This window comes from Gouania willdenowi, chromosome 22, assembly GCF_900634775.1.
Source record: "Gouania willdenowi chromosome 22, fGouWil2.1, whole genome shotgun sequence".
Classification (NCBI taxonomy): Eukaryota; Metazoa; Chordata; class Actinopteri; order Blenniiformes; family Gobiesocidae; genus Gouania; species Gouania willdenowi.
The window spans coordinates 2,303,543-2,375,631 of record NC_041065.1 but is presented as its reverse complement, the minus strand read 5'-3'; the positions used below and the strand labels follow the sequence as shown (position 1 = coordinate 2,375,631).

Genomic DNA, 72,089 nt, shown 5'->3' with positions numbered 1-72,089 from the left:
GAGTCAGCATCTGACCAGCAACTCTAAAGCCTCATTCATCAAAACTGCCACAAATTGGCCTGGGATCCAACCCCCAACCTCTCAGTCAGAAGACGAGCCCTCCTGCCACATGAGTCATGGTTGAAAAACATCACCAGAGTGTGTGTGTGTGTGTGTGTGTTTCTACTCAGGTTCAGGACATCAGTCATTGATGAAATATTTGACGGGTTGTAAATGATCTAGGTTTTTATAGTTTACGCTTTGCATCCACACGCAACAAAGATTGGACTAGAACCTCCCCTACGTTCCAGTGTCATGCAGGAACTGCAGCACAGCCTTAGAAATAATCTAGTGATTCTTTTTATGACCAAATACAGAAGAATTAGAAAAAAACACTTTTAATCCAGACATGGTTGCAAATAGATGCTGCATTTCTCTCGGCGTCTTCATCCCTGTTTCAGTGTAGTTCTGTGGCAGCGTTACAGCGCCACATAGAGGCCCCTAATGTTTACTACAGCGTTTTCTGACTTTTCAAGTGGACGCACACATAATAACCGTTATGTCTTTGTCACTACATGTGAAGTAAACCAAGCCTGTCTGAGCTGTTCCCTGAGCATCTCCCCACTCATGATCCCTGCCTGCTAACACACACACACACACACACACCACAGATGTTTACGACTGGGCTTGTTACAGAATGATCTTGTCATGTTGGTTTCAGGTGGGCGTCCCCTCTAACGTGTACTCTCTGTACCACGCGGCGCTCCAGTTGAAGCAAAGGAACGAACTAGGAGTTTATTTACTCAACCTCACCGTGTCTGACCTGCTGTACCTGGCCTCGCTCCCTCTCTGGCTTCAGTACATCTTCCAGGTAATGTAGTGGCCTCTTCTGTTCTGGAGGCTGAGCCGTGAATCTGTCAACGCTGCAGGAATTCACTGATTTTCAAATTGGAAACTCGTTGAATGGAACAAAGGGAGAGTTTTTTGTTCTTTAGATCAACACGCTGCATTTAAAGCACTTATATGTGTTATTTGTTCTATAAAATCAGATTTGGTTTCACCATATTTCTCTAAGCTGCATCTTGTTCTAAGTCTCATCTAGAGGTGTAAAAAATACTGGTATATTCTACTCAAGTAGAAGTACTGTTACTTGAGTGAAATTGTTCTCAAGTACAAGTACAAGTAAGTCATACATACTGTAAAATACTCAAGTACAAACAAAAAGTAGCTCAACTAAATAGCAATTAAAGTAAAAGTTTCTATTTACTTTCACCCCCCACGTTTATTGTTGGTAATAAATCTTGGTACGGTTCCCTTACATACAGTAAACATGTCACGTAGAAACTTAAAAAAGAAGAGACTAAATCGAATACAATTGGAACTCAATTTATTTTCCACAAAGACATCTGTATAAAATAAAAGGTTTGTCAAAATATACAATTCTTTTAAAGAAAAATAAAAAAAAACACCAATTATTTCAATTCAAATGAAAGTAAATTCTCAGGCTCTAAGTATAGCATGATTTCTAAACTCTAAGACATGTGGGTAACAACATAATAGGTAGAAACCCCAACATGAATAAGAACATATGGATTATGTTTGATGTGCCTTATAAAGTGAAAAATAAATAAATACATTTAAAAATAATAATTTACACAGTGATGGTTGGGTGTAGACATGTAATTAACTGCTTTACTTATTTTAAAGTAATCACGTTTTAAAGTAAATTTACTGATTTAGAAATATATAGAAAAAAGTTCAAGTACTCATAAAAGCAACTCACTTTCAGTGATGTGAGTACTTGTAATCCATGACTTTTACCTGTGGTCACATGTGAAGTTGTGTGTGTTTCAGGATGATGACTGGAGTCACAGGGAATGGTTGTGTCAGCTGTGTGGTTTCCTGCTCTACGAGAACATCTACATCAGCATCGGCTTCCTGTGCTGCATCAGCCTGGATCGTTACCTGGCTGTGGTTCATCCTCTGAGGTACGTCGCTCTAATGTGGCTCATTATTAGAACCTAGACCATCACACAAGACCTATAAAAGTTAGAGGATATAGCACATCAAACATTTTTGGCTCAACTACCCCTTTCTCTTATTTCTGAATCCAAGTACCCCCTTTTGTTCGACTACAACATTTTGCTCAGAATACTGTAAAAAAAAACAACTATCGAACAAAATGATAGAATGAATGAGTGATAATACATATTTTAAAGAATCTCATTTTGTAAATAAGTGAAATGAAACTGTATTTATTTAGTGTCTCCTGATAATGGGGCCCAATGTAAAAACTCACTGTTTCATAGCCGACATATTTTGCCCACTTTTCTCACATTAAGCTAATTTTTATTTCATTTGAGACAAATTCCCTGTTAACATAAAAAATAAATCTAAATGCAAAAGTTAAATCTAAATGTTCTCACGCTCCATCCGACCCTCACTCATGAACGAGATACTTGAACTCCTCCACTTGAGGAAAGGACTCTCCACCGACCCAGAGAGGTGCTGATCCTCATCCCGGCCGCTTCACACTCGGCTGCAAACCGCCCTAGTGCATGCTGAAGGTCCTCATTTGATGAAGCCAACAGAACAAATCATCTGCAAACAGCAGAGATGAGATCCTGAGGTTCCCACAGCGGTCGCTGTATTGGACTGTTGTGGTGAAGAGGGAGCTGAGTCGGGGGGCAAAGCTCTCAATTTACCGATCGATCTACGTTCCTACCCTCACCTATGGTCATGAGATTTGGGTAATGACCGAAAGGACAAGATCGCAGATACAGGCGGCCGAAATGAGTTTCCTTCGCAGGGTGGCTGGGAGCACCCTTCAAGATAGGGTGAGAAGCTCAGTCACTCGGGAGGAGCTCGGAGTAGAGTCACTGCTCCTTCACGTCAAAAGGAGCCAGCTGAGGTGGCTCGGGCATCTGTTTCGGATGCCTCCTGGTCGCCTCCCTCGGGAGGCGTTTCAGGCATGTCCTATTGGGAAGAGGCCTCGTGGAAGGCCCAGGACACGCTGGAGGGACTATGTCTCTGAGCTGGCCTGGTGTCGCCTCGGGGTTCCCCCAGAACGGCTGGAGGAGGTGTGTGTGGATCGAGAGGTCTGGGCATCTCTGCTAAGACTGCTGCCTCCGCGACCCGGCCCCGGATAAAGCAGAAGAAAATGGATGGATGGATGGAAATCTAAATCTAAATGTTAAATCTAAATCTAAATGTTAAATCTAAATGTTAAATCTAAATCTAAATGTTAAATCTAAATCTAAATGTTGAATCGGTCACGCAGTGGAAAGCTAAATGTTTAGAAATTATATAAAATGGGCACTTTGCATAATTGCATAAACATTTAGCTTTACATTTAGATTACACATTTAGCTCTAAATTTAACATTTAGATTTAGATTTACATTTAAATTTACATTTAACATGTATATTTAGATTTTCAATTTACATTTAGCTTTAACATTTAGACACACATTTAACATTTAGATTTAACATTTAGATGTACATTTAACATGCGTATTTAGATTTTCCATTTACATTCAGTTTTAACATTTAGATTTACATTTAACATTTACATTTGTGTACACATTTTAACAATAATATGCAGTAACAACATGCTGTTTTACATGTCTCAAATGAAAGAAAAGTGAGCTAAATGTTGTCCATGGCGTACCCATCTGAGAAACACTGATATATCTGATATTTTGGCCTCTTTTATCAGGTTTACTTCTCTCCGCTCCATGAGTGCAGCGTGGACTGTTAGTGTCGTCATCTGGTTGAAGGAAATCGCAGTGGGCGTGGTTTTCTTCAGACATAAAGAGCTGAGCAGAGACCGAAAGAACCAATCAGTGTGCTTCGAGCACTACCCCATGCAGCCCTGGGAATATCCAATCAATTATTACCGCTTCACCATTGGCTTCCTGTTTCCTTTGGCCATTCTGTTGGTACGATCAGCATTTTTACCTTAGACTACAATGATTCTAAAGCAATAAAACATGTTTGTTTTGTTTTTAAGTTTTGTTCTGAGTGAAACCAGTGTGTGTCGTGTCCTCTGTGATCAGATCAGCTACCTTTGTGTCCTTCGAGCAGTCGGTCGAAGTGCGGGAACGCAACCAGACCAGAAGTCTCGGGTCAGACAGTTAGTGAGCAGCACCATCCTCATCTTCCTCGTGTGCTTCTCCCCTTACCACGTCTTCCTCTTAGTGCGCACCCTGCTGGAGCGGGATTGCAACTTCATTGCAGGTACGCTTTTTGCAAAAATGAACAGTAACAAGTTCGGATGAACTACGGCTGGGCCCGCGGAACGTCTCTGTGCCGATTAGCACTTACCACGTTCCCGAGAATTCAGTCCCTGGCGCCCCCATGACACGTACGGGGTAATGGGCCTGATTTGTATATTGGTATGTGCCAATGATTCGGCAAATAAATGAGAAATCAACTTTCGCTTTTTTCTTTCTCGAAAATCAGTCTCTGAGCATCTATGCGTACACATCTATAGATTATATCTACCAAGTTTCAGCCCAATCCATTCACGAATAACAGAGGAGTAGTGATTTTAACTAGTGTACACAACAACAACAAAGTGAGTGGCGTTTTGAGTCCGGGAGCCCCGCCCTAAAAACCAAAAGAACTGGAAGAGGTGAAGTTTTGTAAATTATTTCTAAATATCAAGTAAACATGTGGGTAAAGTTATCAGATAATCTGCTGCTACCACACATTCCTGTTCATGTTTTTAGCTCTAGTACCATCTTTCTCTTATTTCTGATTTTTATTTTTTTTTTAAATAATATCATTTTGTAAATAAGTGGAATTAGCACAATGGTTCCCATGGTGACCTCGTTTTGATATCAAACATTTCAGGCGGCCCCAAAGACACTTTTTTCTTCTAGATTTGGTTTTTGATTATGTTTGTCTTACTGTGTTATGAATACAGAGTAGCCAGGATTAGTGACAAGTTACGCCAGCTCAGATATATTTGTAGTGCATTTTATTTTACATAGATTTATATTTGAGAAAGTGAACGTATAGAATACAGTTAATACTGTGTGTTGTTATACATTTAAATAATATATTTATAACAGTTATTATTTTTCATCAATTACTAGACATTGGGTCACCACTCTCCAGAATAGATTTATTCATAGTTCTTTTCATTTCTGGTCATCTTCCACCTGCTGTGGGACCAAAACTGACCGTCGTAGTTTCAGTTTCTGTTCTAATCAAAATCATTTCATCATCATTATTATGATTATCATTTTTAACTAAAAATAGACATTATAAAAATCATATTTTTCGTGCTCACTTTTGCTAATTTCTTTCTCTCAGGTACTTAAAGTGAGAAACACTTTAAGATGTATTTACTTTGTGTTCCAAATAATTAGTATTCAATCATCATTATACTATACATTATTAAAAGTGTGTGTGTGTGATCCACTATTACTGCAGGTCCCACATAATACCTCATTTAAATTTGAAAAGTGCGTCTTGGAATCAGTGTTTTGAATAAAATGTTATTTCTTGTCTATACAGTATTTATTAGTGGAGGATCTATAGCAAGCGTGACTAACTCTCTAAACTACATTCATCATCAATTCAACAAATAACTTTTATCTCTTAAGTAAGGCTGGAACAAAGCTTTAGCTTTACGTCACTACATTTTAAAATGATCCGTACCTTTGTTGCTGTGAAGAATCCCTGGTGAACCCTGCTGACCACTGTGATTGTTGTGCTGTGTTTGTCATTTCCAGTGATCTTTAACTACTACCACCTGTCTCTGCTGCTGACCACTGTGATTGTTGTGCTGTGTTTGTCATTTCCAGTGATATTTAACTACTACCACCTGTCTCTGCTGCTGACCACTCTGAACTGCGTGGCAGATCCTGCCCTCTACTGCTTTGTCAGTGAAAGCGCCCGCAGAGGTCTGTACAGAGCCGTGCTTCGGCCCGTCGCTAAGGTCCTCTGCTGCTGCTGTCGCCGTGGCAACGCCAGTCCCACCAAAGCAGGGAGCGACTCCCACGAGGTGGCCACCGACCACAACAACGGCCACCCAACGGTCACTCTGCTCACACACGTCAGCACGCTGGACAGCAGGAAAACAGACGCTGCCTGTGAAAGTAGGATAATGGTGACCAGGACTGGGGAGGGAACCGTTATACCACTGATCGTTCAGAACACCAAACACTGTGACACACTTCCTGATTCCTATTAGAGAGAACTGAGAAAGCTCATAGCAACTCAGAGTACAAGGACCAATCAGAGAGGTTTGCTGAGGATTAGGTCAGAGATGGCAACTTTGATCACAGCAAGGCTAAGGGTCACATGATCAACATTCATGTCAGCATCAGAATGAAGACCAATCAGAGCATTAAGACAGGAAACAACAAAGGCTTTTTGTGTTTTTGTTGTCATTTGGCCTCTTTTCTCTCATTTTATGTGTGTTGCTTGTTGTTTTGTATTTTCTGGTCATGTTGAGTGTTTTGGCATTCATTTTGTATATTTTTCTCTCATTTAGTGGGTGTTCTGGGACTTGTACTACGAAGCTGGATAAGCATATTCTGATATTTCTCCGTTAGCTTCACCAAACCAAACATTATCTACCACAGATCAGCTGTACTATGAAGCAGGATATAAACACGTTCACTTAAGAAAGGTGATTTCAACATGCACACTCCTGTGACAGCTCATTGGCGTGGGACTGGGGGGGAAGTAAAGGGTGCCGAGTACCCAGGATCCGATGCAGGGGGCCCCCATCAGAAGTCTGTATTATATATATGTACCAAAATGTGTTTTAAACATTTTTAGATGCATATTGGAATGAAAAGGGCCCTGTGTGGAAATAAGCTGGTTGTTAAGAATGCAGTTTTGCACAAAAAACAAGTTACTTCCAAACCCAGAGAGTTTAGACTATAATAATAAACGTTCCTGGATAACAGTGGATATTATTCAGATGAATAAATAAATGTGGTTATCACAGATTCATAGAACAATGGACCATCATTTGGTTGACTTTATGGATGGACCCCAAAAATCGCGGCGGCCGGCATTGGGCGGAAGGCATGTTGGCGGAGGGGGCCTTGCGAACAGGTGGAAAAACAGTATTAAAAACCTTAGCTCTATGAGTATATCCAAGCCTGTGGTCACGTGACTGCCGTAAAGTGATACGTTCTCCAGGTCACATGACCTGGCCAATGACGGTCCGTCTCTCCAAACATACATGGTCGGTATTTCAAGAGGGAAGCCCCGCTCGGAGCATTGATAATGTCAAACGCTGTATATTGGTCTGAGGAATCATTTAAAATAACTCATATGGAACAACTCTTTAGCTCACAAAGTCTGTGGTGTGCCTTTATATAGAGTTGTCAATTATGGCCAAACGAGTGTGTGTTTGAAGGTTGGATGTACAAAGAGGTGTACATACTCTGTACTCTGTAGTGTTATGAAGGGATATATTTGCAGGTGCAAAGTAAAAAAGTGTGTGATTTCCCTGGTTTAATTCTATGGGACATGTGCATGATAAATGTGTGGAGTTTTTTTTTTACTCATTTTTATATATTTGTTTGTTTGGTGTATTTTTCTGTTATGTATGTTTTTTGGAGTCATGTTTACTGTTGTATCTTTCAGTTGTCTTTTTGTGCAATTTTTGTATATTTTTTGGTGTAGTTTTGTGCATTTCTGTTGTCGTTTTGTGTACTTTTTGTATAAACATTGTTTCGTTTTTTGTTTTATTTTACTTATTTAGTATATTTTTTTATAAATACCTCATGTGTGGTGAGGGCGTGTTTTGAGATGTCTGTGTGTGTGTGTGTGCGTCCTCCTGGTTGCCGTGTGGGACTCTCTCCATCTCCTCCGTGGGCTGAGTCTCACACACATGCACGAGCATCAGCCGCGCGCATGCACATACTCCGTCACAGGTTGTTGAATTGTGTGACTTGACAAAAAAAAAAAAAAAGTACCCAGAAGTAACACGACGTGATCAAAATTTGGATCTGTAATCTCAAAACAAAATGAGAATAAACATTTTGCAACACACTTAAATAACTTTTAGCAGTACAAAAACGTTTTTAATATGAATATGAATATGAACATATTGGTGCGCTAGCGCCCCCTCACACTCAGGTCAAAAGCTGAATAGGTTTAATTTCTAGTGAACATGAATGTGCCGTCCGGGCTAAAATAAAATTAAAATAAACGCTTAGCAACACCAAGTAAGTCCAAAATGATGGCTTGTAAAAAGGTTTCAGGTCAAACAGACACTGCGTCAGGTAGATATTTGCTCTAGACACACGCACACACACGTACACAGAACTTCCTTGATTTATTAATGAGATTTGTTAATTTGTAACTACTTGTTTAATGTTTTTCTGTTGAGAGCAACAATAGATTCATCTATTTGTACATGGCTCTATGAGGTCAAAGAAGATATGTTATAATATGATATAATGTAACTGCATTTTCTAAATCAAACTGAAACCCTGTTGCATGGGAATGCCACTTATGTACTTAATATTTGGAGTGAATTTATGTCTTCATTCAGCTTTCATGCTACAAATGTCAGAGCTTTGATGAAACTGTGACACGTTTAGTCAGGTGGATGAATTTCACCCTCCACTTCAACGATGGCAGAATAATTGGACACCAAAATGTTATATAGGCAACATTTTCAATAGGGACATGTTTGGGATGTTAAAAATCATGGAACTCAAAGATTGGAGTAGCTAGCTAAATGTTCCATGTTAGCTGTGCCGTATGAGCAGCATAGCACCAGTGCCAAATTTTTCCAAGTGTTTGTTGAACTCGTTGAGTGCTATTCACGTCTATAGACGTGAGTTGTGTTTTTCAGCTGATGTTGCTAGGATACAGTGTGACGAAGCTCTCCGTGAATATCTAACTTGTACAATGATGTAGTGACCAACTGGTGAAATGTAGGTGGCAGCAGCGCACCTTTGGATGAGAGACCACCCATGATGGGCAGAGCTCAGAGGGAGAGGAAAGGAGTTTATGAGACAGAAAATGAGAGTTGATGCTGAAGTTCTCAGTGAGCTCACAGCAGCGTACACTGGATATGGAACTAAGTGGACTATTGAAAGTGTTGTGATGGTGAGTGAAAACGATAAAAAAAAAAGGGCAAGCGCTGGCACTCGGCATGTCCGGGATGAGAAGGAAGTTGTGCGTGTGGAGAATGACGGGGGAGAGACTTGGAGGAATGCCAAAATACAGTAAAAAAAATCCATTAAATTCTGACATAGATAGTAAAATAATAATAATTTTGCCATCAAAAGCCCTGCCTCAGTGTTGTTTTTGTAGTTTTAAAGAAGGAAACCAATGTTGAGGTGTCCCTAAACAAAAAAAATTGCTTCAAAGTCACTCAGATTTTTTTCTCAGTTTTTTTGTCACAAACTGGCGATTTGTGTGAAACTTGCCTCTATTCAACTGCGGATGACGGAAGAACGAAACAAGCTACAAACAAAAAAAAAAAATTCTGATGAAATTAGATATTTTAACCTTTCAGATTTCAGATTGTCATAATACAAAATATTCTGTGGGTCTTTAAAATGAGTCAAATTGCTCTAAAACGGCTGGCACTGAGGGGGGTAGAAATATTGAAAATTGCTGGCACTGAATGAATTAACATGGAGTTGAATGTTGAAGGTCAAAAACGTAACGGAGTGGAATAAACAACATGAAAGTTGGTCACAACCATCACACACTGGGGTACAAGGAACAGGTTCCTGTTGTAATATAATATTTACCTCAAAAATTTGTTCTGGGGTTCGATAGGTGCCAGGGTTCTTACCAGTGCTGTTGAGTGTAGGGGCCTCGAAGTTGTAATTTTGCTTCCCTACGGAGTGATGTTAATCAACTAAATAAAACAATAGAAACATATTAAAATAATGAGTGTGTGTGTGTGTGTCCATAACAGTCTCAATATTACTGTGGGTCCAGCATATTACTTCAAACTTTAAAAAGCACGTCTTGGATTCAGTCTTTTTTTTTTTTTCTTACTTTGTCTGCACATGCTGTAGAAGGTCAACACTACAAGAAGTGCATTCTTTTCAAGACAGCAATGCATGTTTTGTGATTGCAATTAAATGAAAACATTTATTTTATTGCATAATTGTGACCATCACCAGCCCTCTGTAAGGAAGGGTAAGAGACACTTTATTTTAGGGAGGATGTAAAAAGAGAGGGCAGTGTTACACATGGGTGAGGGGGAAGGGAGCAGGGATGAGGGAGTCAGGATTAGAAGTAGAAGGGGTGGGGAAGAGTCGATGGTTTTAAAGTGAGAGTGAGATGTGATGTTATAGTTGTGCGTATTGTGCTTATTGTGTTGTGTAATCAGTTCAGCCAGTCTGGTGACAGGTGTGAAGCTTAGCTATAATGGTGGTGGCTGTGGACAGAGGGAAGGAGTGAGTGGTTAAACCTAAAACAGGTATTTGGGATCAACGTGTCTAAGGTTAAGCCCAGTACGAGTTTATCCCACAGCCCAAGGCCAGTGCATCTACGACCAATGTTTGTGCAAGAACCACTTCTACCAACCCAAGCGCCTCCCCGGGCCCGATGATGCAGCCAGGCCGGCAGAAACAATGGGAGCCAAAGAGCCCCAGGTCACACCCCCATGACCGAGCAGCCTCCCCAGATGTCCCGAAGATCCCAAGTCGAGAGTCATCCACCGCCCCCCACACACACACCCCGCCACCGCACCCAACCCCCTTGGCCCACCGAGAAATATACATTACAAAATTTTCCACGCTAGTGACGCTCACTCACGCACCGCGCATTCCTCCTTGCTGTGAAAAAGAACCCTGGATACGGTTTTCTGTGACACTAACTAAAATTACTCTTGGAATAACATTCCGGTATTTGTGCATCAAACATATGGTGATACTGGACAATAAAATGGCTTATATGCTTAGGTAGCATAAGTACCACCAGTACGTAGGTTTTTTTTTGGCACATTCCAGTACAGTAGGTGGCAATATGCACCTATTCAAGTGGGTTGCAAACCGCCATTAACCGAGATCAACAACGACCACCCAGAAAGACACACCTAGCAGGATGAAGTTAACACACACACCTAGCAGGATGAAGTTAACACACACCTCGCAGAAAGAGGTAAACACACACACCTAGCAGAAAAAGGTTAACAGACACCTCGCAAGAAGAAGTTAACACACACCTCGCAGAAAGAGGTTAACACACACCTAGCAAGAAGAGGTAAACACACACACCTAGCAGAAAAAGGTTAACAGACACCTCGCAAGAAGAAGTTAACACACACCTCGCAGAAAGAGGTTAACACACACCTAGCAAGAAGAGGTAAACACACACCTCGCAGAAAGAGGTTAACACACACCTCGCAAGAAGAAGTTAACACACACCTCGCAGAAAGAGGTTAACACACACCTAACAAGAAGAGGTAAACACACACCTCGCAGAAAGAGGTTAACACACACCTAGCAAGAAGAGGTAAACACACACCTCGCAGAAAGAGGTTAACACACACCTAGCAAGAAGAGGTAAACACACACCTCGCAGAAAGAGGTTAACACACACCTCGCAAGAAGAAGTTAACACACACCTAGCAGAAAGAGGTTAACACACCTCGCAAGAAGAGGTTAACACACACCTAGCAGGATGAGGTTAACACACACCTAGCAGGATGAGGTTAACACACACCTAGCAGAAAGAGGTTTACACACATCTTGGAAGAAAGAGGTTTACACACACCTAGCAGAAAGAGGTTAACACACATCTTGGAAGAAAGAGGTTTACACACACCTAGCAGAAAGAGGTTAACACACATCTTGGAAGAAAGAGGTTAACACACACCTAGCAGAAAGAGGTTAACACACACCTAGCAGAAAGAGGTTAACACACACCTAGCAGAAAGAGGTTAACACACACCTAGCAGAAAGAGGTTAACACACACCTAACAGGATGAGGTTAACACACACCTAACAGGATGAGGTTAACACACACCTAGCAGAAAGAGGTTAACACACACCTAGCAGAAAGAGGTTAACACACACCTAGCAGAAAGAGGTTAACACACACCTAACAGGATGAGGTTAACACACACCTAGCAGAAAGAGGTAAACACACACACCTAGCAGAAAGAGGTTAACACACACCTAGCAGAAAGAGGTTAACACACACCTAGCAGAAAGAGGTTTACACACACCTAGCAGAAAGAGGTTAACACACATCTTGGAAGAAAGAGGTTTACACACACCTAGCAGAAAGAGGTTAACACACACCTAGCAGAAAGAGGTTAACACACACCTAGCAGAAAGAGGTTAACACACACCTAGCAGAAAGAGGTTAACACACACCTAACAGGATGAGGTTAACACACACCTAGCAGAAAGAGGTTAACACACACCTAACAGGATGAGGTTAACACACACCTAGCAGAAAGAGGTAAACACACACACCTAGCAGAAAGAGGTTAACACACACCTAGCAGAAAGAGGTTAACACACACCTAGCAGAAAGAGGTAAACACACACACCTAGCAGAAAGAGGTTAACACACACCTAGCAGAAAGAGGTTAACACACACCTAGCAGAAAGAGGTTAACACACACCTAGCAGAAAGAGGTTAACACACACCTAACAGGATGAGGTTAACACACACCTAGCAGAAAGAGGTAAACACACACACCTAGCAGAAAGAGGTTAACACACACCTAGCAGAAAGATGTAAACACACACACCTAGCAGAAAGAGGTTAACACACACCTAGCAGAAAGAGGTTAACACACACCTAGCAGAAAGAGGTTAACACACACCTAGCAGAAAGAGGTAAACACACACACCTAGCAGAAAGAGGTAAACACACACACCTAGCAGAAAGAGGTTAACACACACCTAGCAGAAAGAGGTTAACACACACCTAGCAGAAAGAGGTTAACACACACCTAGCAGAAAGAGGTTAACACACACCTAGCAGAAAGAGGTTAACACACACCTAGCAGAAAGAGGTTAACACACACCTAGCAGAAAGAGGTTAACACACACCTAGCAGAAAGAGGTAAACACACACACCTAGCAGAAAGAGGTTAACACACACCTAGCAGGATGAGGTAAACACAGATTCAGATTTGCTTTATTGTCATTGCAACAAGTACAACGTAAGGTAAGGTGCAGGCAATTCAGTGTAAAAAGACAACAAAATATATAAGAAATATGAAATATATAAAATCTGTTATAATAAAAACACAATATGACAAGATGAAATAAAATTAAATAAACATAGTCTAAAACACAAGATTGAAAAAAGGTTGGTACATGAGGTGCAGAGAGGCTGTAGCCTGTATATACATGGTAGGATGGATATAACACGTATTACAGACACATGCTCTTACAGCAGTTGGAAAATAAGTTGTTTTTCAGTCTATCAGTGCTTGTTTTGATGGCCCTGTACCCTCTGCCTGCACTTCAAACAGGAAGTGGCCCAGGTGGTAGGAGTCCTTCAGGATGGAGTTGGCTCTCACACGATGAAGGAGAAGCTGGTCTTTCTTTTACCAGCGATTGAGATCTCACTGTAAGAGTGTTGGGTCAGTGTTTTAGCCAGTGTTTGGTCAGTGATTGGTCAGTGTTTGTTTGGTATTGACTTAACCTTTCACTCTCATAACCTCTGTAATTATTATAACTCCCTACGTTGGGATGTTATCGTAACTCACTGAGTATTCATTTAATTCAGAATGCTGGAGCCTGAATATCTTCTCCCCCTCTCTGCCCAACCTTCGCCCCCAATTCCCCCTCCCCAGATCCATCACCCACCCCCACCTGCCCACGTGTTATGGTTTTCATGACTGTGTATTTTTGTAGCCAAGAGGTTTTTCCTGGTTTTGTACTTTACTCTCCTTTAGGGAATTCAGTTCAAAATCTGCTTTTTCGCCTCACCTCTCCTTATGTTGTTTTTCCCTTTATTCATTTAAATTCGGGGTGCCTTCAATGCCTTTGCCAACCTATAGTTCTCCCGTTCTTGTCTCCCATGTTAATAGTGACTGTTTTTCCATGTTTTCTTTAGATGAGGTGATACTGAAATGTTTGTAGTGCACTTTGTGGTTTCTTCCCACTGTCACTAAATGCTTGTTCATATGGACCTTGCTGTTTTTTTTCTTTTTTATTATGAATTTTTCATTTTGATAGCACTTTGAGATTACTTTGTTGTACTTTGCTCCATATAAATTAGGGTAACTAACAAATAACCACAACACTTAGTTTTATTTACCCTTTTTTAGATTGTGGGAGGAAGCCGGATTACCCGGAGAAAACCTACACAAGCAAACTCCACACAGAATGGACGTCGCCCAAGTGTCCACTCAAGGGATTGAGTCCAGGACCTTATAGAACATTTTGCATTTCCTGACAAAAATGCAAGGGAGGATGTATAGCTAAAACACACCATTATTTGGCTACTGGAAAAAAAATAAAGGGAGACTGTAACCACTACAATGACCTTGTCTGACATGCTGTCGAAGATCAACACTATGGGGCGGATTCACCAAGATCTAAAATAAAGGGTAGTAAACCAGGTGCATTCTTAATTCCTTTGGTGGTGCTGTTTCCTCACCTGTTGTGGGGAATTCACCAACATTGCTGTGCGTGTTGAGACCGCCCTATTTAAATTAACATTTTGTTTGTCCAACGTGGAGAAGTGAGTGAAGAAGTTCAATTGGGGGCAGGTGGACTTCTCTGTCTGTTGCACAAACTTTCAATAATGTAGAAAACATAATAATTAAATAAAAATGCTGTTTAATACAGTTTAAAACCTAATTATGTTTTCCCCTTCATTTAATGTGGTGCTCTATTAATTTCTGTAACTTTGCTCTCATCAGTCCATAGAAAACAGGTAGATTTGGACAGAAACCATCCTATTGATCTGCTGTTGGGTACTTATATGAGACTCTGACCCCTCACCAGCTTAACAGAGCCCTACGTTCTGTCCAACATCACCTGCTCAAGGTGCCCAGGTTACGTTACATACAGTGGGGTGATCGGGCTTTTGCTGTGGCAGGTCCAAAACTCTAGAACGCGTTGCCGCTTGAGTTATGTGCCATCACAGACCTGCCCTTGTTCAAAGCAAGCTGATTCTAGCCTGACGCTCCTTGCCATCAACGCAACACGAGAGATTTAGTCAAAACATGGAGAGGAACACAGACACAAGAGCTCACTAGAGCGTATGGAAATATATTAAATATATTAAAATGTAAATTAATATAAATAATGATAATAATTAATAAACTTAATCAGTATGGTTTTTTTAGACCCGCTTTGTCCAAATTCAGGTTTGTGGGGTTATTATAATATTTTTTAGCCCTCAGAGCTTCTTGAAGGACTGGTAGGTGGGGATCATGTATTTGATATTTATGAAAGCGTTTTCACCTCCAAAGCGCTCGAACATCTCCAGAGTTTCTGAAATCAAATCGCCAATGCTCACATTCATCTGCTGACTGTAGTCGATGCGATAGCTAAGGAATTTCTTCTCGTTCTTGAAGAGGTTGAAAAGTGGGAGGATCTGACGGTAGAATGGAACAAGAGCCTCTCCCACGTGCTGTGCAGACATCACCAGATGCTGCAGCACTATCATGGTATTACACATCACCCGAATGTTCTTGGTGTTCAAAGCATTTCTAATGGGGATGATGAGCTGGGGAATCACTGGTAGGATGTTGGAGCCTCCCACTTCCAGCATGTCGTGGACTCCGTGGCGAGCCAGTAATTCATATGGATGAGAAGTCTCAACCAATCCATCAAAGAACAGTGGCAGGAAGTGGAAGTAGTCCAGAGTGCGGATGTCCACCTTCCAGGAAATTCTGCGGCCTCGAGTACAATGATCCACAGAAACAGGAAGGTCTCCACGGTCGTAGAACCTTCTGAAGTTGGTTGACTTGGTAGGGCGCTCTTTAAAGATCCCTAACGGTGGAGGTCCAGGCACCCCAGTTTTGCTCATATAGGCTTTCATGGTGAAGCCCTCTAATTTGCTCTCAGTATTTTTGTTCTTCTTTGGATTATTCATGGTTACCAACACCGAGCCGATGCTTTAAAAAGAGAGGCGAACTCAGTTACTGTTGTTGCAACCAAATGGAATGGCGTGTGCCTTCTCCATCAGTTGGAGCTGGTGATCCACCAAAGATGACTGATGATGACATCATCACCCTGATGATGTCAGAGGTTCTTTTTCTTTTGGATGGGAAAATGAATGGGCTCATCGGTAGCTGGTTGCAGCTCACAAAAGTGGCGAGGGGGCTTTCAGGTGTGTGTGTGGGGGCAGTGGCTGCCTCTCGGTCTGGGATCTCTAGGGCGTCTCGGGGGGCTGCTTGGTCGTGGGGGTGTGGACCTAGGGGTTCCTTGACTCCCGTTGTTTTTGCTGGACTGGCTGCAACCCGGAGCGTCGCTTAGGTTCTCAGAAGTGGTTCTTGCAGAAACATCAGTTGTGGATGCACTGGCCTTGGGCTGTGGGATAACCCCCCTCACCAAAGTGTAACACTGCCCTCTCTTTTTAGGTAAGTATTTCTTACCCTTCCATAGGGAGGGCTGGTGATGATCACACTAATTATTAAATTAAAATTAATAAAAGTGTTAAAGGAAGTGTTTATAATAAGTCATTAGTGAATACCAGAGAACCACATGAGTGAGCATGAGAAATTAAAAGAAAATACGTAATTAAAATAAAATGTAAATGTATAATTTAAAGACAAACAACAGTAAATATGCAACATGTTGACTTCTATATGAACTGTAAGTATATCAAATAAACACATGTGCTTCATATACCTTCATATACATTTATGTTTTCATTTAGGCTGTTTTATAATATAGGAATGTTCACAGCATTTCACTGTCAACAAAGGTCGGCCTACCACATTATAATCACATCATTGTATTTAGTAAGTGGTCGACAAGTGGCTATTTTAGATTTCTTGTCCACTTGTCTTAAAATATAAAGGATACTGGAGCTTGGCTCATAGTGGGCGCCAGAAAATTTCCTATATTTTCAAATCCAATACTTGACAGGTATGGTTACCATGGTGATATATAACCAGCGCCTTAGTACAGAACACACAGGATTAATCCTGGACATTAGTGCAGCTTCATAGGTGTCTCTGTTTAAACCAGACAAATGTTAGAGATGATGTATAACAGAGTGATAGTATCTGATCTGAGGGTCACATGATCAACATTCATGTCAGCATTAGAACAATGACCAATATGTTGTCACTTTGCGCATTTTTCTGTATTTTTGTCATCAACTTGTCAGTTTTTGAAGTAATGTGGTCGATTAGTGTTGCAAATTAAAGTATTCATGTTTTCATTTTGTGTATTTTTCTGTAATTATGTGTCTTTTCATTTATTTTGTGTTTTCTGCTGTTCTTTTTCTTTCTTTCTGTAATTAAGTAATACTTTGGGGGCTTAAACAGAGGGCCCCTCGTGGCCCCTAATTGCCCATGTCTGCAATATGGAATAAAGCTGTCAGAAGCAGAAAGAAACGAATAAATGTGCTTTTAGTGGCTTTACTTTGAGACAAACAGGCTGCTGTCATCACCCTGTGTGTGTGTTTTTGCTCTAGGAGATTCATAAACACTGCAGTCAGCTGCTCAAATAAAACCTGTCCTCTGTGCTTTATTGTTTGTTTTTGGAACCTAATATTTCCTCTGCAGCGACATGTGCTGATGTGAGCGTACAAACTCGTGCACATGAAGCAATGAATTCATGCAGATGTGGGAGAAAACGTGGACGTGTGTGTTTGGCAGGAAGTTACTTTATAATTAAATCATAAGAGGGTCAAAGGTCACAGTTGATTATAACATAATGTTTCAAAGAAGAATAACATTTTGAAGCTTTCCACACTGAATGTAATGAATTATAACTACTATGTTACTGTTAGTGAGTAACAGTAAAAGTAAATTATTATTTTTTGTTTAAAAATGAAACTCCTAAAAATGAAATGACCAGACATATGGCAAGCCATTTTAACATTTAATAGGTAGCAGTACTTGTAATTGTAGATATTTATAATTCAATATGGACATGTTGTGATTCCAAGTCCACATATCCATAATGTAATTTTGACTAGTTGCAACTCTATCTAGTGTATATCTACAGTTTTAGTGGAAATCACCATTGTAGATATCTGGAACTTTTTTACTGTAATTACAACTCGTCCAAATGTCCCATTGACTTGCATTCAAGTTTAATTTCAGATATCTACAAATCAATTTGGACATGCTACAATTCCACATATCCATAATGTAATTTTGAGTAGTTGCAATTGTAATTGTAGATATCTACAATTGTTCATTCCAGATATCATATATTGAATTGTAGATATCAATAAATGTTTTTATGCTTTGTAAGTGTAGATTTCTGCAGAACAATATGTGAAAACAGGCTTATTATGTTCTTATCTGTTATATCTTGTCAGCTCTTACATCAGGACATTGAGATATAAAAATGTAAAATATAGTTCAACTGAATTAATAAATGTTGTGGGAGTCAAATCTGAAGCCAGTAACTGTACGAGCCACAAACAACTCACAGTGTTTAGATGATCTTATATAAACTGTAACATAGTCAAAGCACAGAGTTCAAAGTGTTATCAAAGTTAAAGATGTGGGTGAACTTCCTGCAGTTCTCACTTCTACACAGCAGGTGGAGCTAAAGGTGTAAAACAGCTGGGGATCCACAAATCTGCTGTTTCTGAGTATTACTCAGTGTCTAGATATGGTTTGGTTCTCTTACAAACTCAAACTTCATTCTCATAATAACATTTTATTTATGTAATATCATGTCAGTTATTTTTGTTTGTATGATCTATTTTATTTTATGATAATGACTTTTTATTCTTGTTATTTTCTCGTAATTTTAGACTTAAATCTTTCCTTTTTCCTTTTCCTCTTTTTTAAAAAAGTGGCCCTGAAGCGCTGTTGTATGTTGACAATTGCATAATTGTGTATTTTTTTACGTTAACTAACTAACTAACTAACTAACTAACTAACTAACTAACTAACTAACTAACTAACTAACTAGTATAGTTTGACTATCCAGAATTAACATTGTATATATCTCTGATTTATTTATTTGACAGAGACAATGCAGTCAGACATAGTTACAGCAAAAGATGCAACTAATGCGATGCATACAGAGTTTATAGCTAATGCTAATGCTAATTCTCAACTCCTGTCCCTGGTTGAGCTTTTCCCTAAATACAAAATATACAAAATGTATAAAAGCACAATTTTAAACACATATGAACTTATTTGCAACAGTGATCCATCATTTATACATTCAGCTCACACAGATACACACACTATTAAAACATTATTTACAGGTGGGTACAACTTTGATTTGTTTTAAGCCACAACTTGAGCCTAAACGTGAACAATTTAAACTCTGTGATGCATGTGAGATCAGTAGGCAGTGAGTTCTACAGTTTGGCCTGTTTGATAAAAAAAAAGCACACTGACCAAACCATTTAATTTTGCCTAGTTTTAGGTCAATATATCTCTAATTACATTTTGAAAGGGCAGAATTAATTTAAAGATACCTCCAATTCCACTTGCCATAACATAAAGATTTATAATTTCATAAAATAATTTATGAATTTAAGATTACTGTAAATTGAATTGTGACTGGTAAAAAGGACTTTGTAGATATCTGAAAATGGAATTACAGATATCTATATTTCATTTGCAGATATCCATAATTCACGAAATGACATTGTAGATATCTGATTAGATACATACATACATACATACACACGAATTACCGATAGTCATAATTTAAATGTGGATAATATTTTCTTTTTGACTAAGTAGAATTTAATTATAAATTTCTACTTTGGTCATTTCAGATAGTCAAACTTAGTATTTAAATGCCAAAACGGCTTGCAATAGCTAACTAACTAACTAACTATCTAACTAACTAACTAGCTAGCTAGCTATTTAGCTAACTAGCTTTTTAGCTAACTAGCTTTTTAGCTAACTAGCTTTTTAGCCAGATAACTAACTAACTAACTAACTAACTAACTAACTAACTAACTAACTAACTAACTAACTAACTAACTAACTAACTAACTAACTAACTAACTAACTAACTAACTAGCTAGCTATTTAGCTAACTAACTAACTAACTAACTAGCTAGCTAGCTTTTTAGCTAACTAGCTTTTTAGCTAACTAGCTTTTTAGCTAGCTAACTAACTAACTAACTAACTAACTAACTAGCTAGCTATTTAGCTAACTAACTAACTAACTAGCTATGTAGCTAACTAGCTTTTTAGCTAACTAACTAAAACTAACTAGCTAGCTAGCTAGCTATATAGCTAACTAACTAACTAACTAACTAGCTATTTAGCTAACTAACTAGCTAAGTATTTAGCTAACTATCTAGCTATTTAGCTAACTAACTAGCTAGCGATTTAGCTAACTAACTAACTAACTAACTAGCTATTTAGCTAACTAACTAGCTATTTAACTAACTGACTAGCAAGCTATTTAGCTAACTAGCTAGCTAGCTATTTAGCTAACTAACTAACTATTTAGCTAACTAGCGAGCTATTTAGCTAACTAACTAACTAACTAGCCAGCTATTTAGCTAACTAACAACTAACTATTTAGCTAACTAGCTAGCTAGTTAGCTAACTAACTAAATATCTAGCTAGTTAGCTAACTAACTAACTAACTAGCTAGCTATTTAGCAAACAAACTAACTAACTAGCTAGCTATTTAGCTAACTAACTAGCTAACTAACTAGCTATTTAGCTAACTAACTAACTAGCTATTTAGCTAACTAACTAACTAACTAACTAACTAGCTAGCTATTTAGCTAACTAACTAACTAACTAACTAACTAGCTAGCTATTTAGCTAACTAACTAACTAACTAACTAGCTAACTAACTATCTAACTAGCTATTTAGCTAACTAACTAACTAGCTATTTAGCTAACTAACTAACTAGCTATTTAGCTAACTAACTAACTAACTAACTAACTAGCTAGCTATTTAGCTAACTAACTAACTAACTAACTAGCTAACTAACTATCTAACTAGCTATTTAGCTAACTAACTAACTAGCTATTTAGCTAACTAACTATTTAGCTAACTAACTAACTCATGACCCCCTTTGGGATCGTGAGACACTAGGAGGGGGTCGCCAGATGCCTTCTAGGAATTAAGAATATATTTTTTTAACAATTTGATCCATTTTTTCTTTATTTTTACCATTTTTCTGCAACTATACCAAACTTACCAAAATTTAACCTATTTTCATCACTTTTTCTTGCCATATTTTTGCTCCTTTTAATGCATTTTTGCTACATTATTCCCATTTCTGACACTTTTACCACTTATAAACCCTTTCTGCCAATTTTCCACCTATTGTCACATATGTTGACCTATTATTGTCACTTTTAACTTCTTTTCACCGTTTTTTGTGTCTTTTTTTTTTTTTTTTTTAATCAATTTAACCACATTCACTATTTGTCACATCCTTTCTTTACCAGTTTAAACTAATTGTTCCAATATTGACACTTTGAACCCTTTTTAACACTTTTTCTGTCTGTTTTTATCCACTCTAATTTGCAACTTTGAACCAATTTCTGTGATTTTTAAAATCACATTTCACCACCTTTTCCACCATTTTTGGTCACTTTGAACCATTTTATTAGTGATTAAAACCATGATTTCCATCTTTAAGATGACTATAATAATAACTTTATGGATGGACCCCAAAAATCTCTCCCCTTTATTCCCCCTTATAGATGGTCCTGTCTCCACATGACTGTTCAGATACAGTGGGGGTCCCCGCTCTCTGGAACTTTATTTTGGAGGTCGGGGGCTGAAAAGGTTTGAGAGCCTCTGGTGTAAAGAAGTAATAACAGGCTTTGGCAGAATCTGACACAACAGAAGTAGTGATGTCACAGTAAGTCACATGACTTGGCAATGGGAGGTGCTGAAGCAGCAAAAACAAACCGTACATATGAACATTGATATCATTTAAAAGCAGCAGAACACCTTCATCCTTGTTATGGTCCCACACAGAGGAAGAGTTCAAACATGCACACAGTTGATCCTAAAGGTGGTAAAGAACTAGAACCACATACTGTATGTAACAATGCCTTCAATTGTTATAAACATTTTTTTTTTTAATATAACCCAAAACTGGTCAATAATGTAACAAAAGGCTGAGCCCAAATGAAAAACCTTTTGTGGTTGTTATTACATAATGAGACAAAAACAAAATCCCTGAATAATGTAATAATTTTATTACATCATAGAGTGAGTCAATGATTTAAAGGAGTTATTGCTTCAATGTAGAGAGTAGTATTACACAGACACACACACATATGTGTATATATATATATATATATATATATATATATATATATATATATATATATATATATATATATCAGGGTTGGGGTGAATTGTAATTGTAATTGCCATGAAAATTCTATGCAAATTGTCAATTATAATTTAACGCAAAACTGGGAGAACCATGTTACAGTTCTGTGTGCAGTTCTACACATATGTAGTTAACAATTATTGAAATATGTTTCATATCAAGCTTTCCCTCATTTTACCATTTAAAAAAGATATATATTTATATCGCGCAAATTACAACAGTCTTCTCAAAGTGCTAATATGATAATGATATTTGTTTTTACTGTATTTTACAGCTGATTTAAGAACCATTAGCATTAGAGATGCTAACAGTAAGCTAACACAAGTGGAAGGTTAACTTTTATTAGAATATTTGTTTCTAATAAAATATATAAATTAAAAAAAAATGTTGTAAATAATTATAATTATAATATATATATATATATATATATATATATATATATATATATATATATATATATATATATATATAAAAATGGCAAAAAGTGTTTTTACATTGTTGTTATTACATTTCAGGTTTATTACATTTTTATTTTTAATAATAATTCAGGTCTTGTTCCACTTCTGGGCGTTGTTACATATCAGGCTCTAACAACGCTACACACAGCTTTACCTTTTAAACATATCAAACATGGAGGTACATTTTTCATCAGACGTGAAGCAGTTGTTTTACATTAAAGTTACATATGAAGGACAGAAAAGAAGAGAACTTTATCATTGCTTACACAGTTCTGAGTCAGATCATCTCCAGATTCACACGGTGTCACATGACGTGGTCTTTCAACACCCGTTATTGTCCACAGGTGTGAGACCAGTGACCTGCTGGTTATGTTCTCTACGCTTCAGATGCTTAACAACATAACATCTAATGAGAAACAATAAGCCTAACACAACCATCGTGACCACGATCCAGATCCAAAGGAACTCCCCAGCAGAGGTAGAGGTGGTCTTCAGAGTCTTGTTGGTGAAGAATGATGGTTTCAGGTTGTCTGTGAGGACGGGAGTCGTTGTCTCCACTAAATCTTTACCGTCCTCTGCTTTAACGCATTTCACCTGATTCTTCAGCACGTAGCCTTTAGCGCAGGAGCACACGAAGCTGCCAAAGGTGTTTTTACACTCGTGATCACACGCATACATCATGCATTCGTCGATGTCTTCACAGGACTTGTCGTTGATGAGCAGAAAGCCATCAGGACAGTAGCAAGCTCTGTCGCCGCTCGGCCCACACACGGCGGGACACGTGTGCCGTGGACAGTGCAGCTTACAGCGCCGAGCGTCCGTACCGTCCACCGTGTAGCCTTTGTAGCAGGAGCACATGTAACCTCCTTTCACGGCCTTACACATGTGCTCACAGGGGCCGCTCAGACAACCGTCAGAGCTCTGGAACACCAACGGACCTGTGAGCTCTCCAACCACACACGCATGTTTGTGTTGCGTTCTGCACAGAAAACCATGGATTTCACTCAGGCAAGGCCTCTCTGTCCACGTCCCGTCACTGGAAACGGAAACACAGTGTGGAGAGCAGAGGGTGGTGCTGTCCCTCCACTGAACCAAGTGTGAAGTCCAGCCTTTGTTCTTTTTACCAGATGTCCATTTATATCCTCGCAGTGGCAGTGCCAGGTTGCTGCAGACGTTAGCTGGTAAGCGGAGTCCTATCCAGAAGTTTCCAGACAATTCCTGACGTAAAACATCAAAGATAGCGCAGTCGGCCTCAGACTGGAGCGTCAGGAGTTCCCCATGATGGTCACCACACGCGTTCTCAGCTCGTTGGAAATCCACCGTGTCCTGGTGGAGTGTCACACAGTCGTCTTCCAAACACACGGGTCTGCAGAGGCCGCTTTGTGACCTCGCTGAGCTGGATTCTGGCCTCAGAGACAATAAGAAAAGAGCTACCAACGTAGGAGTCACTGCCATTGCCCCCAGTGGCACAGACAGACAGACACTCACTCTGATGTGAAAGTTGTTCTGTGTGTGTGTGTGTGTGTGTGTGTTGGTGTTTAATTGTGAGGCTGTGGCTCCTCGGTCAGGAAATAGAGTTCCCTCTGGACAATGAGCAGGAAGGAAAGCAGATAAAGTTAGAAGCAGAAACACACACAGACATGAACTATTCACCACATGTCACAGCACACACACCAACCACTAACAGACAAGACGGATCTTTATTGTTCATGTTGTCGATGCACAGACCCAATATTTACATATTAACATGCACACAAGATGATTTTCCTCCTTGTTTATTCTAGTGTGTGAACAAACCAAAAGGCAAAAAGCCAATGTGTTCTGCAACAATTACTCAAATACCACATCATACCATTCAACTCCCTGAAGTTTCCTTTTTACAAGATATTTACCATAAAATGTACCATGTTATGGATTTTTCTGCTTATATTTTATCTTTAAATTTAAATGCATTTTCTCCCCATGTCTGCATTTGTTGTCTTAAGTTGAAACCATATGTCGTGCATGTTTTTTTTTTTACAGTAACCACCAAACTAAAGCAGGTATGAAAAACTTTATTAGAGGAAAATACTTAAAAAAGAGAGAGAGGGCAGCTTTTCTTCTACTGTATGTGCTGTTGTTTGGGACGAAATAACTCTTTTTCCAGAAGTGAAGTTATTTGTTTATTTTGTTTGTTTTTTTTGCACAGATGATGTTTTTTATGTGAATACATCCAGTGGGGTCTGCATTAAAAGTTAAAAAATGAACTACTTCTATAGAGTTATTTAAAATGAGAGCTTAAGGTTTATGTGTATATCAGAAATGAGTCATTAATATGGGACATCAATTTGACAATATATTACCTGCACTACTATATATATATAGTAGTGCATGTATATATATCATATCATATCATATCATATCATATCATATCATATCCTTTTTCTTCATTCTTTATATTTTTTTTATTATTATTCTACTGTTGCTGCTTTTGCACCAACCACCAAAACAAATTCCTTGTTTTGTGAAAAACTGTACTTGGTAATACATTTGTTTTTATTATAATAGTTTTTGTTTTGCAGCTATCTATTTTTATGTCTGTCTTTATTAATAATAATTTAAACATCTGATCTGTAAATCTAAAGAAATCATTATATCACACACACACACACACACACGCACACGCACGCACGCACGCACGCACGCACGCACACACACACACACACACACAGGAGCCTATGATTATTACTATAAATAACTGCAAACATGGACATCTAGGTCAGAGGTCAGAGGTCATCAGTCACGATGGACTCGTAAAGTTTCTCTAAACGTGGATCCAAACCAGACGACACCCAGCAGTAGCCGTCTGTGGTTTCCTTCTTTTTGGTTTCTTCTTTTTTAATACGATAGCTTCGGAAAACTGCGATAAAAAACGTCACTGCGACCAGGAGCAGCAGAGGAATTAGAGAGCCCAGGACGTAGACCACCACCCTGGACCGGCCCGGGTGGGCTGGGCCTGTGGCCGAGGACGTGTTGCTGTGCTGCTCGCCCATGCTCTCATTGCCTACGTCTGTTTGAAACGGGGGCTCGTCCGTAGCTCTGATGGACGTCTCTGTGAAGAGGTGTTGTGGCCCCTCATCAGGGGACGCAGCCGAGGACATAACAGTGGTGTCAGGACTGAAAGGTGCTCCATAAACGTGCACGTTGACGTCCTGTGGGTGTGTGCACGTGAAACCACCCGCTGTGTTAACGCAGGTGAAGTGAGTGACGCAGCCATCAGCGACGCACTCATCAATGTCCTCGCAGGAGGAGCCGTCCTTGGATAAAGTGAAGCCCTCGTTGCAGACACAGGTAAACGATCCGATGTTGTTCCAGCAGCTGTGCTCACATCTGGACTCAACACACTCGTCCACATCCATGCATTTCCCGTTCACCATCTCATAGCCCTCCGTACAAACGCACGTGTAACTTCCATATATGTTCACACACTCATGATCCATGCAGGGCTGTGACTGGCACTCGTTCAGATCCGAACAGTTGCGTTTATTTTCACTCAGCATGAAGCCTTCTGCACATGTGCAGTAGAACCCAGATTCTCCCATCATGCACTGGTGCTCACAGGTATCTGGAGTGCACAAATCCTGAATGCGGCAAGCAAGTCCATCTGGTTCCAGGTGATAACCATTCCTGCATTCACAGGTAACGCCATCGGCCGCTTGGTGGCACACGTGTGCACATCCACCGTTACTGATCCCACAGCTTCTCTCTCCTACGCTGCAGAACGGGCCAGGGTCAGTCCAGCTGTAGGTACCGGCCACACTCGTGCACACGGAGAAGAACGACTGCTGATCACTGCACAGGATATTAGCATATGTTCCAAGTGGAATCAAACTCATTGAGTCTATTTCTGGTTCTTTGGAAAAAGGAGCGGTGTAGGTTATAGTTCCAGCCCCTAAAACAGTGAGAGGAGAGCACATGCCCTTAAAATAAAACTTACAGGCATAGAAAGACGGGCTTTTGCAAGTTGCAGCAGACCATTTCATCTCCAAATCCACCCGCACACATCTCTCCTCTGTGCAGGTAGACACCGGCTCCTTTTTCCAGTTGGAGTACTGGGAATCTTCTTCCCCTGATACCCATTTAAATCCTTTGAGTGTTTGATCTGTGAACACACAGTCCTGTCTGTGCAGCTTTAATCCAATCCACACTTTCACAGATCTCTCCTGACGTGGCTTCTGTGTCAGCGAGAGAAGCGAGTACAACACATCCTCTTCATGTGGGTCTCTCTGAGTCATTAGATAACCTCCGTTATTGTTGCAGTTCTGCTTGGCTTTTTGAAAGCTCACTCTCTCCAGATGCAGCGTGAAGCAGGTGTTTGCCCCGCACAGCGTTTTGTGTTCAGCTCCTGATAGTTCCTTAAAGCTCACACACAGGAGGAGAATCAGCAGCAGCATTATTGCCACAGAGCTCAACACATGAGCTGATATCCAGAAGGTCCCTCAAAGTTTGAAAGCACTGTGAGAGCAATAAGTGAACACTCCTGCTGCAGCATCCTGTTTGGGACACTAACTAAAGCCGGAAATCATGTTCAGCTGCTGTTAGGATCTTGTTCGTTCTCCTCCTGCTCAGCACTTCCTCTGTGGGCTTGGAAACAATACCAGGACTCACAGTGTTTTGACGAAGGCTCCAGATGTCTTTGTTTCACCAGACCTCACTGTGCATTAAGTTGTTAATAACAAACTATGACGATGGATGCACAATAGGGATAAACCTCTGACCTTTGTGTACTACAACAGTGAATACACTTTGTTTTGGTTTGTTATTGCAATATTTAACCAGAGTTAGTAGAATTAGTTGACATTATTTGTCAACTTAAAGCTGCAGTTTGTAAAATCCTCTGTCCGCGTCGTTTTAAAACCAAAACTGAAACTTTGCCTCCCTTAACTATGTCTTTTGTGACTTTTTTTCTCAATAAAGACTATAGTGACAACTGTACTTTATCATGTGTTATTGGAGAGTTTTCTGGGGTTTTAGAGACTCTAACATGAATATGCGTATCACTCTGTAGTTACTGGCCTGAGAAGCGGCTTCTGCTTTCAGCTCCTCCCTGCCAGAGAGCTCACAGAGGACGCTGTGATCTCAGCTGCTGCTCAGGACAACCATCATTCCACATCCAGACTGTGAAATGAATTCAGCTTGATTAAGCTTCTCTCAGGCTTACACGCGATTCATCTTGTCTGTTCTCACTCTCTCTCTGACATCAGTGTGTGAAGCAGATCCTCTGCTGTCATGGGGAAAAAACAATTATTAGGATTTTTATCATTTTTCAAATGAAATGTATAATTAACAATATGCAGTCTTTTTTTCATCAAAGTGTCTTGAATACAAATACAAAACAAAACTTTAAATATGATGAGAACTACAATTTAACTTTAATCTGTTAAATATTGTTTTGTTTTATATCATTTATTTTTTACATTTTATTTTATATTTACATACTACATTATTACTGTTATTATCATTATTATTAATGAATACATTTATAATACATTTTTATAATTTAATTTTGTTCTGTGTTGTTAAACGCAGCAATGTTAGTTTTCAAAAATGATTTTTAGACCAATTATGTGAAATTGAATAATTTCCCACGGCATACCTGACCATCTCTCATGGCACAGTGGTTGATCACACGTTTATATCATCTCACATTGACTATTGTAATTCTTGTTTTATTAAGTCGGCCCTAAACAGACTCCAGATCGTACAAAGACCCCAAAAACTAAATTTAAAACCAGAGGAGACCTGGCGTTCCAGGCTGTAGCCCCCAGACTCTGGAAGAACCTGCACCAGTCTCTCAGGGAGCTCAACTGTGTGGTCGCTTTTAAGAAACTATTGAGGACTTTGCTTTTCAGAAAAGCTTTTAGTTTATTTTTTATCATTCTTTTACAGTGTTTGGAATAACGGTGTTAGGTAACGGCGTTTGTTTCTCAGAAACAGGGTAATCTAACTAATGACTTTTTACGCCGTTACAACGCCGTTACAATGGCGTTATCATTACTGAACGTTAAATATGGTGCGTTACATGTATTGATTGAATAAACTTTTATCCGAAAGCATCCCTGGCTTCTTACTCAGCTGTAGTGAGGAGGTGGTTAGAAACAAGGTGAGCGATTATGATTGGCTAAGGCCACGTGCCGGCACATGTGACACACACACACACACACACACACACACACACACACAGAGCAGATTTGATGAATCAGCAGTGATGGTGAGCGTGGAACAATCTGATGAAAAGTTGACATTTTTAAGGTGACGATACAAACACTACTTTATATTAATTATGGTCAAAGTCAAGAACGTACATGTGAAGTGTTCATTATATCCAGGAGTGAAGACTTTGTCCACATCTGTTGTAAACAACTCTAGTTTAATGAAACACCTCACAACGACACACACATCTAAAAAATGTGAATTATTTGACATTTAGCAACTTTTTTTTTTTTAACAGTAACGTAAATAGTTACTTTCCTTGGTAATGAGTTACTTTTATTATAGAGTAATTCAGTTAATAATGCAGTTACTTTTTGGAACAAGTAGTGAGTAACTATAACTAATTACTTTTTTAAAGTAACGTTCCCAACACTGTTCTTTTATGATGTTTCACCTGTTGTATTAATTTTCCACAGCTCTGTACAGCACTTTGTGATTTAATCTGCAAAAAGCGCTTTATAATTAAATGACTTACTAAAGGATAGATCTGTTACATTTGTTTGTACTTTCACATGCAGCTGTTTAACTGGAAAAATAAAAAAGCATAAATTATATTAAAAAAACATCTACATTTTTTGTTTGTTTTTTTCATATTCCTTCCAAAATAATACATTTATTGTTGGTGTTTCAGGAGATGGAGGAGGAAAATTTACAATTATTTCCCTCTTCTTTCAAGGAATCTTTTCCGTACACATACAGTACATTCTAGAAGTAACGTTACTGTAATTGAGTTGCCTTTATGGACACTTGTACTTTTTGGAGTATATTTCTAAATCAGTATTTTTTCTTGTTCTTAAGTAGGTTTTAAAAAAGTTACCGAGTAAATTATAATTTTTTGTGTTTATTTCTTTATTTTTGTTTCATGGCCTCACATTGAACATAATCCATATGTTCTTTGTCGTGACATTTCCGTGAAAGCTCACAACACAACACAAAATGAAGAACCCCACAACGCAACACAAAACGCCCTGAGAGCTCACAGTGCAACACAAAATGAAAGCGCACACAAATACAAACCCACAACACCACACAAACGCTCACAACGCAACACAAAAGCAGTTCGGTAAAAATCCACGAAGACACCAACGCTAACCTCACTCTTCTTCGTGGATTTTTACCAAACTTCTTTCATGGCGTGTTGTAGGGTTTGTATTAAAGGTGCAGTCTGCAACTCTTATAAAAGTGACTTTTTTTCACATCTGCTAAAGCTGTCACTATGTAAGGACAGCTTTACATCAAACTAGTGTTGTGTTCAACACCACACTATCCGAGACCAAGACTTGCCCGAAACCAGAAATGCACCGAGACCAAGACAAGACCAAAACCGAGACTAGTCGAGACCGAGATCATCAACATTTTTTTTTTTCAATTTAAAAAAATATATAAATAAATAAAATTCTGACAAGGTTCGACAGTTAAATAACATTTTCTCTTTAATTTTAGTTTATTTTAAATACATTTGACAGACAAAAAAGGTGCCTGCAAAAAATTAACTAAAATATTAAAACTGCTACTGATAAATTCACAATTATTCTACATATTTGAAAACAAGATTTTAATGTCAGCTGAATGTACAGCAAGTGTTGAGTAATTTATGTATGACTGAGTGTACTCTGTACCAGTGACGGCTTTGGGGAAGGAGGACAAAGGTCCAGGCTTAGTGATGACATCACAGCTGACTTACAGCGTTTTCAAAGATCACAAGGACAGGATTGATGGATTGTTTTCCCTTTGCAGGGGAAAAAAAACCATGTCTTATCTTAGCGTACGTAACGTAGATACACACACTGTATAAATATGTATTCCACAGGATGGAGTGGAACCAGTTTTTATATTTGTCTTTGTGTTTGAGCTTGTCAAGGAAAAAGAAGCAGAGCCTTTAAGGAGAAACGTTGCATCCATGAAATCCACTGGAATCCCTTTTATTTGAAAAATGAGTCATTCATGTAAATCAAGCAGGTTTCCTGTGTTTTCGTGTAGGAACTGTACAGGACACAATGACAGGAAAGCTCCCTCCACCCAGGCCGAGTTCAATGAAAGCTCTGCAGACACATTCTGCTCACATACTTTAAAAAGGTTTTAAGGACAACGTCTCCAAACATAAAAAATTGAGAATAGTGTCCATAAAAATGTTAAAACATCATCCTCAACTCTTTGAAAGAAGAAACTGTCCGAGCAAAATATTATTTGATATCATGTTGCTAGGTAACTTCTTTTTTTTAGCAGTCCAATATAAATATAATATAATATAATATAATATATCAGTTAAAAGCACAAAAAAGCCTTATTCCAGCTGCCAGAGCCAAAGACAAGGACAGATTTAGCGATAAACTGAAAACCTGGACGACACGTGTGCAATTAGTTTATACTGGCACATAACAGTCATGACAAATGGTGGCAAAAATAAGCGTAAAATATGGTGAAAAGAGGGCTTCTGCACAGCCTGTAATATCACCAAGTTTATCATTGTAACAGTTTTATTTATTGGTGATTAAGTCATATCTCTCTGTGAACCACAGTGTGTTATTGTTGAGCTGCTACTTCAAAGCTACAATTATTATAAAGGTGAAAACCATCTCATGTGTGGTGTTCTGTGTTACAGCCGGTAGACGTGATACGTCCTCCCCCTGTCCAATCAGAGCCTTCCCAACCCCCAGACCTAAAGCAGAATAAACCAGTTTTCCCTGTAAACCTCAATTCAAGAATTACTGTTTCCATGTAAACACAAAACAGAACACTTTAATTCTGAATGATTTAATGCGAAATATGTAATTCCGAATTAAAAAACATCATGTAACTGTGGACATTAGGTGGAAGTGTCAGAAATGAGACTAATGTAGCAAAAATGCATTAAAAGGAGCAAAAATACGGCAAGAAAAAGTGATAAAATAGCTTAAAATATGGCAAGTTTGGTGGTTACAGAAAAAAAAAATATTCCTCGTTCCTTGAAAACATCTGGCGACCCCCTCCCAGTGTCTCACAACCCCAAATGGGGTTCTGACCCCAAGGTTGAGAACCATTGCTCTATGGGAGTGCATGTGGCCACAATACACACACACACACACACACACACACACTAAGGGGGGTGGATCGCTTCTAAATTCATACACACCAGACTAATGTACGTGAACCTGCCTAACTTTCACTAAACTTACCTAATGTCAGTAGTTAGATGTAGTGGCAGGTGTGGTGTGAGTGAAGCTATAGCGATCACTATGTAGCACCATCTGCGTGACATGTTCACACTTGCACACCTAACAAAAATTGTTTGGTGTGCAGGCGTGCACACGCGTGCACATCAGTAAGTGTGTGAGTGTTGAGTGTTGTATCCTGTCCAATCACAGCAACGCTCTGACTCAGAGCGTAACACCACAGTCACTCTATAGACGGGTGTACCTGCACGCATGTATACATCTGCACGCGTAAGTGCCTAATATTTAAGTGTTTAATAAGTGTTTAAACATCACATAGTGAAGGTCACCTGATCGCTATAGCTTCACTCACGCCACACCTGCGTCTACGTGTGACTGATCCATTTATGTTTGTTTGGTGCACATCCAGGTGTGGCGTAGGTGTGCAGACGCTTTAATATGTCTGCACAATAAAGCGTGTGTAGACGTGTATCGTCTATCGATTTAGAAGCAATCCACCCCCCATACGCACGCACGTAAGCACGCATGCATGTACTTTTTTTTTTTTTATAGAATATTTATATATACACTGAGCAGTGTTATTGGACTTCTGTGCTCATCACAGATTGTGTAAGCTGTGGCTGATTGGATGGATTCCAGCTTTAGGGTTGCTGGTCAGATGTGGACACAGGATTTATTATGTCAATGGGTTTTGTGGAACAGACTGGTCTGGGACGTCAGAGGTTAACAAGCCTTCAGTGTGTGAAGCTCAGTGAATCTGCTGCTTTTCAGTGCTCTCAACATGTTTGTTTGTTGTTGATAGCTGTAGTCCTAACATAGCGGATCCTCCTCAGGCAGAGACCTTGGTGAATGCTACCGATGTACAATGGTATCTGGCCTGTTCTGTAGTTACCGTTTCTGTTCATAACTTTTATGGTGCAGCCAGGGTTGTTGAGGGGGTCTGGTTTGGTGGCCCCAGGATTGGATCACTGCTTTTTGCAGATGATGTAGTCCTGTTGGCTTCAGCCCGTGACCTTCCACTCTCACTGAATCAGTTCACAGCTATGTGAAGTGTGACTTCTCCGGGTTGGAGATGAGGTCCTGTCCCAAGTGGAGGAGTTCAAATAACACGGGGTCTTGTTCACGAGTGAGGGAAGGATGGAGCGAGAGATCAACAGGTGGTTTGGTGCACCTGCAGTGATCCGTCGTAGTGTAGAAGAGCTGAGCCCATAGGCAAAGCTCTGAATTTAACGGTGGATTGTGGGTCCTACCCTCACCTATGTTCAAGAGCTTTGGGTCATGACCCAAAAGACAAGATCATGGGTACAAGCAACTGAAATAAGTTTCCTCCGTAGGGTAGCTGGGCTCTCCCTTAGAGATAGGTTGAGAAGTTCAGTCATAAGATAAGATAAGATAAAACTTTATTGTTCCCCCATTGGGGTACATTTAGATGTTGCTGCAGCTCCAACAAACAGGGAAACAGGAAATATAACAGCATCAAACAATAATTAAATAAAGGAAGAAGAAATACAATAGAATTAAATAATACAAGGCATAAACACTTTGTACAATTGTGGAAAAACAGATCAGAAAAAACTTGCAGTGAGCAGCATTAATGATATTGATAATTATTATACATCAGAGTCATGTAGTGGTGGTGCTGTTAAACAGTCTGACTGCAGATGGATGGTGTTGCTGGGTGGATGTCTCAGTCTGCTGCTGAAGGAGCTGCTCAGAGCCCCCACAGTGTCACGCAGGGTGTGACAGGAGTTGTCCATGATGGATGGCAGTTTTAAGCCTAATTTACACTGTGTTTTGAGAGCTTGTGGCCTTTAACTTCCCGATGGTGTTATAAGGACATACCCAACCCTTGGGGGGTTGGATGGTGGGGCTGGGGGTGGAGGGGGCCGCCGCCTGTGCTACTAAGTAGTGGCACGGGGGCGGCACTCCCACCTCTGGCTGCCCTACTAATCCCTCCAATTTTAATTACACCTCAACACACCACCCCCCGGAGGGTGGGACCACCACTTCCACCCTCCGGAGCTATTGCACAACATACACATATATACACATAGGCTGGATGGGGAGCACCGCTCCCCTCCTACCACCCTTTTTTAATAGCACTTCATACATTCACTAAGCACATACATTCACTCAGGGGATAGGGAAGTGCCTCTCCATTGGGGATTGGAGAGGCACCATAACAGGGTGGTGGGTAATTTCACACATTTGGGCCTGTGGGTGGGGGCCGGGCCACTCTGTTGATGGCTGGGCCGCCGTGTGGGGATCGGGAGGGTGCGGTCGGGCGTGGCGGGGTGGTGGGTCTCTGGGGGTCGTGGGGGGTGCTGCTGGGGGCTCTCTTCGCGGGGTCTCTTCGGGCGGTGCCGGCATGGTGGGGCGTGGGGGTGCCCCTTCCCTACGGGTGGGACTTGGTGCTTGTCTCATCTCCTTGTTGCCTTGGGGGCGCGCCTTGCGGCATGTGGGTCTGGGGTGGCCTGTCGCGGCGGTGTGGGGGGTGGGCGCGCTGGGGGGTGCTGGCCTCTGCTGGTCTCTGCGCCAGGGTTGGGGCGGGGTTGCTTGGCGCTCCGGGATGTTGTTCTATGCTGGGGGGCGGCTCTAGCTGTTTCGGTTTTTGAGGTCGGTATCGGCCGCTTGGTGGGTCTGTCCTGCTATCTGCGGGCTGGCAGGTGGGTGGGTTCTGCGCCTTTGGTGGGGGGCTGCTGCTCCGCATCGGTTGTGTGCCATTGGGGTGCCTTGCTCCTGCGGTGGCGGCCGTCGGTCGCCCTTGCGCCGGGGGGGGCATTGCCCCGTGGCTTGCGCTGTCCGGTGGGGGCGGGGCCTGGGCTGCTGTTCTTGCACCGCCTGGAGCTGTGCGATCTTGCTGGATTGTGGCCTGTTCGTGGGCTGGGCGCCCGCTGGCTGCCCAGTTGGCGCTGCTCTGGCCGTCTGCTGGGCGTGGGCCTTGGCTCCTCTGCTGGGGTCTCGGGCGGGGGCTCTCTGGGCCCTCCCCTTGGGGTTGGGTGCTTGGGTGTGGGTGGGTGGGGGGGGGGGGCGGGATGCTGACGGGGGGCCTTGGGGTTGGGGGTTGGGGTTGGTGGCGTGATGCGCTGGGTGCTCGGCTACTTGGGGCTTCCTCGGATGTGTGTGTGGGGGGCGGTGGCTGCCTCTCAGCCTGGGATCTTGGGGGCTTCTGGGGGGTTGCTCGGCCGCGGGGGGTGGCCTGGGGCTCCCTCGCCCCCACTGTTTCTGCTGGCCTGGCTGCATCTGCGGGCCCGGGGCAGTTCTTGGGTTTGCGGTAACGGTTTTTGCACATACACTGGTCTACGATGCACTGGCACGCCTTGGGATGTGGGATAAAACTCATACTGGGCTTAACTTTAGACACGTTAATCCCAAATACCTGCTTTAGGTACTACCACTCACTCATTCCCCCTGTTCACAGCCACCACCATTATAGCTAAGCTTCACACTTGTCACTATACTGGCTGGATTACACAACATAATAAGCACAATATATTCTACAAATTCACATCTCACCCTCACTGTAAAACAATCTATTCTTCCCCACCCTTTCCATTTCATACCTTGACTTTCTCCTCCCTGCTCCCTTTCCCCTCCCCCTCCCTATTCACGTAGGTGTATCACTGCTCTCCCTTTTTATATCCTCCCGATAATAAAATATTTCTTTCCCTTCCTTATAGAGGGCTGGTGATGGTCACAATTAAGCAATAAAATAATTCAATGTATTTTATTGCAATAACAAAACATGCATTGCTGTGTCATAATGATTGCACTTCCTGTGGTGTTGACCTTTGACGGCATGTGCAGACAAGGTAAAAAAAAAAAATGTTTTGTTATGTTTTTATTGGGTTTTTATAGTAATGCTTCATGAATACAGTGTTTGTTCTTATCTCATCACATCCTCACACAGCTCTCTATGTTTTATAGATTGCACTGTGAGCTCTCATAAAGTCGTGCACATGAAGAAGCAAGTTTAACCTTTACCTGTCATTCCCGTATTCATGACCTGTAATTTAACGTTTTTAGAGAACTCCCTCAGGGAGAGATTATCTCAGGAATATTACATAACATTCAGGCTTTCCCTTGCAGCATACTGCATTACTAGGAAAGTTAAAAAGGTATAGAGACATGTATGTACAACTTAACAATAGGAAGGTAGTAGTAGTTGTCATGGTAGTTATGTAACATTAAAATGTCATATTTATGGGGAAAAGAATCTACTGAGCAGTGCCTGTATACAGTCATAACATATCACTGGACGAATGCACAGAAAAAGACAAGCTCACCACATCTCACACATGAATCTGTTGTAATTTGAAGTACATTTGGTTTTCAATATCAAAATTTAAACACTATTTTTATTATTAACTAACAACTAAAGATGATTGAACATGTGGTTGCATTACATTATTTCCATATAAACACCAGATGTACTCCTGTTAATGTAAATGAGTTGCTTTTATGGGTAATTTTACTTGTATTTAAAGTTGTAGAAAGTAATTTGTTTAACTTTTAAATCCATTCGTAATATAGTAAATAGTAAATTATTTTTTTTGTTTTAAAATGATCAACAGACATTGTGAAACTACAAAAATGAAATAACCAGACAGCAAATAAATGCATCACATTATAGCCGACCAATCAGATTAAATGTATTGCACTGCGTCAAAACAACATTGAATGCCAGTTATTTTCTCAGTTATTACATTTTGCTATATTTAAAGGCTGATCATTTTTTTTTTAATTTTGAATTTAATTAATTGGTGTTATTTTATTAAAAAATGAATTGCACATTTTGACCAACCTTCAATTCTATTCAGATTCCTTTGTGGATAATAAATTAAGTTAGATTTATGCAAGATTTTACATATTTACTGTCTGCAAGGGAACTGTACCAAGATTTATTACCAAAAATAAACATGGGAGGTAGGCTGACATTACGTCAGCCTTATGTTTAAAACCGTTAAAAGTTAAAGGCGAGTGTAAACAAATATGATAAGAAACAGTGACCCAGATGAGCTTCTGCCAAACGATAAGTCTGCACACGTCTTGCTTTGGTTTTCTTTCTTTTTTCTATCACGCTCTTTAGTTCACAGTGACTAGAATTATTAGTTACACATTATTGCTCACCAAAGCATTAGCGGTCCCTACTTTTTGGCAATCTTGTAAAAAAAAAAACATTGTAAAAATGTGAACTTTTGTGACTATTTCTGCTGCTTTCAGCTGCTGAATAAAGAGGCAGAGTGAAGTCTGTCCCTCCTCTCCACGAGCCTCAGGCAAAGGTGTTCATTATATAAGCCCATCACTAGTACCTGCTGCCTCTCACTCTCTGCACTGTTTCACTCTGCTGGGCCAGGTAAGCTCTCTGTGTGTGCCTGTTTATTTATAGATTAGTTTATTTACATTAATATCCATATAGAGAATCTACCAGATTTAGCCTGAAGGCTTTTTTTCATCTATAGTCCCTGGACAGAATGTATCAAATACAAATTGAAGGTAATATACAATAAAATATACAGTGAAATCTTTAGCTACATAATAATATATCACATTTCTATTGAAATATTATTTAAAAAATGAAATAACAATGATCAGATATTAAGGGTGCTTTCACACATGTATTGCGATGGACTTTTAATTTGCTCCGGTCCGCTTTCACATTCACATTCTATTTGCAAAGTGCACCAAACTTTCTCAGCTACATCACGCAGATGAAACGATCGGTCGCCGATTGGACAGAATACTTCAGTGAGGAAATGTGACATGTTTGTTTGTGCGTGCGACTCTGAAAATGCATAGATGGATGGATGGACGGACGGATGGATGGACGGGATGGATATGTGTGTGTTGCTGCTGGAACACAGGGTTGTGAATGTGTGCTCGTGCCTGTTACCTGTTACCTGCTGCTGCTGCTGCTGTTACTGATGGAGTTGCTCCGTTACAATTGCGCTTCAACGTAAAGTCCTACGTTTTATCCTTGTTGCTTTCTCACATGGTTCCAACATTTTTCAGAGGACCAGAGTTCACTTGTCTGCTCAGCACCAGAGTTCCAGTGACCTTTCGCATATCACAAAAAAAATGGAGTATCTGAGGATGGTGCGGACCACAGAAGCATGTGTGAAAGCACCCTAAAAGGATCATTGATTTCCTCATCAACTATGTTAGTTAAATATGTAAAAAAAAGAAATCCATCTTAAGTAATCATCTGTTATGTTGAAGGTCCCTTCTTAGAGCACTTATGTGATCTTCTTCTTATAATACAATGTAAAATGTATTACAATAAAATATGATATAGTTAAACAATTTTTAGAAGGGCCCCGAAAGGGTTTTTCTCTTTCTTCTTTGGTAAAGTAAGAAATATGAGTGGTTGTTCCTTATGTGCCAATGAAAACAACTTTGGTTTGTCTTTTCTTGTCCCAAGAAATTCTTTGTTTCCTGCTCATAAAACGGCGGTTCCTTGGAAGTGAGGGGGTGTGGAAGAAGTGAAGCGTGTGAAAATCTGTGTCAACATTATCTTTGGCAGACTTTAGGATTGCAACTATGCCTCCTCCTGGTGTGTGTCTGAACATCATGGATGCTCGTAACAAGAACAACGGTTATGGGACCATCACCAACCCTGAAAAGTTTTTAAACCAAGGCTATCAGGATCTGAAACAGTACTGCCTCATCAGAGGAGTCCGCTACATCGACGAAATGTTCCCCCCGGACAGGAGATCCATCGGTGAAGGAGTCCTGAGCCAAACTGACATGAAGCGTGTGGAGTGGCTGAGACCAGCGGTTTGTCTATTAAAGTAGCTTGCATCAATGCATCTGTCCATTTTCCAACTCGTTTGCTTATTTTAGGGTCAAGGGGATGACTGCATTTAATCAAAACACATTTTATTTGATCAAGCCTGAACTTGAATACTCTTTAATTCCTCTTACAGCAGCTTCACAGATCAAATCTATTCAGACTTTACAAATCTGACTAACATCTTTATGAACTGAAAATTAAAGATGGCTATTAGCAACAAAATGTAAGTTTTTTGTCAAAAAAGGATGCGTGGATGAATGTGTCACTGTGCAGCCTTTGAAGAAATCTGGATTTCTGGCTTCAGTAACCTCAAAAAATACAAAGAGATCTTTAAAGGTGTGGCTTGTTAGTGTTGGCCATCAGTTGAGATGTTCTTACTGGTGTGCATGTTGCTTGTTCCATAATCACATTAGCAGGTTTTCTGTTACAGAAAATTTCTCCTAATCCATCCTTTGTACTTGATGGGATCTCTCGGTTTGACTTCGGTCAAGGACTAATCGGTAAGTCAAGCCAATGAGTCCTTGTGTCTCCATCAGGTCCCTAAATGATACTAATGCCTTTGTGAACAGGGGATTGTTGGTTTCTGGCATCGATCGGGGCTTTGACCTTCCAGAAAAAGGTTCTGGAGCAAGTTGTGCCCATTGATCAAGCTTTTGATGAAAACTACTGTGGACTGTTTCACTTTAGGGTAAGCATCAGTTACACCTGTGGTCATTAGTTTGATATTTTGTCTAAAAGTCATTAACAGCTTTGTCCTAAGAACACCATTATGTTGCACCCCTGAAAGCAAGTCTATGGCCCAAGTTATCAATGTGGGACCAATATAAATGCAGCTATCACTGCTTCCAATATTCTCTGCTTTCAATGTCAACCTAATGTCCTCACAATTCTAACAGAGTTGATATTCTGTATGACTTTAGACCTAATTTTATTGGGTCATAAGTAACTCAGTGAATGACTGTTATACAGTATATATATATATATATGAAATGTACTATACAAATAAATTTGCCTTGACAGAAACCCTTTTCATACATTACAGTTCTGGAGATTCGGGAGGTGGATGGATGTTATCATTGATGACAAGCTACCAACAATTAATGGCAGACTCATCTTTGTTCACTCCAAAGACCCAAATGAGTTCTGGCCTGCTCTGATGGAGAAAGCCTACGCCAAGTATGTAAAGTCCACACTTGTGTAATAACAGTTTTCTGTGTAAGGAATGTATATTTCATGATTTTTCCTCAGGGTGTGTGGTTCCTACACTGACATGAGTGCAGGAACTCTGTCAGAGGCTATGATGGACTTCACTGGTGGGATTCACATGTGCATTGGTTTGTCAGACCCTCCTCCAGACCTGTGGGAACTTATGTGCAGAGCTGGACAATCCAGCACATTGATGGGCTGTGGGACCCCTCAGGGCGTAAGTGTGGGTTAGGGTGTGCTCCATCAACTGCAATTGTTTTGGAGATAACTCCACATTTATAGTGCGTTGATATCTTTTTTAATTGGAGACCCAACCTTGGCCGTGTGTTAAAACTGAAGGTAAAGGTGATGGCTATTGGCTACCACCTGTCAGAAAGAGAGATATTGTTCATTCATTGTTCCTTTAGTATGATTCAGTTTAAAAGGTAGTAGAAAGCACGTCTGTCTCATAACAGGAAGATCCTGGCTTAAAGCATCGTAGAGAGATAGAGACCAATATTAACCTAACATTAAAAAGACAAACAATTTTCACTAAAGTCTCAAAAGGTAATATTGATCATAATACAGTTTATAGGACTGGTCATAAGCAATAATCATAAAATAATACTAATAAGAGAACTCAGAGAGTGGAAACCTCTGCTAAGCTCCAAATCTCCTCTTTTCCAGATATTGTCAGTTATCTGGATCAATGATCCTGATCATGGAACCATGATCAATCACACTTCAAAAGCTTGTTCATTCATCCATCTTCTCCCACTCATCCTATTTGGATTGCAGGGGCAGCATCCTGAGCAAGGAAACCCAGACTTCCATCTCCCCAAAGAGTCCGAGCTGAGAGACATAGTTTCTCCAGTGTGTCCTAGGTCTTCCTCTGGGTCTCTTACAGGAGGAACGTACCTTAAACGCCGCACCATGCAGGTGTCCTAATCAGGTGCTCAAGCCACCTCAACTACCTGTTCTTAATGCAGAGGAGCAGCAGCTCTACTCCGAGCCCCACCTAGAAGACAAATGAAATTAAATCAAGGTTTTTGCCTTTAGTTATTGTCATATATGTTTACACATATATAAAATGTGTTCTCTGCATTTGACCCATTCCTGAAGAACAGTGGGCAGCAACAGTGTGGTCCCCAGCGAGCATTTGAGGGTTAAAGGACTTGCTTAACATCTCGGTTGAGATTCAAACTGGTGACCATAGCCCGCTTTTTTAACTACTAGGCCACCAATCCTAGAGCGTTTAAAACTCTTTAGAATTTGTTTGCTCGTCTAGTCCTTCTTGTTTGGTCGGTGTGAACACACAAACGAAATCTGGAGCGGATCAAACAGGCCAATCCTAGAAAGATTATTTCTGTTGGTCTCTAAGAGTTTCCAATCAAAGTCTACAGCGATTATTGATGAACACAATCACTCTCGGAGCAGATCAAACACAGGAAGTATCGGTGATGACGTAGAGCAAACGGCATGTGGGTGGTCAAGAAGAACTGGTGACAGCGCAAAACAGGGATTTAAAACCACCAATAGCATAGCAACTTGTTGCTGCTCCATCGCTGAATGTTGGTAAAGAACAAACGGGGAAGGAAGAAGTTTCTGAGCACTCTACAGAGCTGGCTTTGACCCATAGATTAGCGTCTCTTCTTCAGGTTTCTGTATCCCTCAACTGGTTAGCTCATGTAACTGCACCAGAGGCTGTTTGGAGCAGATCAGAAGTGGTTATGTGAACGCAAACTGAGCCAAACTAAGGAGATCAAAATATCAGCTGTTTTCCACCTATTTGGATCGAGTCCATGACTAAACTGGTGTGAATGCAGCCTGTGCTTCTTTCACTCTCTCCTAAGAGTGAGCTTAGCCACACTAGGGGGGAAGCTCACATTGTTATTTATGTCATGACTCAAAGCATATGACCATCAGTGAGGGCAGGAACCAAGATCGACTTGGTAAATCTAGAGCTTTGCCATTCGGCTCAGCTTGATCTTCAGACGAAGAATCGGTGCAGTCACATTACTGAAGACGTCGCACCGATCCGCTCGTTATTCTCTTGCTCCATCCTCCCCCTCTCGTGAACAAGACCCTAAGGTACTCTAAACTCCCTGGTGGAATCCAACCCTCACTAGTAATTCAATTCAATTCAATTCAATTCAACTTTATTTATATAGCGCAAAATACAACAAAGTCATCTCAAAGCGCTGAACAAAATATAAAGTCCATAGTAAAAAAGAGAAAGAAAGAAAGAACCCAACAAGATCCACATGAATAAGCATTTAGAGACAGTGGGAAGAAAAAACTCCCTCTTTTTCATAGGAAGAAATCTCCAGCGGAAACAGGTTCAGAGGTGGGAGCCATCTGCTTTGACTGGTTGGGGTTAGTGAACAGAGGGACAAATAGAATATGATAGAAAGATAGTCCATCACAATGTTCCAGACTAGTTGTGCTGTGAGCCATCGATCTAGAACCGCTATCTCCAGCATCAAGACACCTGAAACAGAAAAGAGAGCGGAGGGCGAGGAGAAGGCACAGACTGCAGGAAATATATATATATATATATATATATATATATATATATATATATATATATATACTGTATATATATATATTTGGGGTGGATATCAGTGTAAATGGTGTGAAGCACTGTGAGCAGTATGATGGTTTAAGCAACAAGGAACAGAAGTGGGGGGTTGTCTACAACCTGGCACAACCATGTCCCTGGACAAAACATCTCATTGCAGCCCATTGGAGCTATGTGTAGATGGTGGATCATGTTTGAATATAAAGTTGGTGTTCTACTATATAATCTTAGTTCTTAGTTCCTATTTTTAAGTTTAGAGCTTTGTTCCTAGTGGTTAGGTTAACGCTATTATACAGTATATGCTTTAGCGTATAAGTAGGTTTTGAATTTACTTTTAAAGGTGGAGAGAGTAGCAGCCTCCCGTAGTAAAACTAGGAGCTGGTTCCAAAGGTGAGGAACCTGGTAGCTGAATGATCTGCCTCCTGTTCTACTTCTAGACACTTTAGGAACTTCCAGAAGACCAGCAGACTGAGAGCAGAGTGATCTGCCTGGACGATAGGGCACTAACAGGTCTTTAAGATACACAGGAGCTAGATCATGTAGAGCTTTGTTTGCTAACAGGAGGATTTTAAACTCTATTCTAGATTTTACAGGAAGCCAATGAAGAGAAGCCAATACTGTAGAAATATGTTCTCTCCTGTTAGTACCTGTTAATATTCTAGCTGCAGCATTCTGAATTAACTGGATACTTTTTAGTGAGTTACTAGAACATCCTGACAGTATAGAGTTACAATAATCTAGTCTAGATGTAACACATGCATGGATTAATTTTTCAGCATCACTCTGGGTCAAGATATTCCTGATTTTAGAGATATTATGGAGGTGGAAGAAGGTTGTTGTTGTGATTTGTTTAATATGAGAATTAAAGGATAATTCACTATCAAAGATAATGCCTAGGTTTTTTACTGTGGTGCTGGGTGACAGAGTAATGTCATCCAGAGACACTATTTGCTCTGATAATTTATCTCTGAGGTGTTTTGGACCAAATAAAATAAGTTCTGTTTTATCCTGGTTAAGAAGGAGAAAGCTATGACTCATCCAGGATGTGATGTCATTAAGACAAGCCTGGAGTTTTAATAACTGATGAGTTTCATCTGATTTCATTGAGAGATAAAGCTGTGTATCATCAGCATAGCAATGGAAATTTATATTATGTTCTCTGATAATGTTACCTAGTGGAAGCATATATAATGAGATTATTAACATGAACAAAGTGGGTTCTGTCTGATTGGTAGGATTTAAACCAACCCAGCGCTGTTTCTTTAATCCCAAAAACACTTTCCAGTCTCTGCAGCAGTAGATGATGATCCACTGTATCAAAGGCTGCACTGAGATCTAAGAGAACCAGAACTGAGACCAACCCTCTGTCTGAGGCTAAGAGGAGATCATTGGTTACTTTTACTAAGGCAGTCTCTGTGCTGTGATTGGCTCTAAAGCCAGACTGAAAGCTCTCTATAAATTGTTCCTAAGTAGGTGATCACATAGTTGACCTGTGATGACTTTTTCAAGAATTTTGGAAACAAAAGGGAGATTAGATATTGGTCTGTAATTGGACAAGTCACTTGAATCAAGGGTTGGTTTTTTAAGGAGAGGTTTGATTACAGTGGTTTTAAAGGCCTGTGGTACATAACCTGTTACTAGAGATGTGTTAATCCAGTTCATCATATTAGTGCTGATTAGTGGAAGAACATCTTTAAATAGTGGAGTTGGGATTGGATCTAAAAGACAGGTTGTTGGTTTAAGACCACTAGCTATTGAGGTCAGTTCAGACCAATTGGAGTGAAACTATGTAAATAAAAGCTGCATGTTGGAGTAATTTCTGGAGCTGCTTTGTTTAATAAATTATTGAGCACCCCTGCAGGGGGGACATTAGCTTTGTTTCTAATTGTTAGAATTTTATCAGTAAAGAAGTTGATGAAGTCGTCACTGCTCAGGTTGACAGGAATACAGGGTTCAACAGAGCTGTGGCTTTTGGTGAGCTTGGCTACGGTGTTGAATAGAAGCCGTTGAATAATAGGAAGTTCTAGCTTTGCGGAGATCTTTTTTTATAAGCTGACAAACTTTCTCTCCAGGCAGTATGAACTTCTACCATGTTTGAGGAGAGCCACTTCCTTTCTCATTTCCGCGATGCCTGTTTTAGAAGATGCAATTCAGATTTATACCAGGGGGCGACCTTTTTATGAAATATCTTCTTTTTAAGCAGGGCAACAGCATCCAGAGCTGTGTGCAGTGACATCATTGCACTGTTGACAAGATCATCTATTTTCTCTCTCAGTAGATATTAATAGCTACTCTGTTGATATATCATATGGATCAGAGGTCAGCAATGATGGAACTAAATCTTTAAAACTAGTTACAGCTTTCTCAGACAGTGATCTACTATAGTGTACTCCTTTCAGAATTTAAGCAGGCTGATATTTTTAATTCAAAGGATAACAAGAATAACAATGAGTCTAACACACTGCTCGCAATGACAGTAACGCAGCAACTTCAAGAGTTTTCTCCAGAGCTAATTTCTCAAATACTTTGTAAAGTGGAAATCTATTTGAAATGTCTGTACTGTTTTGTTTGTAGGAGACTGCTGAGAACACTGTGCTGTCCAATGGGTTAGTGCAAGGCCACGCCTACACTGTGACAGGTGTCAAACAGGTGAGGTGTTTCCTGAGAAATGTTACAGTGAGAATCTTATCTTTGTCTACATCACACTTGTTTGACTTTCTAAGAAAGCACATCTCCTGCTAGCACTTCCTGTTTGCACAATAACCCCTAACCCCTACCTTTCTTTGTCTTCCTTTGATGTTAGCTAATGAGCCAAGGAAACCCTGTCCAACTGGTACGTTTGTGGAACCCCTGGGGTAAAGGAGAGTGGACAGGTGACTGGAGTGACCAGTAAGATACTAATCAAGAACACACTGTAAAGTTTTGTCCAGAATAGACTTGTTTGAATGTTAGAAACAAATGAAATGAACTCTTTTCAGGTCTTCTCTGTGGAAAACAGTGAGCGCTCAAGATCGTGAAGTCTGCCTTTCAGTGGCTGACGATGGAGAATTCTGGTAAACACATTTTTTTTTCATGTACTTAAAAATAATGTAACATCTGTCTGTTTGTTTGTCTGTTGTGCATGTTTACCTCAGTGTTATTGCTGATCTGGCATTAAAACTCCAAATGAAAATGACTGAAAGAGACACAGTACATCTGCCTCCTGTAGGAAAACGTGTTATGTACCATTGGGTTATTTGTTTTGTTTTTTTGTGTGTGAAATCTTAAACGTATTTAGGCAAGGCAAGGCAAATGTATTTTTATAGCACATTTCATACATGCAATGTGCTTTACATGATCAATAACTGCAACATAAATTATTTTACACTTAAGAAACAATAAGAATGTTAAAATCAGCAGTAAAAACATTAAAATCAGCAGTAAAAACTTTAAATCAACAATAATATGATTAACATTCTCCCCCTCTGTCATACGCAGTAGAGGAAACGATTTGAAAATGTTCACATGTGATGCTGACTTCAGCTCTGCTGCAGTTTGTTCCACTTCTTTGCAGCATAACAACTAAAATGTTTGCTGTGAACTCTGGGCTCCACTATCTGACCTGTGTCCGTAGATGTGAGAGACCCGCTGGGTTCAGACCTGACTAACATCTAACTAATGGATTCTATTTACATGGCAGTGATTTAACTCTCCTGCTTTGTGTTGTGGATAATATCCTTTATTGTTACTTTTTAAAATGAAAAATCCCCTCACGACTGCTTATTTCACTTATTTGATTAGCTACTACGTTTACTCACTTTATTCTACACCACTGCCTTTGAACAGGCTGACCCTGGAGGACTTCTGTAAGTTCTTCACAGATCTTGACATCTGTGGACTGAGTCCTGACTTCCTCGGGGGAAATTCTTCGCATCCATGGGAGACCTCGACCTATGAAGGTCGATGGGTTGCAGGCACCACTGCTGGGGGCTGCCTAAACAACAAAGGTTATTACTATTAATCTTCATTATATGTAGAGGGGTAATAAGATTAGACAATATTAGCTAAGGTAGAACTTAATCATTCCCTCAGTGGGGAAATTACATTCTTACAGCATCTGATGAATAAATGAGAGTAGTTTTTCACATGAATGACAATTATTATTATTATTATTATTATTATTATTATTATTATTATTATTATTATTATTATTATTATTATTTTATTGATTAATTAACAGATAAATACAAAACGAAACCTATACATTTTAACTGAAGCTTACCAAAAATGAAACTATATTCTTAAACATATGAGCAGTGAAATAAGATCTACTGTGAGGTTGTAGAAAAATCAGTTGTTAAACTGACATTTGTAGTAACCTGATACCTGTGGGAGGGGTTAATTCACTGATAAGACTAACCCTGTGATTATGAACAGAACAGACAATGACCATTAAAACTTGCATTAATACTGTTTAAATGGTTTGCAGTTGGTCTCAAGCTGTGGTTCTATGGTACCTAAAGAAGGTTCATGGATTAATAAAATAATGGGAAAACTTAACGTTATGCATGTGTTTTTGGTGATGTTTTGTTTCTCTGTTTATAGATACTTTCTGGACGAATCCTCAGTATCGAATTAAAATTTGTGGAGAGTGTTCGGAGGATGTTTGCCAAAATAATGTGATGGTGTCTCTCATGCAAAAGCCTGACAAGAGGAACAGACGACTGGTGCAAAACCTCCATATTGGATTTTCTATATATGAGGTATGGATTGTGCTTTCTATTTGGAATCACATTTACTCCTATTATTCCTGTACCTGAGTAGATGTAGAGATCAGAGTCTAAGTCCTGGAGTTTGAGGGTTCTTCAGTGTCTGAGATGTTCCTTGACCTGGAATCTGGAATTGAAACAAGAAGGAAAAGGGATGAGTTCATCATTTCCAACTTGTTCACCAAATTTTTTCGGGCTTGTGAAAGTTCTAAAGTTTATTTTTTTCGCCCAAAATTGAATCTTGCCCCAATCCGTTTTTATGAAACCTGAGCTAAAAAGCTTTGCTGGAGGTAAATTGTATTGTAAGAACCAGGAAGTGCAATAAAATTCAGGTTTAAAGCCAAAACCCTTGATGTGACTGAATAAAGTTTTTCTCCATTCCTTTAGACGATTTGTCGAAGCAATATTAACATTTATAAAGTACAATTTGCCTTTTACAAACAGCAGTACTTCTGCAAAATATCACTACTCATGGGAATTTGACCACTTACGCCAGCGTATTAGGGCCACAATTAAAATGAAATTTAAAAAACTGGGCACTACGAGATTAAAGTTGTAATATTTTGAGAATATAGTTGAAATCTGATGAGAATAAAGTCGTAATTTTATTAGATTAAAGTTCTAATATTTTCACAGTGATTCAACTATTTTCATACTATGTCCAACGTAAAGTCACAGTTTGATCCACTACAGAGTGAAACAAGCTGTTATATGCAGATGAGGATGAAACACAAACTGTTCCCACACATATTTTAATGAGGCTCAAAGTATTTATATTTAAAACTGTGTCTTATAGAAGTTAATAGTTCTGTTTCACTGCAAACATCCCTCTGTATTAAAGCAGAATGCTCTGTGGACGCGTTATTTCCTCATATCTCCATTATCTAACTCAGTCACGCTTTACAATGATGATGATTATGATGATGATGATGATGATGATGATGATGATGATGATGATGATTTTACTGTGACTCAGTCGAACTGCAATAATCTGATCAAATCAACTTGTTACATTGTTTATCAACAAAGGCGTTTCAAATTAAAAGTGAACTTTTATCATTTTCACGGATTTCAATGACATTTACAAGCGTTGGGAAAACTCCAGGTTCCGTGATTTCTAGACAGCCCAAAAAAATGACACCACTCCCTCCTTTCCTTCAACCCAACTTCATTCACACAAACATGCTTTTGGTCTACCTTACGCGCGGTGGGCGTGTCCGCAACCTGGACCGAAGAAAATACGCAGAGGAGAGAAGCGCGTAACTGTAGACGGGAGAATTTACCCCTTAGTGCCCAGATAGTTTTTAATATTTTATTGTGGCCCTAATACGCCGTCTTAACCACTATTTAACCTAATACTGCATGTAAGCTTTTTCTGAAAAAAGTGAAAGAAACAAAGTGATAATCTCACTGAAAATTTTCTTCATTTTTCCCTCCCAAAATGCAACTTTTCTTCTGACGTTGTTGAAGGTGACTGAACAGGTGAGTCATATTCATCAGTCAAGTCCACATTTAGCATGTACAGTACTGTGAGTGTACGTTAGGGGTGTTACTAAAGCCATTCCTCCATGCCTGATTTCAGTACAAAGCACACACAGGGAAGTTCCCGGCCTCGTTCTTCAGCAGCCACGCCCCTGTTGCTCAAAACAAAACCTACCTGAATGCTCGTGAGGTGATGGAGTTCCTCCTCCTGAAGCCTGGCCACTACCTGATCATGCCGTCCACCTTCAGTTACAATGAGACGGCCTCCTTCCTCCTGACCATCTACGCTAAGGACGAGACTCACTGCTAGTATGTTCACTCTGCATCTCCAAAAACATCAAAGCACCAGCTGTGACAAGTAGGACGGAAAAACTGTTTCTTCATTCTTCATTCTTCATTTTTCTTTGCAGTGAAAACTCCTGTGAACATAGGCACCAGCCAGTGGAGCATGTCAGTAACAGATAAGATCATATCATGTGATAACGTTAGCAACATTAACTGTTATAAGTAATTACCAATATTTCTGTTTTTGAATACCAGAATAAGCCAGTCAAGGATACGGTAGAGGTGGAGAATAAGAAAAAGCTGTTCCGACTGTATTCAGACAAGGTAACGTCATCTGTACTTTCACTTTATCGGGTAATCAACCAATCAATCAATCAACCAATCAACAAAGTGTGAATGCTGCATCAGATGGTTCAGAGGACTTCCCAAAGCCAAACTTAAGTATCGCTAGTGCTAAATTCAGAGTCATGTCCTTTAGGAGCAAGAACAGAAGCTCTCACATTGGATTTCCACTGGATGTGCAACTACTCTGTAACGTCTCCGCTGCGTAACTGCTGGTAATCTGTTGTCGGATTACTACATTTGGTCACAAACATGTCAGATCATCCCATAAAGGCTATACAAGGCGGTATAACAGCTACTAAAAATGGAACTGATTGTCACCGCTCACGCTGCACCACTGGGAAGTAAATTCTCAATTATCAGCTGAGTCAGCTGTTTCAAAAACTCACATGAGCTGCCACGTCGCTTTCTTGTCATCCTTACCTCTTATGACCACAGACATTTAAGATGATAGTCCATTGTTTTGTCCAATCGCGCTGTCGCATTGGGTCACAAACACATCAGATCATCCCGTATAGATGATACAAGGTGGTATAACGGCTACTAAAAGTGAAACTAATCGTAAGCGCTCTTTGGTTTATCGATATACTGGATTATCTGATATTAACTGTAATATCAACCTATTAGGGTTGGGTATTGGTTGGGTTTTATTTGATCCCGGTGCCTTCTCTGTATTTTTTAAATGGTTCCGGTGCTTAAAAGGTGCTTAAACCGGTACTTTAAAAAAAAAAAAATTAAACCGCATACACTTTTTTCAGGGCCAAATTGAACACAATATTACCTTAAATGATATATATATACAAGAAACAATTGGAAATAATATAAACAAAAACATTTAAAGAATATCAAATAAAACAATATTGTATTAAACTATATAATACTGGAGATAATATTGTTACCATGATTTTATTTGTCAATAATATTTTTTAAAGACTGTAACGTCTTTAAAGCCTTTGTAAAAAAAACAAAACTCTATTTAAATATTTTTTTAAAGCTATAGGGAGCCATTGCAAAAGAGTCAAAGAGCCACATGTGGCTCCTGCAGTTAACCCCTGAGCTAGCCAATATGTTGCATTCCTGTGTAAATGTAAAACTTTGCTTTTTAAATCTGGTGTTAAAGCTTAGGTTCAACATTTTGTCTACAAACACGACTTGTTATGAGCTCAACATTAAACAGAAAGTTAGCGGACACTGAGTTGAAGTATAGCTCATATTTTGTTGTCACACGTTGAATGGCAACTGGCATTAAATTACTAGACTGACCCGAAGAGGAAAGACTGCTGTCATCATCTGGCAGCTCTGGGAGCGGGACTCACTCAATTTGTCTGGGGGGGCCGACACTGGCTGCTGCTGTTGTTGACATGCTTGGCTCCGGGTCACGTAGATTTTCTTTGATCCTTGAATATGTCGAGTAGCGGCACTGACATCACGATCAACAACCGGGGGGGTGGCGGGTCACTGAAATGAGGCACCGAAATGTTCGTTCTTATTCGGTCTGGTTACTACCGTTTACCGGCGCCATATTGGTACTGCGTTTTGTTACCCAACCCTATTCGCTATATTTGTTTTACCTGTGAGGTAGTCTGAGCGGGTGGAGCTCACATTCTTATGGGGTAGGAGGAGCCAAGATTGTCGAGAGTAGGAGTTTCCGCATTATGACATCACAATGTGAGAAAAATCCAACTCTACCTGGAGGAAACAGAACTTTTTCAACTTTGACCCTCTGAATAAGGCTAAAGGAATGTGTATAACTGTAGCAAAACCTTTAGAAAGTGATTTTTTTTTAAAACCACGTTGTTGTTCACTGTGTGTGAGCTAAATGTGAGTAAATGTTCTCTGATTCTCCTTCTCAGTATGATGAAGTGAATGCTGAGCAACTGCAGGATATTCTGAACGAAAGAATCCTGAAAGGTTTGTTGTGGAAGAATCCACACACGTCTACACTGCACTGCTGTTACACTGTGGATGAGAGCATTTCTGCTGCTGTGCTTTCCTTTAGGAGACCTTAAATCTGGAGGTTTCACCATCGATGCGTGTCGTAGCATGGTCGCCCTGATGGACGTATCCTCCCATACAGTAGATTTCTATTCAACAAGTCACTGGGTTATTAATTCCAGACGATGGATGTAATGGTTGTGTCCTTAATGATTAAAGAGCTCCATCACAGGCAAACTCAACAGTGAGGAGTTCGTCAGGCTCTGGTACAAAGTCAGCAAATACAAGGTAGAGCGCGTTCATGTGGTCAATATCATCCACTACCATTAAAATCATCACACAGTTAGTTTCATTGTGAACAAACCCATTTCTGTCTTTTTCCAACAGGAGATCTTCTTCCTCACAGATGTTTCCAAAACAGGAACGCTGTCTCTGCGAGAGATGAGGAACGCCTTTGCAGCTTCAGGTGAAGCAGGTTTCATGGCAAATACACAAAATAATGAAGAGAAGTAATACATTACATGAAATGCAACCTGTACTTGTTTGATTGTTGTCAGGTATGCATGTGACCGATGACATGCTCAATCTGATGGCTCTGCGTTATGGCGCCTCCTCTGGTCACATGAGTCTGGAGAGCTTCATTAGTCTGATTCTTCGCCTTGACTGTATGCACAGTAAGTGAAGCTGTCTCTGACTTTTGAATCAACAATGCATGATGATAATAAACTGCTGAAAAGTGTTAGCAAAGCTAAGGTTGTTCCAGTTTTAGTTACAACTAATGACTGTGTTGTAAATGTCCCACTAACGTACAATACACTACAAACTCAATGACTCTATACTGTCTACTATATGGAAACAAAAAAAAAGTAGTAGGCCTAAAAAAAAGGTAGAAGGCTAAAACTTGAGGCTGTGCGCCAATGACGCGCAACACCTAAGGGGCATATTATTAGTTTACTGCTTTCCAGTGTAAAATGTACCAACTTACAGTATAGCAGTAGTATGGGAGCTTAGGGTGTACTCACACTGGCAACCAGGGCCGTTCCTAACCAGCTCTGTACATGTGTGAAACCATGGGGGGCCATTGTCTGGCCTGCGTAGGTGTGAACTGCACCACAGGGGGGTTAACGGCCCGATGGTCCTGCTAGAAGAGGTGGTCCAAACAGCGTGCCAGACTGGCACGGTTGGCCGCGCATGCGCACGCACAACTCGACTGGACCCGTGCACAAAATGTGATGACGTTGGTACCGCGCGACGCTTTACGGCACATAAATATTCACATTCGCATCCGTGTCAGAAGTGCTCATTAGCCGATGAAAAGTTCAGAGTTGGCGTTTCCTGATATATATGAACAACACCACAGAGAACTCATGGAGGAAGAGGACAACATGACCGTCAGGACTTCTCTTTGTTCAGCCGACAGCGGGACAGTAACGGAGTGTAGCAGCTCATCATCAGGTCTGGGTATTTCCGAGGGTATAAATATACATATAAACACATGTTACTGGTACTGGTACTGTGGGTGGCTATTATATAACCCAGAAAAAAATGGAAATTGGACATTGTACTGCTGCTAATGTATAAATAATATAAATATATATATGGTGTTTCAGTGTTCTGGGACACATACTCACAAACTCTGTAGAATGAAAACAAACACAGTGTCTTGAGGAGCAAAGTGTAGTGTATTAATTTATTCATCTAAATGTAACCAAAAACAGAACATCACAAATACAAGCCCAAATAAATGAAATGTCTGAAAGAAAGGGTAATAATTTTCCAAACAAAAATTAATGAGCCAGAAATAAAGTGCAACCTTTTGCAAAATGTAACATGAACCTTAAAAACAAAACATTTAAACATTGGAAGTACAAGGATGGGAATATTATGACAGCAGAACCTGGAACAAGACTGCAAAATGTTGCAACTATTTATTTATTTTTAATCTTATTTTATTTCTCTTCTTAGGTCGTGTCGTGTTAGTGCACATGTAGCAATATCAATTATCAGTATGTGTAGTTCCTGTTAGTCCTGCACAACTATAATGAATTGCTCAGAAATCTACACGTGTCCTGTTCTCATAATACCAGTAATATGTTACACATTTCAGCCGTAAAATGTCCCATTTCTATATTTTTTGGTTTATATGGATTCATATACCAGTAATGTGTTTATATGCATGTTTATACCCTCAAAATTACCATGGAATTGTGGGTTTTACTCGGACCCCTCATCATCACGTCTCTGCAGAAGAAGACCCTCCGCTGCACCTCAGCACTTTAACAACTCACTAATTTCATAATTTAAATAAACTATTTCTACCTTTGTTTTTCTGTTTGCATGTTGTTTGCTTTATATTTAATAAAATAGTTTCTCCAACAGTTAAATCTACACATTTATACTGTATATAATACACATACAGGATGATGTGTAACAATAATCAGTAAAATTAGCTGTAAACACATTTTGTAGAACTAAATATAAGATTATGCTGTGAACAGAAAGAAAGGAAGACGAGCCAGATAATTCTAAACTTTAGAATATAATACAATCATAACTTTTAATCATAAATATGACACTTCTCAAAACAGCAACCTTTGATATCTTTGTCACTCAATATCTAAGCTTCCAGTGAATAATTTACAAAAAAAAAAAAGTTCAGTGATGGTGACATTGAGATCTCAATGCATTATTGCTTTATTATATGCTTTATTATGCCTTATAACAATCTGTTCTTGAAACATCATATAAACCTTCCTGAAGTCTCTAAATTATTGAAACAATGAAAAACATCTCCTAGAAATAAAATGACAGAACATTAAATAATCATTTAATATACATTTAAATAAATAAGTGCATCCCATGGTCCCATGTTGACTCTGAGCTTTATTCTGTCTGTTGTCTGTGGAAGTGATGGGTCTAGACCAGATGATGGAAACTAGGATCAGCTCATGGTTTTATTGTCCAGGGAGGGGCGTGTCCACCCTGCATGGACTTAAAGAAGAAGAAATAAAAGAAGAGTTAGATAATGTCATGTTCATCAAAAGGAAAACTGAAAGTGATGGAGATAAATATGCTCAGATGGACACACACACACACACACACACACAAAGTTTAAACAAATAATCTGTCCTAAATTGTCTCACACATTAAAAGCATCTATTTACACTTATATTAATGTACACAAAGACTAGCTCCACAAAATCAGAACGACATTTATTGATCCAGAAATTAAACTGATCTTATGTTTATAGGCTCAGTTTCCTCCTTTGATGGTGGTTTTTATCGTCAAAGAGAGTCTTTTATTTTTAATAAATCCACTGATATTTGGTCTGTTTTAATCTTTCTTTCTCACTCACTTGGTTCTCTCTGTTCCTTGTGTCGATTTCATCAAAACAAAGCAGCATCTTTAATGTTTCCATTACGTGTGAGTAAAAGTACCACAATGTACCGACACTGGCTGTAAAGAGCAACTTATTATCTTTCATAAACTGGTGGAATTTCTCCGATAGAACAAATATGAGCAGAGTTACGGTCATTTAAATTAACGTGATGCGTTCAGGGGCTCTGGGAAACCCAGTCCGTGAAAAGAGCACGTGTCTGGGTAAATCTTGGTTTATAGTTACCCTACGCAACAGAAAATATGAAATAAACAGAATGTACTGTCAACAACAAACCCAGAGTCGCTTAATGGTGAAGTAACGCCATACGTGTGTATCATAAATTAACGTGATGTTGTGTGTGGGAACCGAGTTGAGCTGGTGATCAAGTCCGTTCTACCGTGTCAGAAAAGGGACAGGGAGGGGGGGATTCCTGCTGTGAGCTTGGAACGGCCCTGGTTGCCAGTGTGAGCACACCCTTAGTCTCTTAGTAGTCCTCTGTAGGATGCTGTCTGGCACTGTAACATTTCTGCGTAATTAACATAATTTTTGTGTGGTTTGCTTGTAGTTTTTTTGAATGCATATTTAATTTCATAGAGAAAAATTAAAAAACCCTTCAAAATCTGGTCTGTGAATTATTCTTACCAGCGACTCTTTTCTTTGTTGAATCTTTCTTAAAGGTAATGTTTATTGAATGTAGTTTGATTCAATAATGTTGTGAATGTTAACATTTATTATATTATTGGGTAAATGTTTAGAGAGAATGATTGTTTTATACGTTAGTATGAGTAGTATGTTAGAATGAGTAGGACGTTATAATGAGTAGTATGCTAGTATGAGTAGTACATTAGTACGTTAGTATGAGTAGTATGTTAAAATGAGTAGTATGCTACTTTGAGTAGTACGTTAGTATGTTAGTATGAGTAGTACGTTAGTATGAGTAGTACGTTAGTATGAGTAGTACGTTAGTATGAGTAGTATGCTACTTTGAGTAGTACGTTAGTATGTTAGTATGAGTAGTACGTTAGTATGAGTAGTACGTTAGTATGTTAGTATGAGTAGTACGTTAGTATGAGTAGTACGTTAGTATGAGTAGTACGTTAGTATGAGTAGTACGTTAGTACGTTAGTATGAGCAGTATGTTAGTATGAGTAGTACGTTAGTATGAGTAGTATGTTAGTATGAGAAGTACATTAGTATGAGTAGTACGTTAGTATGAGTAGTACGTTAGTATGAGAAGTACGTTAGTATGTTAGTATGAGTAGTACGTTAGTATGAGTAGTACGTTAGTATCAGTAGTACACTAGTATGAGTAGTATGTTAGTATGAGTAGTATGTTAGTATGAGTAGTACATTAGTATGAGTAGTACATTAGTATGAGTAGTATGTTAGTATGAGTAGTATGTTAGTATGAGTAGTACATTAGTATGAGTAGAACGTTAGTATGAGTAGTACGTTAGTACGTTAGTATGAGTAGTATGTTAGTATGAGTAGTATGTTAGTATGAGTAGTACATTAGTATGAGTAGTACGTTAGTATGAGTAGTACGTTAGTATGAGTAGTACGTTAGTATGTTAGTATGTTAGTATGAGTAGTACGTTAGTATGAGTAGTACGTTAGTATGAGTAGTACACTAGTATGAGTAGTATGTTAGTATGAGTAGTATGTTAGTATGAGTAGTACATTAGTATGAGTAGTATGTTAGTATGAGTAGTAATTAGTATGAGTAGTATGTTAGTATGAGTAGTATGTTAGTATGAGTAGTATGTTAGTATGAGTAGTACATTAGTATGAGTAGTACATTAGTGTGAGTAGTATGTTAGTATGAGTAGTATTTTAGTATGAGTAGTACGTTAGTACGAGTAGTATGTTAGTATGAGTAGTATGTTAGTTTGAGTAGTACGTTAGTATGAATAGTATGTTGGTATGAGTAGTATGTTAGTATGAGTAGTATGTTAGTTTGAGTAGTACATTAGTATGAGTCGTACGTTAGTGTGAGTAGTATGTTAGTATGAGTAGTATGTTAGTATGAGTAGTACATTAGTATGAGTAGTTCGTTAGTATGAGTAGAATGTTAGTATGAGTAGTATGTTAGTTTGAGTAGTACATTAGTATGAGTAGTACGTTAGTGTGAGTAGTATGTTAGTATGATTAGTATGTTAGAATGAGTAGTATGTTAGTATGAGTAGTACATTAGTATGAGTAGTACGTTAGTATGAGTAGTATGTTAGTATAAGTAGTACGTTAGTGTGAGTAGTATGTTTGTATGAGTAGTACATTAGTATGAGTAGTATGTTAGTATGAGTAGTATGCTAGTATGAGTAGTACATTAGTATGAGTAGTATGTTAGTATGAGTAGTATGTTAGTATGAGTAGTATGTTAGTTTGAGTAGTACGTTAGTACGAGTAGTATGTTGGTATGAGTAGTATGTTAGTATGAGTAGTATGTTAGTGTGAGTAGTATGTTAGTATGAGTAGTATGTTTGTATGAGTAGTACATTAGTATGAGTAATACGTTAGTGTGAGTAGTATGTTAGTTTGAGTAGTACATTAGTATGAGTAGTACGTTAGTGTGAGTAGTATGTTAGTATGAGTATGTTAGTATGAGTAGTATGTTAGTTCGAGTAGTACATTAGTATGAGTAGTACGTTAGTGTGAGTAGTATGTTAGTATGAGTAGTATGTTAGTATGAGTAGTATGTTAGTTTGAGTAGTACATTAGTGTGAGTAGTACGTTAGTGTGAGTAGTATGTTAGTATGAGTAGTATGTTAGTATGAGTAGTACGTTAGTATGAGTAGTACGTTAGTATGAGTAGTATGTTAGTATGAGTAGTACATTAGTATGAGTAGTATGTTAGTATGAGTAGTATGTTAGTATGAGTAGTATGTTAGTGTGAGTAGTACGTTAGTATGAGTAGTACATTGGTATGAGTAGTACGTTAGTGTGAGTAGTATGTTAGTATGAGTAGTATGTTAGTATGAGTAGTATGTTAGTATGAGTAGTATGTTAGTTTGAGTAGTACATTAGTATGAGTAGTACCTTAGTGTGAGTAGTATGTTGGTTTGAGTAGTATGTTAGTATGAGTATTATGTTAGTATGAGTAGTACATTAGTATGAGTAGTACGTTAGTATGATTAGTATGTTCGTATGAGTAGTACGTTAGTATGAGTAGTATGTTAGTATGAGTAGTATGTTCGTATGAGTAGTATGTTAGTATGAGTAGTATGTTAGTATGAGTAGTACATTAGTATGAGTAGTACGTTAGTATGAGTAGTATGTTAGTATGAGTAGTAGATTAGTATGAGTAGTATGTTAGTATGAGTAGTACGTTAGTATGAGTAGTACGTTAGTATGAGTAGTATGTTAGTATGAGTAGTACATTAATATGAGTAGTATGTTAGTATGAGTAGTACGTTAGTATGAGTAGTATGTTAGTATGAGTAGTATGTTAGTATGAGTAGTACATTAGTATGAGTAGTATGTTAGTATGAGTAGTACGTTAGTATGAGTAGTACGTCAGTATGCTAGTATGAGTAGTACGTTAGTATGAGTAGTATGTAAGTATGAGTAGTACATTAGTATGAGTAGTACGTTAGTATGAGTAGTATGTCAGTATGCTAGTATGTTAGTATGAGTAGTATGTTAGTATGAGTAGTACATTAGTATGAGTAGTACGTTAGTATGAGTAGTATGTTAGTATGAGTAGTACATTAGTATGAGTAGTATGTTAGTATGAGTAGTACGTTAGTATGAGTAGTACGTTAGTATGAGTAGTATGTTAGTATGAGTAGTACGTTAGTATGAGTAGTACGTCAGTATGCTAGTATGAATAGTACGTTAGTATGAGTAGTACGTTAGTACGCTAGTATGAGTAGTACATTAGTATGAGTAGTATGTTAGTATGAGTAGTACGTTAGTATGAGTAGTATGTTAGAATGGCATTTACAACACAGCCACTGTTTCATCTCACAGAAATCTTCAAGCAGCTGGCCCAGGGGACAACCATGAATCTTCATGAGTCTGAGGTACAAAGTACTCCATGTTTACAAGTCGATGTATAAATAGTACGTATGGAATGCTGTCAAAGTGTTTTTGTGTCTTTTTAATTACAGTGGCTGTATGTTTCCATGTACACGTAACTGAGCCCAGAGGACGGACGCAACCTTCAAAGCTGAAGCCAATTCTTTTTCAAACTGATGAATGTGATGTTTGATGACAGCAAATACATTTCAATGAATGTAAATAAGAATTTAATGACATTTACAGTCGAGTTCAGCGTTGATAACTTTGTATGGCATTTTTCTTTTTGCTTCTGGGATTGGAATATTTACTTCAATAATGTCATGAGTCTGCTTATTTATTCACTCCCTGTTCCTTGATTTTGCCTTGATTTGCCTCCTTGTTTTGTTTGGGGCCCGTTTATTCAATCTTTTAGATATTTCAGTTTCTTCCTACTCCTTCCTGCGTTGCATTTGAGTTTTTCTGTATACCCGTGATAAATAATGCTGTTACAATTTGGCCTATTTTTATTATTGAAATCACATTGGCCCTCATTTATTAACCGTTCGTACATTCAGATCTGTGCGTACAACGTGCGTTCGACCAAATTCACACAAACGTCAGTATTTGTCAATTGGATTAACGGATTATTAAAATGAAATAAAATGAATTTAAAAAAGCCCACGTTATTACTGATACTTGCACTTTTTTGGTTTTCCTTCAATAAACGCTACCAGTAGCATGTGTCGTGCTAGGGGTTAGCCTGACACGTTAACTTTATTTACGCGTTTAGGCTGTGGGTGAGTAAATCATCATTCGGCATTGGTTAAGTTAGTTATTGATTGAATTCAATCCGTTCCAATACAGAAACGCTGTTCACTTCCTCTGTTTTTGTCTTCCACACAGCGTTTAAAATGAACTCCTTTAGTTCCAGTTTTCACACGACTGAAAAGCAGGTTTTTGTTTTTCGTCACCTCAGCTGTGAGGATGATGATTTTCATCTCGGAAGCGTTTATTTCTTTGCTCATGTTTGTCTGACCTCAGTGGGCGTGGCCTCCAAACCTGGACTATTTGAGGGCGTAACATGGTAATGACGATTAAATTCAGCCGCCAGATTTCTCAACACCCGATCATTTGTACACTGGGATTGGTGAGATACCAATGTTTAATAACTCACACGTTGGTCCTGTCGTACGACACAATGTGAACTCAGATTCTCACCTGTTTTCACGCGAGGTTGATAAATGAGGCCATTTTGTTTAGGCTGATTTCATTACAATGAATTATCTGGGATTGGAATATCCCAGATAATCCTTGAATGCTTTTAAAATGAAACTGAGAGAATTTGAGACTGCTTCAGTTGTCTGTAATTGTTTTATTTCATTCTTATGTTATCCTGTCATTTTAATGTAATGTAAATGTATTTCTGTTCAGTGTTGTAACTTTGCTGCCTCTTGGCCAGGACTCCCTTGAAAAAGAGGTTTTTAATCTCAACGGGATTTTTTTTCCTGGTTAAATAAAGGTTAAATAAAAAAAAATAATAAAATATCCTGTGAGGCTAGCAATGGACTGATTTAAATGGAACGTGATAATAAAGTCACTTCCCTTCGTGTGGGTCAGGGTACTTGTGACAATGTGAAAATATTTCCAAGGTTTATTTTCATCCAAATAACTTTTCCTGGATGGATTTATAACCTGTGATTTCTGTGGCCACATCCTGTGCAAATTGGTGTGGACAAAGCATCACTCAAAAACAAAAACACAGACTGAAGCCTCACACACACGCCAAAACATGTTACAGTTTGTTTATACCTGTGATGGGCACAGTTTATTTTTCTCTCGCTAAGGATGACACACACACACGCACACACACACACACACACACACACACACGCACGCACGCACGCACGCACATACAGTTTATCATCATTAAAACATTTTTTGACAGATGTTGATTTATTTGTGTGCAAACATTTTGTTTAGCAGTTTGTTGACATTTCTTTTGTTCAAACGTAAAAACTCTCCTATCTCCTTTCCTATTCACTTTTCCTTAAACTCCGGAACTCCATGATAAGGAGCGTTCACGTTCTCTAAAAGCTAAGGAAAAGAGGCTCAATGCTTCCCTCCTTTAACCTAGGAAACACTGATACATCTTTTATTTAGACTAGTTAATGCTGACCCACAATTCCTTGTGGCGACAACATTTAAAGGGACCCGCTCATCTGAGTGTTCATGGAAACTCACAAAGACGGAAAAGGGACGCAGATCATGTAAGTTACCAATGCAATAATACGCCTTGAACAACTTTAAATAATCTAAAACCCATATTCCAACTATGAATATTATGCGGATGTTGTAAAACGAAGACAGTAAAATATTCTTTAAATCCATGACGTCATCCACGGGGTTAAGGAAAAGTGGATAGGAAAGGAGATAGGACATTAGGACACACCAGCATGTATGCAGCTCTTTCCAGATTTTAAGGAACGTAGCATCTTTCTTTTTTCTTTCTTGTTTAGTGACGTGTTGCAACAAACATGAATGAATAAGTGCATATCACCACCTACTGTACTGCAGTGTGCAACATCATGGTGCCATGTACTTTATGTTAAACTCTAAAGGAACAATTGTATTAAATAAAAACCTACTCATATTATTTTTCCCAGTCCTGTTACTTTCAAAAAGTACAATAACACATTCTCTCATTTCCTTCTTTCTTCTAAAAATCCTGTTTAGGCTCGTTGTTGTAGTTCATTTGGTTTTGAAATTCCTTTCTCTCGCTGTCATACTTACTACATTTCATGATAACATGCTCAAAATGTTCACTGACCTTGCATAAATCACATCTCTGTGAGGTTTGATTTCAGTTCTTTGTGTCCTAATCTTAATCTTGAAATAGTGACTGTTCAGCCGTTCCCTTTGACAACTGTCACATTGACATATGTGGCGCCGATTGTAAGGCTGTACAAGGGTGAAACTAAATATTTAGCTAATATGCAAATATGCAGCTTATATGCAAATATTTAGCTTATATGCAAATATGTAGCTTATATGCAAATATGTAGCTTATATGCAAATTCACCAGAAGTACCAAAATAAAAGCTTCTGTGAATTTGCATAATAGCAAGCATAACATTGACATATTTTTATGAGACAAAAAAAAAATCACAAATTTCACAAATAGTGCTGTAAATCTGGTCCAAAATGACATTAAAAGAAGTAGCATACGTTGTTTAAACCATGCTTTGTTGCTAAAAGTTGCTGTTTATTTTAGCATGCAACTTACATTTTTTCTCTTCAACATTTTAAGATCACGATCAAGAGTTGTATACAAAGTTAAATTCTCTAAGAAATACAAATTGTTTGTTCGCAAAACTTTGTAATAAAAAAAGAAAGCAAAAACATTCCACAAATCAGCAGATTAAACTCACTAAACACTGATTTCAACTCTATTCTCTCATGTTTCTAACAGCCTAACTATGACAGCGTTACACATCACCAAAACTAAGCCAAATTCCATCTGACATATATTTGTCATGTCATGGCTGTCATTTATGGGCGACTGAAGGATTATGAGGCAGGAATTCGCCTCTGGAAACATTTTGTCTTCATGAAGGAACTCAGTGTGTTGAGGTAAACTCAGTGACTTGTACAGTGTGTGTTTCTTTAAGGGAATCCTCTATGAATGAATGATGGACATAAACAAGTAAACAACATGTTTTCATATTTTATTTGAATAAAGTCCAACCAACACTTCAGTTTGAATGAACAAGATGTTAGCTTTTCTGCTCTCGTTTTAAATACTTTTTAATAAAAACACATATTAGGTTTACCTGACTTTTTTATACAAAAAAATAATACAATATTAATATTAAAAAAATGAAGCGCAACCAAGATCTGTTCAGGTTCAATGAGCAGAGGTTGATCCTGATACTTCTGCAGAGCTAATGCTAACGAGCTAATGCTACATGTGCTGCTGCTGAAGCCGTGAACCACAGCTTTAGAACATCTGTCTGTGTTAAAGACACACTGGACCCAAAGGTGGTTCCATCCATTCCTTCTCCATCACATGTAGGGTGACGTTATAGCCCCATGTACCCCTGAGGTCATGTTATACTGTACATGATCTATTAGTGTCTGCAGGCTCATCTAAACACTTTCCTGTGTCTCGTCCAACATTAACCTTCAATTTAGGCCTTTTTTTTATTTTTTTATTTATGATTTTTTGTTCATTTTAGAATTTGAATTTCACCTTTTGGTGTATTTTAAAGAGTTGTGCAACAAATTATGATTGATGGATAAAAAAAAATCTATAATGTTGAAAAGTAAACTGAAATGTTTGTGTGTACCTAATGAAAGGGGTTCAAGTACCTCTAGGGCAGTGGTCTACAACCATTATTCTCACCTGGATTAAAATAGCATCTCAATGAAGACAATATAGTGTAGAACATTCTATATGTAGTTACAATTATATCAAATAATATTATTAATAATAATTAATCATTTTTTAGTTGATGTATTTGTAGTGCTACAAAAAATAACTTGAATTTGATAACACATGATCATGATGGAGAATGCCTCACACCCCCTGCATGGTACTGTAGCAGCACTGGGCAGCTCCTTCAGTGACAGGCGTCGCCACCCGCGGTGTCTGAAGGACAGATACCACAGGTCCTTCCTTCCTGCTGCAGTCAGACTGTTTAACCAAACCGCCTCCCAGCACATCAAAAAACACACCCACAAACCGATCAATCCACCCCTGACTCCTGTGCAATAATAATGTCATAACATGTCATCGCCACCTGATCTTATCTGTATTTGTATTTTTTATTTTGATTTGCATTGGAATCATAATAATTTTTAGGACCACTGTGCAATAACATGTACACCCTTATATGCACTGTGTGCATGATAGTGTTTATACAGTGTATACAGACTTACATGTTGATGTTACCGGCTCTTTTTTTAACCCTTTATATTTTTGTCTAATCTAATTTTGTGACTGTTATCCTGCCTTGATGCTGTAACACTGTAAATTTCTCCACGGCGAGATGAATAAAGGATTATCTTATCTTATCTTATGTCAGTCAACACATACTAATTGCTAATTTCTTGCAACATATCAAGCATATATTGATCCAAAACGTTGGCAGTTAATTCAATATTTCTTCACACAAATAAAATCTCTATTTTCTTCCAGAATAGTCTTTTTGTTGGTTTAGTTATCTTACCCGAGATTTAAAACATAAGGTTAACCACAGGTGTAAGGAAAGTTTATGGTTGATTAGAGTTATTGCACAATGTGGTTTATTTTTAGGTTGACATATTATTATATCATGATTTTGTTTGGTGTCAATGTGATTTATCATTAATAACCTATGTACGAAATAACTATTCATTATTTTTACATTACCTATAACTATAAGGAGCCAATGCAAAAGAGTCAAAGATCCACATGAGGCTCCAAAGCCACAGGTTGCAGACCCCTGTCTAAGGGGTACACGTACCCCAGTTTGGGAACCACTAGAATATACAGAAATCTCTACAAACATTTTTAAACTAGGTAATAAATATAATATAAAATAAAATATTAATGTATTTATTTGTTTAATGTTAACCGATCAGTATGATGTTTGTTAAAAGGCCACATAATATGCTTATTTATTTTACCTAATACTACTGCAATAATAAATAAATGACTTGAAAACCTCCACATCCTAAACATTAAATCAAATCACAGTAGTCTATTAAATGAGTCCAATCTTACAAACTTACAATCCAACCATGATGTGTCTACTGTATCAGCTACAGGAGATGACCCAAGACCCACCACACAGAGCAGGGGTCCCACGTAGATCCCACCACAACGATGTTTGCCTTTCACATCCACTCATACACCCCCCCCCCCACCCCACCCCCTTCCTACACTTCATATAATTACCACTTGCTTGTCTTATCCTTTTGGTACTGGTTGTTGTTGTTGTTGTTGTTGTATGTTTGTGCTTTTCGCTAACCTTTTCAACCCAGCCCTGGTGGTATCGCATGATAAGTATTTCTTCTCTTTTTTTTTTTTGCATCTAAGTCTATCACGACACAGCTGTGCACAAATGCTCACAGACTCTTGGTTATGATCACATTCGTATGGACTAAACCACACTCCTTTCCATGTCGCAGTTTCTTTTCGCCTTTAATTGGCCATGTAATGTTAGTACATCAATGGAATTTGTCCTCTGCATTTAACCCATCCCTGAGGAGCAGTGGGCAGCCATTTTGCGGCGCCTGGGGAGCAGTTCAGGGTTAAGGGACTTCCTCAACATCCCACAGTTTACAGTAACATCTTGGAACGTGCGTGGCATTCGCTCGCAGGCTAAAAAGATTAAGATATTTGATTATGTATCAAGATTAAATGCAGACATTGTTTTCTTTCAAGAAACTCACTTACTTAACGACGTGCTGACGTGGTGACGTATCGATCATTTCCTGTTTACACTCTACCGCTGTTTGCAGCGCTCTACTACTGTGTTCTGCTAACTCTAATCAAACTTGTTGTCATTGATATTTTAGCCTTGAAAACACTTGTTTTAATTTTTTACCGTACAGTTAAACGTACGAAGGTTAAGTAAAAAGCAATCTCGCCTCTTATAGGCAGTACAATCTCCTTTAAACTTCCTTTTGTCCTTAGCTTAGCTTAGCTTAGCTTAAATTTAGCACCTATGGCTTCTCTCTCCTCCCCTCCGCTCTCCTGCCCGGTGTGTCAGATGTTTAGTTACTCCTCGTCCTCCTTTAGGGACAATGGTAGTTGCATAAAGTGTAGCGTACTGTTAGATATGGAGGCGAGGATCAACAATCTGGAGAAGCGGTTCCGCACCCCTGATACCAAAACCGAAGCTAGCAAGCAGGACCTAGCCGGTGCGGACCGTGCTAGCTCTAGCTTAGCCTCCCCCCCGGCCAGCAATGAGTGGGTTACTGTCCGTGGTAAGCATAGTCGAAGGTCAAAAAGCCGCTCGGGACACCACCATGTTCACGTCTCAAACAGGTTCTCCCCCCTCTGTGAGGACAACACACTCACCGGGGAACAAACTCTGATAATTGGCGACTCCATAGTGAGAAACGTGAAGCTAGCGAAGTCAGCGGGCATTGTGAGGTGCATCCCAGGGGCCAGAGCGGGCGACATAGAATCAAATCTAAAGTTGCTGGCAAAGAGTAATCGTAAGTTTGATAGGATAGTCCTCCATGTCGGCACTAATGACTCCCGACGTCGCCAGTCGGAAGCAACCAAAGTGAACATTGAATCAGTTTGTGCTTATGCTAAAACAATGTCGGACTCCGTAATTTTCTCTGGTCCCTTACCAAATCTGACCAGTGATGACATGTATAGCCGCATGTCATCACTTAACCGCTGGCTATCGAGGTGGTGTCCAGAAAACGAGGTGGGCTTCATTGATAATTGGAGATCCTTCTGGGGAAAACCGAACCTGATAGGAAGAGATGGAATCCATCCTACTTTGGAGGGAGCATCTCTACTATCAGAAAACATGGCACATTTATGACATCTCATGAATGAGACCATGTTACAGAGGGGGAGTCCTCCACGCCCCTCTGCGCTTGCCTTAGGACAGTTTCGCTCCCATTGCTATCAGGATAGCTGTGTTCATCGCCATGACAACTGTTGTGATGGTGATGAATATTATTTTATGGAGACGGTGTCAGTCCCCCGACCCATATTTCACAATGATTTTAACATAAAATCAAATAAAAGAGCTATCAATTATAAAAATCTGAAAAAAATTAAAATCTCAAATCTAGAAACACCAAAACATAAAACCATTAGATGTGCTCTATTAAATATTAGATCACTGAGATCCAAATCTCTACTAGTAAATGACCTTATCTCAGAAAATAACCTTGATTTATTCTGTTTAACTGAAACATGGCTGTATCAAGATGAATATGTTAGTTTAAATGAAGCCACTCCTCCCAGTCATTTAAATACTCATATGCCACGAGACATAGGCCGTGGAGGTGGTGTAGCAGCTATTTATCATTCCTCTCTCCTAATCTATCCTAAACCAAAGGCCAGTTACACTTCCTTTGAAAGCCTGGTTCTAAATTTATCTCATATCGAATCAAAAACCTGCCAGCCAGTCTTATTTGCGATAATTTACCGTCCTCCAGGCCCTTATTCTGAATTTCTATCAGAATTCTCTGAGTTTATATCAAACTTAGTCCTCAGTTCTGATAAAATACTGATAGTAGGAGATTTTAATATCCATGTGGACAAAGATAGTGATAGCCTGAGCTCAGCCTTTATGTCCCTAATAGACTCAGTTGGCTTTTTTCAAACTATTAATGAAGCTACTCATCGTTTAAATCATACTCTTGATCTTGTTCTAACATATGGTCTTGATATTAATGAACTAAAAGTCTACCCTGAAAATCCTCTGCTATCAGATCACTTTTTAATATCTTTTAACATTATCCTAGAGGATCTCGCACTGTGCAATAAAATAGTTACAAGTAGAAATCTATCCAACAGTGCTGTGGCTAAATTTAAAGAGGCCATTCCTGCTGCCTTAAACTCAGTGCACCATCCAATAAATAACTATGATATTAATTATAACCCCTCTCAACTGGATCTGCTTGTCGATAGCTCTGCTAGTCTACTAAAATCCACCTTGGACTCAATTGCCCCATTGAGGGAAAAAACTATTAAACGTCAGAGGAAAGCTCCGTGGTTTAGCTCTGAAACTCACACACTCAAACAGACAACCCGTAAATTAGAGAGAATGTGGCGCTCCAATAAAACAGAGGAGTCACGAATACTTTGGCAAGAAAGCCATAGTAAATACATGACAGCCTTACGACATAGTCGATCTACATACTACTCCTCACTAATTGAAGAAAATAAAAATAATCCGAGGTACCTTTTCAGCACTGTAGCCAGGCTAACACAAAGTCAGAGCTCTATTGAGCCCATGATTCCTCTAGCCCTCAGCTGTGAGGACTTTATGACATTTTTTAACGATAAAATTCACAAGATTAGAGATAAAATTAGCCACTCCCTGCCTTCACCTGGGCCTGCTGTACCATTAAATGTAAATAGGCCTAACCTAAACTGTTTCACACATATAGGACTTCAGGAACTTAACTCTATTATTTCATCCTCCAAACCATCGACCTGCCTTTCAGATCCGATCCCAACTAAGCTGTTTAAAGAAGTTGTTCCCCTAGTCTGCCCATCTTTGTTGGAGACAATAAATATATCCCTATCAATAGGCTACGTGCCACAGTCCTTTAAAGTAGCTGTAATCAAACCCCTTCTCAAAAAACCTACTCTTGATTCCAGCACTTTAGCAAACTACAGGCCTATATCTAATCTTCCTTTTATTTCAAAGATTCTTGAGAAAGTTGTGGCAGCTCAGCTCTGTGAATTTCTTCAAAACAACAGCCTGTTCGAGGACTTCCAGTCAGGCTTTAGAGCTCAACACAGCACAGAGACTGCTTTAGTTAAAGTAACTAATGATCTACTCTGGGCTTCAGATGAAGGACGACTCTCAGTGCTGGTTTTATTAGATCTTAGTGCAGCTTTTGACACTATAGATCACTATATTCTACTAGAGAGATTAGAGAAATTACTTGGAATCACAGGGACTGCCCTAAACTGGTTTAAGTCCTACCTATCTGATAGGTACCAGTTTGTACACGTGAATAATAAGTCTTCTGTGTACACTAAAGTAAGCTACGGGGTCCCTCAGGGCTCTGTGCTAGGTCCAATCCTCTTCTGTATCTATATGATCCCCCTTGGTAATGTTATGAGAAAATACTCTGTTAACTTCCACTGCTATGCTGATGATACCCAACTGTATGTATCAATGAAGTCAGGTGAGACAAATCAGCTATCTAAACTTGAGGCCTGTCTAAAGGACATTAGGGCCTGGATGGACCAAAATTTTCTTCTTCTCAACTCAGACAAGACTGAGCTCATTGTACTGGGCCCGCGACACCTTAGAGAAACCTATGCTAGCCTAACTGCCCTAGATGGCATTACTCTGGCACAAAGCACAACTGTTAGAAACCTTGGGGTTCTATTTGATCAGGACTTATCCTTCAACTCTCACATAAAACAAACTTCAAGAACTGCCTTCTTTCATCTCCGTAACATTGCTAAAATCAGATCTATCCTGTCTCAGGGCGACGCCGAAAAACTAGTCCATGCTTTTGTTACCTCTAGACTGGATTATTGTAATTCTCTTTTAGCAGGCTGCCCGAGCAAGTCGCTTAAGACACTTCAGCTGGTTCAAAATGCTGCAGCACGTGTACTGACTAAAACTAGGAGAAGAGATCACATTACTCCTGTATTAGCCTCTCTGCATTGGCTTCCCATAAAATATAGAATAGAATTCAAGATTCTTCTTCTCACTTATAAAGCCCTAAATGGACAGGCACCAGTCTATCTCAAGGAGCTTGTAGTGCCATACAATCCCCCCAGAACACTACGCTCTCAAAATGCTGGACTACTCGTTGTTCCATTCATCTCTAAAAGTAGTATAGGAGGAAGAGCTTTCAGTTATCAGGCCCCACTTCTCTGGAACCATCTACCAACCACGGTTCGGGGGCAGACACCCTCTCTACCTTTAAGGTTAGGCTCAAAACATTCCTCTTTGATAAAGCTTTTAGTTAGGAACCAGCTCATAGCTCATAATTAAGATGCAATAGGCATAGACTGCCGGGGGGGGGGGTCTGGCATGCTCGGTTGGAGAGAGGTTGGAGAGGGCGTTAAGAGAGAGGTCATTTAGGTTAGAGAGGGACCGGAGAGGGTCCCATTCCTCTTTCAAACACTCCCTCTATGTCTGCTTACTCCCTTGTGTGTTTGCTCCTGTACTCCTTCTGGCTTTTGTCTTGCAGGTCCGTGGGATCCTCAGTGTGGAGTTACAGAGACTCAGCGGCTCTGTCTCCACCCTTTTCTCTGCACACACCCAACACAGCATAACGTGGATGGCTGTTCATCATAGGAATGGGATCCACACAAGGTTCCTGCTGCTTAACAGAAGGTTTTCCTTGCCGCCATGATGAATTCATGTTGGGTGTGGGATACATATGTATGTGTATATACGTATATATGCATATGTGTGTATCCATAAAATGAAGAGTCCGTCCTTAAGACTGCTCTACTGTAAAGTGCCTTGAGATACCATTGGTTATGATTTGGCGCTATACAAATAAAGATTGATTGATTGATTGATTAAATCAGAAGAAGAATCTCTCAAATTTTAACAAAATATATAATTTGTTTCAGTTCCAGACAAAGAGGAGTCTCGGTTCTTTACAACAAAAGGTTACTCTTTAATATAATCAACTCCACCATAGACCCAGAGGGTAGATATATTATTATCAAAGTGGTAATCTATAATAAATGTTTCACAATTCTAAACCTCTACGCCCCCAATAACGACGACCCTGAATTCTTCCATAGAATCTTTTCGGAGTTATCGGACCTATCTGCTGACTCATCATTAATCATCGGAGGTGACTTCAATCTGACACTCAACACATCATTAGACAGATCCAGTAAGTGCCCAAATACAAAACCATCTCGATCTGCTAAAGTATTAATGAATTACATGGATGATCTTGGAATAGGAGATGTATGGAGACTGAACAACCCAACTAAAAAAGAATACACCTTCTTCTCCCCTGTACATAAATCTTTCTACTGAATTGACTTCTTTCTCTCAAATAAATCCATTGCACATAAGATTTCCTCTAAAATACATCCTATAATCATTAGCGATCATGCCCCAATATCCCTCACCCTGAAGTGTGACCCTAATCAGAAATTATCCTCTCTGTGGCGCTTTAATACTTCATTACTTAATGACAGTGAATTTGGTAAAATGATAAGAAAAGAATGGGAGGACTTTCTATTAACAAACCATTCTCTGGAAGTGTCACCGTCCTTACTCTGGGAAACCGGCAAGGCTGTCATCAGAGGGAAGATTATATCATACTCTTCTTATAAGAAAAAACAGGAACAGATAGCAGAAAAAACAACTGAAGAAAAATTAAGAAACTTACGGAAGAATACGCAGCTAACCCTTCTGAACTTTTATGGAAAAAACTTACAAAACTTAATCTGGGCATCATTTTATCTAAAAAACTGATTTTATTTTTCAGCAATTATGGAACAAAAACTTTGACTACAACAATAAATCAGGCAAATATTTAGCAAATCAGCTTAAACACAACAAAGAAAACTATTTCATAGCAGCAATTTCTGATAATTCAGGTGAAACTTTAAACTTACCTCAGGACATTAATAAGGTTTTTCATGATTATTATAAAAACCTATACTCATCTAACTTAAACCCTGACCCTGAAGATATGAAAACCTTCCTCAATAACTTAAACCTACCACAGCTCACTATAGAGCAGAAAACCACCTTAGACTCACCATTAACCTTACAAGAACTACAAAATGCTTTAGATAGCATGTCAACAGGCAAAGCACCAGGTCCAGATGGGTTCCCTGATGAATTCCTAAAACATTTCTGGTCAATACTGGCTCCGCTCTTTTTCAGAGTAGTAACAGAGATTAAAAATAAAGGTTATGTAGGAGGTCACATGAATACAGCAAACATTAAATTATTACTTAAACCAGACAAAAACCCCATATTACCCTCAAGTTACCGTCCCATCTCACTTATTAACACAGATATAAAAATGATTTCCAAAGCACTCACTTCCAGGTTAGAGAAAGTAGTACAGTCAATTATATACCAAGACCAGACAGGATTTATTAAAATAGACACTCCACAGACAATGTTAGAAGACTGTTTAATTTGATCAACATTCCACAGAACTCTAAAAAACAAAACAATAATTGTGTCCATCGAAGCAGAAAAAGCATTCGATAGAGTCAACTGGTCATTCCTCCTAACTGTCCTTGGCAAATTTGGCTTCGGAGAATCATTCATACAATGGATCTCCACCCTGTACAATAAACCTAAGGCCTCAGTAACCACTAACAAAATAACATCCAGAGCTTCACACTGCAGAGGGGAACCAGACAAGGCTTAGCAGCTAGTTTGTTTGTCTCAAAGATTAGGCTAAGCCAT

At 39.3% G+C, this 72,089-nt stretch overlaps 5 protein-coding genes across 7 annotated transcripts in view; 2 read left to right on the top strand and 3 right to left on the bottom strand.

The window, feature by feature from the left end:
• The window catches only part of LOC114456266 (ovarian cancer G-protein coupled receptor 1-like), a 49,461-nt gene extending 42,690 nt beyond the window's left edge, over nt 1-6,771 (top strand). The window contains exons 3-7 of the mRNA XM_028437915.1: nt 701-850; nt 1,834-1,967; nt 3,697-3,919; nt 4,037-4,217; nt 5,795-6,771. Coding sequence (XP_028293716.1) covers nt 701-850; nt 1,834-1,967; nt 3,697-3,919; nt 4,037-4,217; nt 5,795-6,183 — 1,077 coding nt within the window. The 3' untranslated portion in view covers nt 6,184-6,771. The remainder of the gene's footprint in view (nt 1-700; nt 851-1,833; nt 1,968-3,696; nt 3,920-4,036; nt 4,218-5,794) is intronic.
• Nucleotides 6,772-13,374: 6,603 nt separating this feature from the next.
• Nucleotides 13,375-16,071, bottom strand: LOC114456570 (parkin coregulated gene protein homolog). Of its 2 annotated transcripts, XM_028438427.1 has the most exons (2): nt 15,368-16,071; nt 13,375-13,518 (listed from the first exon to the last, which is right to left on the bottom strand). In XM_028438427.1, exons 1-2 carry the CDS (start codon nt 15,999-16,001, stop codon nt 13,415-13,417), a joined length of 738 nt encoding a protein of 245 aa, XP_028294228.1. In that variant the 5' UTR covers nt 16,002-16,071; the 3' UTR covers nt 13,375-13,414. The 2 variants fall into 2 exon arrangements, with proteins under 2 accessions (XP_028294228.1, XP_028294229.1); XM_028438428.1 differs by lacking the exon at nt 13,375-13,518 and having other exon boundaries at nt 14,046-16,071.
• Nucleotides 16,072-22,888: 6,817 nt separating this feature from the next.
• On the bottom strand, nt 22,889-25,293 carry LOC114456622 (thrombomodulin-like). Its single transcript, XM_028438511.1, has one exon. The coding sequence runs from the start codon at nt 24,296-24,298 to the stop codon at nt 23,165-23,167; it is 1,134 nt and encodes a 377-aa protein (XP_028294312.1). The 5' UTR covers nt 24,299-25,293; the 3' UTR covers nt 22,889-23,164.
• A 68-nt stretch (nt 25,294-25,361) lies between these two features.
• cd93 (CD93 molecule) lies at nt 25,362-36,238 on the bottom strand. The gene is made up of 2 exons (XM_028437914.1): nt 36,232-36,238; nt 25,362-27,320 (listed from the first exon to the last, which is right to left on the bottom strand). Exons 1-2 carry the CDS (start codon nt 36,236-36,238, stop codon nt 25,609-25,611), a joined length of 1,719 nt encoding a protein of 572 aa, XP_028293715.1. The 3' UTR covers nt 25,362-25,608.
• A 1,260-nt stretch (nt 36,239-37,498) lies between these two features.
• Nucleotides 37,499-60,408, top strand: LOC114456805 (calpain-8-like). 2 transcript variants are annotated; one of them, XM_028438791.1, is made up of 22 exons: nt 37,499-37,603; nt 38,771-39,024; nt 39,471-39,540; nt 39,610-39,728; nt 40,083-40,216; nt 40,289-40,463; nt 45,381-45,455; nt 45,610-45,695; nt 45,785-45,859; nt 46,632-46,792; nt 47,391-47,548; nt 49,025-49,036; nt 49,137-49,345; nt 49,447-49,486; nt 49,577-49,645; nt 51,517-51,574; nt 51,663-51,724; nt 51,818-51,886; nt 51,986-52,064; nt 52,156-52,272; nt 58,948-59,000; nt 59,088-60,408. In XM_028438791.1, the coding sequence occupies exons 2-22, from the start codon at nt 38,788-38,790 to the stop codon at nt 59,112-59,114; spliced, it is 2,085 nt and encodes a 694-aa protein (XP_028294592.1). In that variant the 5' UTR covers nt 37,499-37,603; nt 38,771-38,787; the 3' UTR covers nt 59,115-60,408. The 2 variants fall into 2 exon arrangements, with proteins under 2 accessions (XP_028294592.1, XP_028294591.1); XM_028438790.1 differs by having other exon boundaries at nt 38,669-39,024.
• The last annotated feature ends 11,681 nt before the right edge of the window (nt 60,409-72,089 follow it).

Coding starts and splice junctions, on each gene's coding strand:
- LOC114456622 (XM_028438511.1), bottom strand. CDS start 24,298: ATGGCAGTGACTCCTACGTTGGTAGCTCTTTTCTTATTGTCTCTGAGG.
- LOC114456805 (XM_028438791.1), top strand. CDS start 38,788: ATGCCTCCTCCTGGTGTGTGTCTGAACATCATGGATGCTCGTAACAAG. Junction 39,541..39,609: donor CTTCGGTCAAGGACTAATCG/GTAAGTCAAGCC, acceptor CTTTGTGAACAG/GGGATTGTTGGTTTCTGGCA. Junction 49,346..49,446: donor AAGGACGAGACTCACTGCTA/GTATGTTCACTC, acceptor TTTTCTTTGCAG/TGAAAACTCCTGTGAACATA.
- LOC114456570 (XM_028438427.1), bottom strand. CDS start 16,001: ATGAATAATCCAAAGAAGAACAAAAATACTGAGAGCAAATTAGAGGGC. Junction 13,519..15,367: donor GATGTTCGAGCGCTTTGGAG/GTGAAAACGCTT, acceptor ACACTCTTACAG/TGAGATCTCAATCGCTGGTA.